The sequence below is a fragment of the Phacochoerus africanus genome, chromosome 2 (genome assembly GCF_016906955.1).
Source record: "Phacochoerus africanus isolate WHEZ1 chromosome 2, ROS_Pafr_v1, whole genome shotgun sequence".
Lineage (NCBI taxonomy): Eukaryota > Metazoa > Chordata > Mammalia > Artiodactyla > Suidae > Phacochoerus > Phacochoerus africanus.
Genome location: NC_062545.1, coordinates 278,115,895 through 278,182,994, shown reverse-complemented (window position 1 = coordinate 278,182,994; position 67,100 = coordinate 278,115,895). Strand labels below are relative to the sequence as shown.

The 67,100-nt window shown below is 60.6% G+C and overlaps 4 protein-coding genes across 5 annotated transcripts; 1 reads left to right on the top strand and 3 right to left on the bottom strand.

Moving 5' to 3' along the window:
- Positions 1-14,041: 14,041 nt before the first annotated feature.
- LCN9 (lipocalin 9) lies at positions 14,042-16,460 on the bottom strand. Its single transcript, XM_047769649.1, has 6 exons — positions 16,365-16,460; positions 15,215-15,351; positions 14,964-15,037; positions 14,598-14,708; positions 14,248-14,349; positions 14,042-14,102 (listed from the first exon to the last, which is right to left on the bottom strand). Exons 1-6 carry the CDS (start codon positions 16,458-16,460, stop codon positions 14,077-14,079), a joined length of 546 nt encoding a protein of 181 aa, XP_047625605.1. The 3' UTR covers positions 14,042-14,076.
- A 7,706-nt stretch (positions 16,461-24,166) lies between these two features.
- GLT6D1 (glycosyltransferase 6 domain containing 1) lies at positions 24,167-32,780 on the top strand. Its single transcript, XM_047769301.1, has 4 exons — positions 24,167-24,240; positions 28,650-28,697; positions 31,521-31,658; positions 32,111-32,780. The coding sequence occupies exons 1-4, from the start codon at positions 24,167-24,169 to the stop codon at positions 32,778-32,780; spliced, it is 930 nt and encodes a 309-aa protein (XP_047625257.1).
- A 3,736-nt stretch (positions 32,781-36,516) lies between these two features.
- LOC125121423 (uncharacterized) lies at positions 36,517-40,968 on the bottom strand. Of its 2 annotated transcripts, XM_047769647.1 has the most exons (6): positions 40,206-40,968; positions 39,479-39,612; positions 38,887-38,960; positions 38,581-38,694; positions 38,056-38,160; positions 36,517-37,422 (listed from the first exon to the last, which is right to left on the bottom strand). In XM_047769647.1, exons 1-6 carry the CDS (start codon positions 40,434-40,436, stop codon positions 37,397-37,399), a joined length of 684 nt encoding a protein of 227 aa, XP_047625603.1. In that variant the 5' UTR covers positions 40,437-40,968; the 3' UTR covers positions 36,517-37,396. The 2 variants fall into 2 exon arrangements, with proteins under 2 accessions (XP_047625603.1, XP_047625602.1); XM_047769646.1 differs by lacking the exon at positions 36,517-37,422 and having other exon boundaries at positions 37,620-38,160.
- Positions 40,969-43,973: 3,005 nt separating this feature from the next.
- On the bottom strand, positions 43,974-48,279 carry PAEP (progestagen associated endometrial protein). The gene is made up of 7 exons (XM_047769645.1): positions 48,103-48,279; positions 47,319-47,458; positions 46,709-46,782; positions 45,516-45,626; positions 44,756-44,854; positions 44,553-44,595; positions 43,974-44,135 (listed from the first exon to the last, which is right to left on the bottom strand). Exons 1-6 carry the CDS (start codon positions 48,205-48,207, stop codon positions 44,579-44,581), a joined length of 546 nt encoding a protein of 181 aa, XP_047625601.1. The 5' UTR covers positions 48,208-48,279; the 3' UTR covers positions 43,974-44,135; positions 44,553-44,578.
- Between the last annotated feature and the right edge of the window lie 18,821 nt (positions 48,280-67,100).

Below are 67,100 nucleotides of genomic sequence, written 5' to 3'. Positions count from 1 at the left end.
CTTCCGGGCTTGCAGAGACAGGAAGCCTTGCCCTACCTGCCGCCTGCTGCCCTGTTTCTAGTCTGCGGGACCCCCTGCAGGTGCTCAAGTGGGGTCTCCCGTCTCCCTCCTCCTACCCCCCCCCCATGGAAGCGGTGGCCTTGGGCTGCCGACTGTCCTCAGAGACAGTCCCTCCTTTGATGTGGCACCTTAATACCCAAACCAGACAGGGACCTCACGAGAGAGGAAGACTGGAAAGTCACACCCACCCATGAACGCAGGCTCCGGGACCCCACGTAAACGTTGTACAGTGAACCCAGACATCGGTGACAAGGACGCCACGTGACACGTTGTAGCGCTGCGTCCAGAAACACGAGGTGGCTTTGGGGAGTGCACATGAGCCCATGGCGTTCGTCGTATTAAAGCAACGAAGGAAAGAGCTTACGACCCTGGGATTCGCTGCAGGAAAGGCGTTCGCCGGAACCCAGCGCGTCTGCGTGATAAACTCCTGTGGCTCTAGAGGCCGAAGGAGCGTCCTTGTCTGATGAAGGGGTTTACGAAACACGAGCGCAACCTTCCCGCTCACGGCAAAGCGTCAGGAAGGCCAAGGTCTGTACCCGAAGCGAACTCTGTGTACGTGAGCAACGCACACTTGGAAAATGAAAATGAAATTTGATTTGCAATTTGGTGGGAAAAAAAAAGCAACCAACCAGGAGCAAATCCAACCCCCCCAAACTGAGCAAGGCTTCTGCACAGCAAATCATGAGCCAGGGTTGAGGAATTAAACTAAATACACGCGAGCACCACGTGCGTGGATTAGAAGCTTCCTTGTTCTGAAAATGTCCCTTCTCTCCCTGCGATCGATGGGGTCCCAGTCGAGATTCCAGTGGGGCGCGTGTCTCACGGGGCTTTGCACGCGGTTCTAAGACCCAGGACAATGCCGAGAGTTGAAAATAGCCAGGACGGCCCTGAAGGTCAAGTTGGTCCCTTTGCTCTGCCGACTCGTGTGCTCGTTATAAGCCTTAGCGATGACGTCAGCACGGGATCTGTGTGAAGCCAGAAAAGAAATGAACCAAAGGGCAGGAGACAGGTCCTTGCGACGACACAGGGCGCCTCCGAGGGCGGAGGCGGCTCCGCAGAGACAGGGTGAGAGGCAGGCCTTTCACGCCTGCTGCTGGGCTGTCAGGATGCCCGTGAGGACAAAAACGAACCTCGACCTTGACATCACGCACAGAGGTCAAGTCTGGCAGCGCTGAGAGCTGGATGCGCCCCCCCCCCTCCCGCCCCCACCGGTATGGATTGAAATTCTAGCCCCCGCTCCTCAGAACAGGACCGCGTTTGGAGGTGGGGTTTCTGCGAGTTTAGTCAGGTTGACGTGAGGTCCTGGGGTGGACCCAGGCCAGTGTGATGGCGTCCTTGAAAAAGGGGGACGTTTGGGGAGTTCCCGTTGTGGCTCGGTGGGTGATGAACCTGACTAGTATCCGTGAGGATGCGGGTTCGATCCCTGACCTCGATCAGTGGGTTAAGGATCCGGCGTTGCTGTGGCTGCGGTGTAGACGGGCAGCTGCAGCTCCAATTCGACCCCTAGCCCGGGAGCCTCCATGTACTGTGGGTGCGGCCCTAAAAAGAAAGAAGAGAGGGGAGTTGGGACACAGGCCCCCCCAGAGGCGGGGGGACGTGAAGGCGACTGTGACGGCGGAGGCGGAGGTTGGGTGGTGTGGACAAAATCCACCCTCCCCTGGAGCCTTGGGAGGGGGTGCGGTCCGTGGACACCTGGGCTCCTGGCTTCCGGCTCCAGAACCAGGAGGCCAACTGGTGCCAGCCCCGTCCGTGACGCTGGGTTGCAGCAGCCGCAGGACACACGCACAGCAGGAGAGCGGTCAAGGCTCTCCCGGAGCAGGCAGCGCACCCAGAGGGTCACGGAAGAGTGTTCTGGAAGTGGCTCCTGATGGTTGTGGGGAGGGTTGGGAGGAACCCGCAGAAGGTGTTACTGCCCTGGGCTGCAGGTGTAGGCAGGGCCCCCACATGACACCGCACGGCCCAGTTGCAGCCCGAGGGGGGGCTGTGGGGGCGAGTACCCCAGACTCTTGCTCCTGCTCCCTGGGCAGCCTCCCTTTGGCCGAGTCTAGCCAGATACCACTGGTTTTTGCTGCCCCATCAGGAAGCTAGAGCTCCATTCACTGCAAGACACAACCAAGTGGGTGAAAATTTCATCTCAGGGTGGCGGGGGTAAGCTGCTCGTGTCACGGGCCAAGGGCCCGGGTCCACCACATATAAAGAACAGCTACTAATCAACAAGAAAAAGACCCACCTATAGAAAATGGGCAGCAGACTGCAGCTGTCACTTGCCAGAGACACCAAAACTACGAGAGAGCGTTTCAGCCCCTTTGTGACCTGGGAAATGAAAGTTGCAATGAGAGCACCCACCCCTCCCCCAGCCCCCCGAATGGCTAAGAGTAGAAGCCCGACCAGACCAGTGTGGCCAGGACGCGGGGCAGCCTGAGGTAACGCCCTGGGGAGGGATGTCGGTCGGTCCACGGACGTGGGAGAGCCGTTCACTCTGCCTGCCAAGGCTCCCGGGTGTGTCGAGGCCCCGCTAGGCTTGGCCCCACAGGGCTGTGTGTGCACAGGGCACCAGGGCTGGAGGCTGCCCCCGTGTCACCCCCGGGAAACCAGGCAGAGGAGGTGTGGGCGTCACAAAGCGACCCTCGCGCCCTGGGCAGGGCGGCTCTCCGCTGTGCGGGGGCGTTTCTGGGCTGTGGGTCTGCGGGGGTTCTCTGAGCTGTATGCGGTGTCTTGCCCTCGGTCCCCCAAGGACACATGGGGTCGGACCTTGGTGTCCTCCTTGGGGACCCTGTGGCGGGACCCTCCCCCAGGAGGGGTCCTTTCTTAGCCAGAGCGTCTCGCTGGGTGATTAAGTCACCCAGGCGGCCAAGTGCATTTTGGCACCTTCACCAAAGGTTCCCGAGATGCGAATTTTCCGGAACAGAAGCTGTTGTTGCGGAGGCCGCTTCCCGGAACAGACCTGTCCGAGGGCCCTGGCCCGGGACCAGCGGCCGCACCTGTGTTCCCGCCCACGTGGCCTGTGTGAACACCGATGTTTTTATCCTTGTCCTAGGGCCCAGGTGACCTCAGCCACCTGCGGGCACTCATGTCACTGTGTCCACCTTGCCTCACCCACCTTCCAGCCTCCACGGAGACCACGGCACCAGGGCGGCCCTGCCAACACCGGGCAGCTGGTGGCAGTTGAATAGCACAGCTAGCTCTGCAGCAGCAAGAGAGCCACAGCTGGGGCTGGGGGCCAGGAGGCGGTGGCCCCACGCCTGGGGCAGGTGGCCAGAAGGAGAGTGGCCTGTCCTGGGGCCGGCTGTCGGCCTTCCTCAGGTGGTTGTCCTAGTGGCCCCGCTGACCCCACAGCCCAGTGGCCCTGAGATCTGTCCCTGGGGCTCTTCCGGGTCAGCAGGATGGAGAAACTCTCAGAGCAGCCTTCATGTTCACAGCAGACTCGAGTGGGAAGAACAGAGGCCCCCGCCCCAGGGTCGGCTCCGTCGTGAGAGTGGCTCACCTGTTAAAGCAGGTGAGCGGCGCAGACGCGTCCCTGTCACCCAGGCCCACAGTTTCCGGTAGGGCCCCTCCTGGTGCCGTGCACCCCACAGGCTTGGGCGGATGTGCAGTAAGCGGTCTCCGCCTCCGGAGGACCACAGAGAATCATGCACTTAAAGCCACCCGTGCTCTCCTGTCCCCCGACCCCACGCCCGAGCCCTGGCCACCACGCGTCTCGCTGCGGTGTCCTTCTTTGGGACGCTGACACACACACAGGATGTGGGGACGTGACGTGGGACGGGGGCTTTGGAGATGCCGGCCTTGGAGACAGGGGGACGCGGTCACGCGCTGAGGAGCACCTGGCACCCCCCGGAGCTGGGAGAGGCGGGGAGGGCCCTCCCCCAGAGCCTGGAGGAGTGTGGCCCTGCCACCCCCGAATAACAGGTAATTTGTTTTGTTTTGTCTTGTTTTCTTTTTACGGCTGCACCTGCCGTATATGGAAGTTTTCAGGCTAGGGGTCGAATCGGAGCTACGGCTGCCGGCCTCCACCACAGCCACAGCCATGCCAGATCCGAGCCGCATCTGCAACCCACACCAGAACTCAAGGCAACACTGATCCTTAACCCACTGAGCGAGGCCAGGGATCGAACCCGCAACTTCATGGTTCCTAGTGGGATTCGTTTCTGCTGCGCTGCGACGGGAACTCCTGTTTTTGTTCTTCCGGAGCACGTTTTTCCCTCCTGCCCCCGTGTCCTGGCTACGACTCCAGCTCTGTGTTACCTGAGCGGTGGCCTGCATCTGGGCTACAGTTCCTTCCTGTCTTGAGTTTGCTGGTTTGCGGTTAAGTCTAGACCCCGTGAGGGGTGCTGTTAAATTCTGGATTCTGTTTTGTTCCTCCTAAGAGTTCCTAGCAGTCAGTTCCTTGGCCGGCTCCGTTTCCTCCCTGTGCCAAGTTGGAAGTGTCTGTCCATCCTTTCAGGCCAGGCTGCAGGGTCTGTCCAGGCGCGTGGAGCCAGGAGCCCCCCCAGGGCACTCCCCTTCCCGGGCCCCCTCCTCCCCAGCTGGTGCCTCCAGCGTGGAACACGGAGGGGTCCTGAGTGTAGCCACCCGGCCCGAGCAAAACGGGGCCTGTGCGCAGCCAGAAAGCTGCTTAAAAACAAAGGAAAGCTTGGAGTTCCCGTCTGGCGCAGGGGAAATGAACCCAACTAGGGTCCATGAGGTTGCGGGTTTGATCCCTGGCCTCGCTCAGTGGGTTAAGGATCCAGCATTGCCCTGAGCTTGGGTGTAGGTCACAGACACGGCTCGGATCCAGCGTTGCTGTGGCTGTGGTGTAGGCCCGCAGCTGTAGCTCCGTTTAGACCTCTAGCCTGGGAACCTCCATATGCTGCGGGTGTGGCCCTTGAAAGACAGAAAAACAAGGGAAAAATCATCCAGGGCTGCTTTTTTTTTTTTTTTTTAATTTCTCTAAGACCCACTCCTCTCCCGTTTGGGCTGTCTGTCTGGCGGTCAGTCTCCAGTACCTTTGAGAGCTGTGTTTGTAGTTTTGGCAGACTCGCCAGTGACGCCGTGTGAGTGGCGGGCCTGATCGGATGGCAGTGACTCCGAGTTCCTGGCAGCAGTGCGCGATCCGTGTGGCTGGTGGGGCAGGGCGACCTCGGCGAGGCTGCGTGGTAACCAGCAAGAGGAGGTGGCGGCTCAGACCCGAGGAAGCGGGTTTGGATTCTGTTTTGAAAAGAGAGTCAGAGAGACCTGCTGAGAGATGGGGGGGGCTGCGGGGGGAGAGAGAGGCTGGGGGACGGGCTGGGGGACGGGCGGGGGGGAGAGGCTGGGGGACGGGCTGGGGGGACGGGCGGGGGGGAGAGGCTGGGGGTGGGCCGGGGCTTGTCGACCTGAGTGATGGGGTGGCTGGTGCTGCCCCTGACGGAGGTGGGGCGACGCAAGGCAGAGTGACGGGGGGGTCTGCTCTTCGGGTGTGAGTGGGCATCAGGGGACATGCAGTGCTGGGCACCCTGGGGCCTGGGCAGGAGGCTGCCGGGCAGTGTAGATGCTGGAACCGCTGCCAGGCCCTGGGTTTGGAGCCGCGAGACTCGGGGGTCCCTGCGGGCTGAGCGTGGAGAGGAGGTGGTGACAGGACGGCTCCCGGGCTTTTCCCACCGACCAGGCTGGGACTTGGACGGAGCGAGGCGTCTAGTGCTGCTCTTTCCGTCGGGAGGCCCTGGGCAGGCCGCTGTGAGTGTTGGGGCCCCTGGGGCCCTTGGGAGGAAGAATGGGGTGGGACGGTGTGTGTGTGTGTGTGTGTGCGTGTGCACATGTGCTCGAAAGAGATCAGGGCTCCGCCGAGAGCGGAATAAGCAGATGCGTCCCTTCCAGGCGGCGTAAGCCAGGGCCAGCCTGACCCTGGACCCCAGCGACAAGGTGGGCCCCTGAGCAGCAGTGCCCCCTCCCCGCTGGGCTTCTGGGGTGAGAGGTGAACCCGGGGGTTGTGGGCCTGCCCACCCCCTCCTCCTGCCAGGACGGATGCTCCCATGTTCAGTCTGTGGGGACAGTCACGGGGGACACACCTGGGCCTGCCCATCTCAGGGAGGGGTGTTTGTGCCGCTGAGAATGGGCCAGGGCCCCCCGGACCATGCAGGCACGCTTGGGGGACCCCCAGCCTCATTTCAGGCCCAGGTCATTCTGAGCCGTGTGGCCGGGACCTGTCCTCCCAGGCCCCTCCCCGCAAGTGTTTTTCCAACGTTATCTCCGCGAGTCCAGATGGCGTGCATCCGTCGAGGGCTTGGGGACGCTGCTGGAAAGAGGCTGCAAGAGCGCTGACACCGAAAGTGCTTGAGCCTCACGGAGCCTGGCTGCAGGGGGCAGAAGGCAGTGGAAGCTTGACTGAGGGCGGAAGTGGGGGGGCGGGGGGGGGTGGGGGTGTCGCGCCTGGCCCGAGCTCAGGGCCAAAGCCAGGCTGCATTATCCTCCATCCAGGTTGGAACAAAATGTGCAGAGAGAGGGCTCCTGGCTGGTCCCCCCAGGGCAGCTCCTGGGTCACCTGTGTGTCCTTGGCAGGAGTCTGGACAGATGGACAGGGGGGCCTCGATGGCGGGGTGGGTGTAGGGAGCAGCCTGCTCCCCCCACCCGGTGCCCCCACCCTGGTCTCCCCAGGCAGGGCTGCCCGAGAGCAGGCAGGGCCCGGGTTGAACTCCAGCTTCGGATGACGAGTGATGCTTTAGACAAACACAGCCTTTACGCTGTGGGCAGCTGGCGTCTCTGGTGGCTGAATCTGGCCGCCCAGCCCAGGGGCCCGGCTCCAAGCTTCGTCCTCTCCTCCCCCCACGAGCTGTCGGCGTTGTCCTTGTCCCAAGGGACCGTCCCCGCAGCGTCCCCGCCTCTGTCTGTCTTTCCCTTCCAGTCCCAGCTTCGGCTGCCCCTCACACCTAGCCTGGCCCTGTGACCCTGCGAGGGGACCCTTGCAGCCCTGTCGCCTCGCTGGCCCAGGGGACCGTGCTACAGCCCGGAGCCGCACACCCTGGCCGGTGTCCGCACCCACACAGGCCACCCACCCTCACTCGCCGAGCCCCGTGCTTCACCTTCCAGGCCCCCTGCGCGCTGGGTGCTGGGGAAACAGAGGGTGAGGAGCCTGTTCCTGCCCCTGGGGGCTGTGTCCGTGGGTGGGGTGGACAGGCCAGGGCTCGTGCCTCCCCGTGTCACTCCCTGTGCTTGACCGAACTGCACAAGGTCACTACTCCAGGGCTCTTGCCCCGGCCTGCAGCCCCGGACGACTGGCTCCCCCCATGTCACCCCGCTCATTCTGGAATTTGGAGCCCGGCCCCACTTACGAGGCTGAACTCAGTGGGCGCAGGTCGACCTCGGGGAGGAGTCAGCACAGAGGTGACAGGTGGGCTGCGCGTCCCGTGAGAGCAGCTCCCGGGCCCTTCCTTGCCCCCCAGAGGGTGACCTTCCCCCCCGGGGCATGGCCGGGTTCACCCTCCTTCTCATAGTCCAAACCCAGCCCTGTCCGGCGCTTCTGGCCTGACAGGCTTTGAACTGCTGCTCTTTCAAAGCACCTCAGAGAACCACGTCCCCAGACACGGCCTCCAAGGCTCCAGTGCCCTGACCTTGACGGAGGACAGACCACCGCCCTGGCGCCTGGCTCCCAGCGCAGACACCGAGGCCGAGGGGTCAACTGGGCCATTTGTGGGTCTGACTCCTTGTCGGGGGCTGAGACCACAGTGGTGGCCATGCGGCCCCCCTTTGACTCCCAGCTGCGGCTCAGCCGTCACCACGGACTTGGGCCTTTTTTCAGTGATAACCTTGGGCTGTAGGGGTTTCTCACCATCCAGAGGGGCAGGTCTGGAAGCCCAGGCACAGAGAGGTCCAGACCGTGGCCAAGGTCACACAGCTGGTCAGGGCAGCCTGGTCCAGCGTCCTGCAGGTGCCAGGAGGGGCGAGGATGCAGGCAGCCCCGGGGCACAGATGTCACCCTTGGGGGCAGGGGAGGGGTTCACGTTCCCGTGTTTCCGCCTACTGGGAGTCAGGGCCGATGAAACGTGAGCTGCCAGGAGATCAGACCTGAGCAGCACGTGGTCGTGGGGGCGGCAGTGCCTGGGCGTGGGGGACAGAGCCACTCTGGGCGGGACGCGCACATGCCCAGGGGTGGTAGAAAGGTAGGAGCACCCCAGTGGCACCACCAGCGGATGGATGGGCAGAGTATGGCTTGGAACTCCGCGGAGCTACACGAAACGAGCCAGAGCTGCGCGCGTCCACGTGTAGACCCGGCAGCCAGCTGCGTGCGAAGCGCTGGCGGGGGCAGTGATCCACCGGTGTAAGGATGTGTGGTGTGGCCGGTGGTGCCACTGCTCATGGATGGACACGCACACCCACCGACCTGCACGTGCACACACCCAAGAGACCCCCCACCGAGATTCCCAATGGGAAGGATGGGGGTGCGGTTCTAGTTACACCCATTGCTGCCGCCCCCTGGGCCCTCTTACTGCTCCAGCGGGTGTCCAAGGGGCAGAGCCGGGGGTGGCAGATTTGAGCTCCTGGGACCGGGGACAGCTCCTAGGGACAGGGAGCTGGGTGGGCAGGTGCCGAGACCCCCTGCAGACAGCTTCAGGTCAGATGTGCTGGACCACCAGCCTCGCGGGCTCTGGGGGCAGCGAGTCAGGTCCTCTGGGCTCGGCCGGCCACACTGCCCGTGCCGTGTCACATCCGTGCTGCCCTGGACCTGCAGCTGCATCATGTTTGGTGATTGCAGGAGCCCCAAACGTCCGGGGGTAGGGGGCTGGCTCTGGCCTTTCTGGGGTGTAGGTAATTCCAGGTGTGTTTCTTGGGAATAATTGAAAAATCTCAGCTTCAGGAGGCTTGGAGAGCAGACACCAGGCGGGCACGGTGGTGGTGTGTCAGGTGAAGGTGTGGCTGGCCTTCCTGCCCTTCCTAGCTGAGGGCTGCCTGCTTTGTGCAGGGATGCTGCTAGGCCCGGGGTGACCCTGGCTGTACCGGATGGGGAGCTCGCTGTCCCTGCCTACCCCCCCTCGAGCCCCCAGGCCACTGGCCTGATTTACTGGAAGAGCATGGCCGCTGAGGGGCTTGGGGCCTTGTCCCCTCCCCTGGTGCCTCTTGTTCCTGAACCCGCTTCTCCTGGACGTGCTGTGTTGGCCTGTGGGGGCCGCGGCCAGGCCCTTCCTCTCTTTCTAGCAGCCGGCACCTGCTGGGAGGTGTCGCGAGCTCAGATGGGACAGCAGGAAGTCAGGCGCCGGCACGGGTGCTGCTGGCCTGTTTGCTGGTGGCCTCCCGCACCCAATGGTTCTGTGCCTGGCGGGGAAGGACTTGCCAGACCCACCCTGTGCCCTCAGACCATCTCCCCAGCGGGCCCTGGGCTCTCTGTGTCCTGCCCTGGCTCTGCAGGGGGCTCCGTGGAGCCAGGGTCAGTGTTCTGGACAAAACCCACAGGCCCCCCCCCACCTCCTGCCCTCTGCCATCAAGGTCCAGGGAGCAGGATGCTGTGTTCCGGAAGGCCGTGGGGGGTGCGGGATGAAAGAGGACGCCACACGCCTGGACGCCTTGGGCCCTGCCGGGCGGGGAGGGGGCGGCCGCCTTTCCTTCCTGTCCTCCCCGCCCCCGGGGACGCTGCAGTCTGACCCACTTCACTTGGCAGGACTCCGGAACTGTCCCTGCCCTGGGGCTTCCATACCTCCGTTGCACTGGCAGAGCCCCGTCACGCAGCTTGGGGGGGTGGCTTCCGGGGACCCCTGCTCACCGGTCAGGAAACTCAGGATATCAAAGCCCCTGCCCCTGCTGGACCCAGCCTCTAAAACTGCCGCCAGCACCACCCCCTGCCCCCCATGCCCAGGGTGCTCTGCTCCGCCCGGCAGCCTCGACGGTGGCACCTTCGCGTGGGCTGGGAGCGAGTAGCCTGTCCCCTCTGTGTCTGGGTATAAAGGGCAGTGATTGACAGGGGCCGTGGGCGTGCAGTTGTGGTGGGACTGAGTCCCTTTTTCCCTTGAAAACAAAATCTTTCTCTGATCACAGCAGCCAGAACGAGTGTGGGCACAGAAGAGCTTCGCTCTTGAGGATCCACCGGCTTTGGGGGGGGACGGTCCTGGAGGCAGCTGACTTTTTTATTTTTTAATTGAAGTATAATTGATGTGCAATGTCTCAGGTGTACAAAAATCGACTCTGTTATGCATATGTGTGTGTGTGCATGTGTGTTTTCTATGTACATATAGTTGTTCCGATTCTTTCCCATTAAGAGAAATTCCAGGGTGTTGAATCTAGTTCGCCGGGCGGTAGCTCCGTCCTCGTACACACGGAAGTGTGTGTCTCCGGTCGTACCTGAACACGCCCAGTCGCATCTGATCCGCAGCGCTGTGTACTTTTAACCCCAACTCCTAATGTATCCCGGTTCTTCTCTTTCCCCTTGGTAACCCTAAGTCTGTTCTCTATGTCTATGAGTCCATTTTATTTCATAAGTAATTTCATTTGTGTCCTATTTTTTGTAGGGCCACACCTGTGGCATATGGAGGTTCCCAGGCTAGGGGTCCAATCCGAGCCACAGCTGCCGGTCTACACCGCAGCCACAGCAATGCCAGATCCAAGCCGCATCTGTGACCCACACCACAGGGTGTGGCAATGCCAGATCCTTAACCCACTGAGCAAGGCCAGGGATCGCATCTGCATCCTCTTGGTACTAGTGTGGTTCTTAACCCGCTGAGGCACAGTGGGAGCTCGCCATTTGTGTTCTATTTTAGATTCTGCATGTAAGTGATATCATATAGAATTTCTTTCTCTGACTTACTTTACTTAGTATGAGAGTCTCTAGGTCCATCCATGTTATTGCGAATGGCATTACCTTGTTCTTTTTTATGGCTGAGTAGTATTCCATCGTGTATATACACCACATCTTCTTAATCCATTCTTCTGCTGATGGACATTTAGGTTGTTTCCATGTCTTGGCTGTTGTGATTAGTGTTGCAGTGAACATAGGGGTGCAGGTATCTTTTTGAATTAGGATTTTCTCAAGACAGATGCCCAGGAGCGGGCAGCTTACTTTGTTGTGATAATGTCAGGCCCACCCTGGTCTGTGTGATCCTTCGCTGTGCTTGGACCCTGGCCACCGCAAGTGCCAGCAGTGATCCCAGTCCTTCGGTCACTCCTTGGTGTCTCACCTGTCTCTGACCCCTGGACCGTGGGGCCAGCTTCCCTGCCCACTGCACCTGTTACCTAGTCCCCCTGGGACCTCTGGGTGTGGGTTGGGCAGTAGCCCTCAGGCAGCCCAGCTCCACAACGAGCTTCAGAACCAGGTGCAGAGGGCCAGCGGCCCGGGCACACACTGCTGTGGGCTCAGCTCACCTCTGAGCCTCCCTCTGGGGTGGGCGGGACTTCCCTGTGGTCCAGGGTCATCAGCCGCTCCCTCAAGGGTCCCTCTAGGCAGCCCCTGTTCTGCTTCCCAGACACCAGCTTTCTGCACCAGGAGGCCTTGGCCAAGCGGGCAGCTTCCTGCCTGTCCCCTGAGATGGCCCAGCAGGCTGGACTCAGGTTCCAGGCAGGGAGCTGGACACTGGGCTGGCTGTGGGAGTGCAGGGTGCCCCCAGTCCCCTGGCCGTCCGGGTGGAGCCTCTTTATCCCCGTGTCTGGCAGCAGTGGAAGGGACACACATCTCCGTCCCCGTGGCCTGGAGCCCTGGTCCGCATGCTGCCCGGCTCCGTGATTCCGGACGGACTGTGGCACGAGGCGGTTCCCCAGCCTCTGGGAGTGTGAGCCTGAGGGACTCACCCTTGGGACTTGGGGCCGGCCCCTGGGCCTGTCCTGCTGCTCCCCGCCTGGGCTGTCTATCCCCTGTCCCCTTCCTGGAGATTTCTGGGGCAGGAGTCCCTGGGGAGGGTCTCGGGCTGTGCTCCCCTGCGGAGGGGGTGGAGCCAGCTAGTTCTCAGACTGCGGGTGGGAGGGGCCAGGAACTCCCTCCCTGACCTGCCCAGGGGCTCCCCCTGTGTCAGCAGTTGTGGAGCTCATGTGGGTAGTTTGGTTCCTCTTTGGAGGGGAGATGGAGGAGGCGGAGGGGCCCCAGGTGGGGGGCAGAGAGGCCTGGGGGGCAGGGCACTGAGGGTGGGCTGGGCCTGGGTCTGATCTGAGTTGGTGGTGAGGCTGGGCTGCGGGGGAAGCGCCCCATCTGCTGAGACAGGTGGAGCCTGGTAACACGTTCTCCGTTGACTCGGGAGCACAGAGTCAATGTCCTCTCTCTCTCTCTTTTTTGCTTTTTACAGCCATACCCATGGCACACGGAGGTTCCCAGGCTAGGGGTCGAATTGCAGCGGTAGCTGCCAGTCTCCACCACAGCCACAGCAACGCAGGATCCTTAACCCACTGAGTGAGGCCAGGGATCGGACCCGAGTCCTCATGGATACTAGTCAGATTTGTTTCTGATGAGCCATGATGGGAACTCCCAGCCTCTTTTTATTTTCTTATTTTATTTTATTTTATTTTTTCTTTTTAGGGCCATCCCTGCGGCACATAGTAAGTTCCCAGGTTAGGGGCTGGATCAGAGCTATAGCTGCCAGCCTACACCACAGCCACAGCAACATAGGATCCGAGCCTTGTCTGTGACCTACACCACAGCTCACGGCAACGCCAGATCTTCAACCCACGGAGCGAGGCCAGGAATCAACCTGCGTCCTCGTGGCTACTAGTCGGGTTCGTTACTGCTGAGCCACGACGGGAACTCACCTTTCACTTGCGGGAAGGTACAGGGTCATGCGCAGTTGTGAGGATGAGTGCGGAGGGACCCCTGGTCCTCCTCGTCATCCAGCCTCTGGTGCTGGCACCTCGCGGGACCGCAGGACAGCAGCCACCGGAAGCCGGGCTCGGTACCACTCTCCCCGTGCGGACCCCCCATCCCAGGCACCGAGGGTGTGTGGATTTAGTGCCAGGCTGTGTCCACTGCAGTCCAGACCCAGAACGACCCACCACAAGAGCCCCTCCTGCTGCCCTTGTAAGCCACACCCACCCCCTCTGGCCCCTCCCACCCCAATCCCCCTAAGTCACCGGTTTTGTCACTTGGAGATTGTCATGCCAACAGAATCCACAGCGTTGCCTTTTGGGGTTGGCTGCTTGACACAATTCCCTCGAGACCCCTGGGCCCACGCCTTTCACGTGGAGCTGTGTCTGGTGTGTGGCCGGACCTCACTTTATCCAGCCGCCTGCCTGCGGGGGGATGTGGGCTCTCACAGCTGGGTGACCGTGGGCAGAGCCGCGTAGAGGTTTTTGTGTGTCACTTTGTCCCGTCTCTCAGGGTGGGTGCTTTTAACCCAGGAAATACCTGGGGATGGTCAGGACCCTCCCCCATGTATTCGCTGAGAGGTGGGGGCCCGGCGCACTCCCTTGGGACCTCTCCCCAAACCTCATGGACCCTCATCAGGGGTGCTCGGGGCCCCCACTTCTCGGGTGAGATGGCTCCGGGGGCCAGTTCCCGGGGAAGGAGGGGGTGATCTTGGCTGGGGTGGGGCTGGTGCCTGAGGAGGGTGGGCAGCTGGAGAAGGGGCCCCCCCACATGTCCGTATTCAGAGCTCAGCGTCCAGAACCTGAGAAGGGACTTTTATGGAGAAGTCGCTTTGCAGGTGTGATTGAGGCCGTGAGACACGGTCACCTGGATTATTGGGGGTGGGGAGGGCTACATCCACCGGCAGGTGGACCTGCAGGAGACAGAAGAGGAGAGACAGGGACACGGAGGAGGAGCCGTGTGACTCCGGAGCTGAGGCTGGGTGATGTGCTCACGGGCCGAGGAGCTGGGGCCTCCTGGGGCAGCTCAGGCTGGGGTTCAGACTCGGGGCTGCAAAGCTGCAAGAGAATACCTTTCTGGGTTTTGAGGGCCCCCGTTTGTGGTCCAGTGTCCCGGCCACCCCAGGACACAGACCCCACCACCCCGGGAGGTGCCCGTTACTCGCGCAGGAGACCCCCCCCCAGGGGCAGGGTGAGGGATGGGCTGTGAGAAGGGGCCGCACCCGGTGCACCCCGCTCCTCGGCCGCCCGCCCGCCCGGGCCGAGCTCACGCACCGAAGGCCTGGGTGGTCTCCTCTACCTCCCGTATCTGTAACAGGGATCTGGGGAGAGAGCCGGGCTCTCAGACGGGGCCTTGCCGAGGTGCCTGTCCCACCCTAGGGTCTCGGCTGCCGCCGGGGCCCGGCTGAGCGGGAGCCTCAGCTCCTCCCCGCCCCGGCTGCTGGCGTCGAAGGGCGCGAGCCCTACCTTGATGGCTCAGGCTGATGATATTTTCCGGGCCAAGCCCGTAGGTTTTGCAGACTTTTTCAAATCTGTGCAGGAAGCTGGGTTTCAGCTCTGAGAGCCGTCCTGACGACAGAACGGCAGGGGCCAGAGGTCCTTCAGGGGCCCCTTGGCACCGTGTGGAAGGGTTTGGGCCGCAGAGAGAGGACACTGGTGCCAAGTTGGGGCGGGGGGGGGGGTCCGCGCTGGCCCTGGACTGGATGGCCTGCGGGCGGCCTGGCTGTGGGCCCCTTGGGGTGTGGCGAGACCCCACCAGGGCAGGGCCTGACTTGAGAGGCGGGGTCCCCGGGGCGGGGGGGGGGGGGAGGCGGTACCGTAGAGCGCCAGCACTTGCGTCTTCGTCCCGTTTCTGATGTTCTGGAGACGGAAGGTCACAAACAGCCGGTAGTCTGTCTCCGAGACCAACAGCCTGTTCTCCCCCAAGTCTGCGAGGACGCTGGGCTCAGCGCCTGCGGCCCCGGGAGGGCGGCCCAGGGCACGGACAGAGGGCCCCACCTCGCCCCCGGGACCCTCGCCCCCTCACCTCCCTAAGCCCCAGGCTGGCCCTCCCCCCCCCCGGGGGGGGGGGCCCTGAGCGGTCACATGTCAGGCCCACTCCTCTCACTTTTTTAAAATCCCCGCCATCAGCCCGGGCCCCGAGGGAGGGGGCCCCAGACAGGGCGGAGCCCGCGCCCACTCACAGGCCAGCGTGTATTCCCCGTTCCTGTCCGTCCTGTCACAGACCACGGCCACCTCCACGCACTCCCCGTGCAGCCTGTGGACCGTCTGGAGTGGAGCAGCCTCCGTCCCCGGACCCGCCCCAGCCTCAGCGCTCCGCGGCCCCCGCCCCCGTGCCCCTGCCCGACATGCAGCCCCCTGGAGCCCCCCGGAGGAGGCTGCTTCACGGGTGGGGGCGGAGGCGAGAGTCCCGTGGGGCGGGGGGGCTCCTCACATGAAGTGGAAATTGAACTTCAGACGGCCGTCTTCGAGGCTCTCGATGCTCTGCACGAAGACATGCAGGTCCCCGTTTTCCTCTATGCGCTTCATGTCGTCAGAGGCCATGGAGATGGAGTACCAGGTCCCCGACACCTGGGGGCGACGCCGCAGTGGGTGCTGGGCCCCTCCCCTCCCAGGACCCCTCTGCCCTCCTAGGACCCCCTCTGCCCTTCCAGGACCTCCTCTGCCCTCCCAGGACCCCTCCCTTCCCAGGACCCCTCTGCCCTCCCAGGACCCCTCTGCCCTCCCAGGACCCCACCCCTCCCAGGACCCCTCTGCCCTCCCAGGACCCCTCTGCCCTCCCAGGACCCCACCCCTCCCAGGACCCCACCCCTCCCAGGACCCCTCTGCCCTTCCAGGACCCCTCTGCCCTTCCAGGACCCCTCTGCCCTCCCAGGACCCCCTCTGCCCTCCCAGGACCCCTCTGCCCTCCCAGGACCCCTCTGCCCTCCCAGGACCCCTCTGCCCTCCTAGGACCCCACCCCTCCCAGGACCCCTCTGCCCTTCCAGGACCCCTCTGCCCTCCCAGGACCCCACCCCTCCCAGGACCCCTCTGCCCTCCCAGGACCCCTCTGCCCTTCCAGGACCCCTCTGCCCTCCCAGAACCCCTCTGCCATTCCAGGACCCCTCCCCTCCCAGGACCCCTCTGCCCTCCCAGGACCCCCTCTGCCCTTCCAGGACCTCTCTGCCCTTCCAGGACCCCCTCTGCCCTCCCAGAATCCCTCTGCCCTTCTAGGACCCCTCTGCCCTCCCAGGACCCCACCCCTCCCAGGACCCCACCCCTCCCAGGACCCCTCTGCCCTTCCAGGACCCCTCTGCCCTCCCAGGACCCCCTGCCCTCCCAGGACCCCTCTGCCCTCCCAGGACCCCTCTGCCCTTCCAGGACCCCCTCTGCCCTCCCAGAACCCCTCTGCCCTCCCAGGACCCCTCTGTCCTCCTAGGACCCCTCCCTTTCCAGGACCCCTCTGCCCTCCCAGGACCCCTCTGCCCTCCCAGGACCCCTCTCCTCCCAGGTTGCCATAGCAGCTGGGAGCGAGAGGCCCCAGGAACAGCTTCTGGTTGCAGATCCAAACCCCCAGGTGAGGGCAGGCCAGGCCTCGGGTCACCCTAGCTATGTCATAGTTTCTCCGCACGATGGTTCGGGGGCTGAGGTCCTGGGCAGAGACCAGGCTCAGCCACAGACTTAGCAGGAGCAGCGCCATGACCTCGGGGCATGCCTGGCCTGCCACCTGCCCCCTTTATACCCGGTCCTGTGCTGTGGTTTCCGGCCTGTGGCGCCGCCCCGTCCTCCCCACAGGCCGCTGTTGCTGGGAACTTGGCCAAGAGTTGCCACGGCCGCCCCCACAGCTCCCAGTGTCTGCCCGCAATGGCTTCCACTGGAGGCTGCCTGGATGGGGCTCCGACTGGGTCTGAAGCTGCAAAGGGCAGTGGGGACGGGCAGGCATCTTGGCCAGAAGCCCTGGTGGCCACAGAGGCAAATGACACCGTGGCCTTGCTGGCTCGCGGAGCCACAGGACCTGAGCAGCAAAGGGTGGTACCGTTGGAGCAGCCAGCCCCTCCCAGCCCTGCCCCACCTGGGCGCTCAGATTCGAGAGCATGCGCACGCTCGGGCAGCCACGTGTACGGGTCAGGGTCCCAGAACAGACGTGGGCAGGCCCCGTCCTCCCGCTGCATCCAGGTACTGGGGGGCTCGTGGTCGGGGCTCAGGGTGGGGGCTGAGCTGGACTGACCAGGACAGTGGACCCTAAATCCTATTTTAAATGACAGGCACAGTGTATTTATTGACCGAATACCTTTTTTATCAAGCAACTGCTACATCCAGGCGCTGGGATTAGAGTTAAGCCCCTGTTCTCAGGAGAGCCGTGCTCTGGGCAGGGTGACCCTGAACAAACAGGAAACGACGCACGGTGGCTTCACGGGCTCGCCTCCTCACCTGCTGCCTGACCCGACGGCTGGCCTTCCCTGTGTCCCTGAGTGAGCCGAGCCCGCCCTGACGGGCACCTCTGTCCTGCTCAGTGTGGGGCCCGGATCACCCACCTGCAGAGCACACCGCTCCTGTCACGTCCTGTTCTTTTTGGTCACCCTGGCTTGACCATCAGCCGTCGGCAGCTTCTTTGCTCACAGTAGGGTCCCCACCCTCGGTCACCGTGAGAGCAGGGGGCACGGTAAGAGGACAGGGAGGGTGTGGGGACAGAGCTGGCGCCTTTGGTCCATGCGAGCAATTCCTGGAGACTGGGTGGGGAGATGCTTCTTCCCAGAAACCCTCTCCGCTCACCCACGTCCCCACGACTCCCATTTGAAGGTCATGGTCTGTCTCGGAGGCAGCTATGATGTGTCTGCCGGCGTCAGGATTTCCATGAGCTCCCGGAGGAGCAGGGCTTCTGGTGGTTTGGCCCTGGGACTATGTGACTCTCTGAGATGACGCCTGCTTGAAGGGCCCTCCTGGTGGGATGCACTGGGCTCTGACCCCAAGTCCCTGCCAGCAGCCATGGCCGGTCCCCACCCTCTCGCTCCCGTGCTCGCGGGGGTCACCTCCCCATCAAGATGCTCCGTCAACATTCTGCTCCGTGAACGACGACAGAAACAGACACGGACTCACAGACCCGCAAACGCACGTGCATGCACACTCACATGTGTGCACACACAGGGCCCGCCCCACACCCCTCCAAGCTCCAGTCCCATCTCCGCACTTTTCTTCACAAATTTCTCCAAACAGAACCTAATATCTGCTTGAATGGGAAAATGGAATGACGAAAAATAGGGAGAAAGTATCTCAAAAGTTTTCTTGACTTTTAGGTAAAGATGGTGTCATAGGCAGGTGGGTGGTGGATGGATGGACCAAGGGATGGATGGTGGATGGAAGGTCGGGTAGATAGAGGATTGGAGTTAGGGTTAGGGTTAGGGTTAGGGGTTAGGGTTAGGGTTAGGGTTAGGGTTCGGGTTCGGGTTCGGGTTCGGGGGTTCGGGTTAGGGTTAGGGGTTAGGGTTAGGGTTAGGGTTAGGGGTTAGGGTTAGGGGTTAGGGTTCGGGTTCGGGTTCGGGTTCGGGTTCGGGTTCGGGTTCGGGGGTTAGGGTTAGGGTTCGGGTTCGGGTTCGGGTTCGGATACGGGTTCGGGTTTGGGGTTAGGGGTTCGGGTTCGGGTTCGGGTTCGGGTTAGCTTTAGGGTTCGGGTTAGGGTTAGGGTTAGGGTTAGGGTTAGGGTTAGGGTTAGGGTTCTGGTTCGGGTTAGGGTTGGGTGAGGGTTAGGGTTAGGGGTTAGGGTTAGGGTTAGGGTTAGGGTTCGGGTTAGGGTTGGGTGAGGGTTAGGGTTAGGGGTTAGGGTTCGGGTTCGGGTTCGGGTTCGGGTTCGGGTTAGGGTTAGGGTTAGGGTTTGGGTTAGAGTTAGGGTTAGGGTTGGGTGAGGGTTAGGGTTAGGGGTTAGGGTTAGGGTTTGGGTTAGGATTAGGGTTAGGGTTAGGGTTAGGGTTCGGGTTAGGGTTGGTTGGGTGATATAGGGCAGGGTGATGGATGGTGGGTGGGTGGATGGATGGTGGGAGGCTGGGTGTTTGGGTCGCAGACGACGGATGCTGAGGGGATGGATGGCTGGCTGGATGGATATTGGTGGTATAGGATGGTCCCCAGGCATGAGTGAAAGGGGCTGAATGTTTTAGGGTAACAGATATGGAGAGACTGGTTTCTTATGGTTGTTGGTGCCATGGAGAGATTCTGGCCCTAAAAAGCCCCACCCCGTGGTGACACTTCTGGGATTCCTCCAGCTGTAGGGCATGCTCACTTCTTGGGGCTCTGGGACAACCTGGTGGCACTGCTTCACCCTCATCCAGGTTGGGCATCACGTGATGTTTTTCTTTCACGCTCGCTTCTCATCACGGACTATGACAGGTCCTTAGCACACAGGTGATCCAGGCAGCACAGGTACCCAGAACTGTCATGTGGCTGCAAGGATCCCATCCTCTGGGAGATAAAAAGGGAGCCCTGGGAGCCACCCCCTGGCTGCCACTGCCCCCCGTGTCCTTGCTTCTGTGGACGCGTGGGCTCCCACCAGCTCTTCCGACACAAAGCTACACCAGCTGTCCATCAGCTGGGTCTCACCTGGGCCCAGAAACCCCTGTAGGATGCCTCTGTCTTGCTCTGCTCGCGGGGCAAGCAGGTGGAGGAGGGCTGGGTGGGCTCTATCTTATTCACGGTAGATGTTCCATGCAATTGCCGGTGGCTGTGTCATGCTTCCCAGAGGGCTCCCAGCCTCCCTGAGACCCTCTCCCTTCCCAGTGGGACCTGGTTTGGTCACTCAGAATTTGGGAGGGACCCACTGTTTTCCAGACAAGTGGGTCTCAGGTGACATCCTGCTGTCCAAGGAAAGAGCTGTTGGGACCCATCTATAAGCGTCTCTCCCCACCTGGGAGCAGGTGTCTGAGCAGACACCCTCTCACCTGGGAGCAGTTATCTGTGCAGGCGTCTCTCACCTGGGCTTCCGTCTCTAAGTCTCAGAAATGGTTCTGCAGTAGGACAGCTTCGGCTGGACTAGAGGTCCCCCGAGTAGAGTTGGCGTGGCTGCAGGTCGATGCTATGAGAGAGCGCCCCGCGGGGACGTGGGGGTGACCTGCGGCCCGCCAGTGATCAGGAGGGCTCCCCTGGGGCCCCTCCTTGGGCAGCACAGACCAGATGGCCTGACCCCCACTGGGGCACAGGCTTTGGGCCCAAAGTGAAGGAGGAGAGATGCCCCTGCTGGGGTCAGGACGTGGCAGATGTGGCTCATGCCTGCTCCTGACAACCTCGAGCCCCCGCCCACCCCCACCGGCCCGGCACATGCTCCGTTCTCCACACGCTGCGGAAGGGCCGTTCCCTACCGGGTCCCTGGAGAGCCCGGGGCTGCTGGGTCCATCTAGATATTCAGTTAGGTGACCTCCAACCCGGCCTCCTGCTGGGACCTCCTGAGGAGTCCAGAGAGCGGGTCTCGGCCCCCTGGGAGTTCTGCAGCCGCCCCCCACAGTGCTCCAGACTCAAGTCTTTGGAGGTTAGCGGAGGAGCCAATACTCCCCTGTGGGGAGAGGCAGCTTGGGCCAGCGCCACCTCCCGGCTCTTTCGCCTCCAAAGGGTCCCAGGCCTGGCACAAAGGCCATCAGAGAGCCCCCCCTTCTCTTTGGCACAGCAAGGACGGGGATGGTGCAGGAGGAGGGTCTGAGCCCGTGTGAGAGCTTCCTCCTGGACTGTGGGGTCCCAAGGAGGCTGGGGTGGGCTTGGCCCCAGAATGAGAAGCCTGGTCCCCTCATCGAGGCCCCTGGAAGAGCATCCAGGCAGAGGGAAGGGAAGCTGTGAAAGTGCAGAGGCTGCAATGGGACCCAGAGAGACGGCACGGGGCCCAGGGGCGGCATGTGGGAAGGATTCTGCTCTCAGAGCGAAGGGGAGAGCAGGGCGGGGCTTCCTTCTCTTCCGCCCCCTGTGCCGGGTCGGCCTGTGCACAGGGGATCCACATTCAAGGTCAGCCTTGGCTGCTGGGAGAAGCAGGTGTGTCCAAGTCACTTGCTCTGGGACATCGGGGCAATGGGGTCCGGCTGGCCCACTGCCTGGGGTCTGCCCTCCTTGGGGACGGAGCCCAGGACCCGGGAGGCCTTCTGAGCGGAGGTGCCCTCAACACGCTCAGCGTTGTCCACAGGCAACTGCCCAGCAGGCGAACACGGGGCCAAGTATGAGTGCAGAGGAGCCGGCCCCGCGGCCAGAGAGGCAGGGACTGGAGCGAGGGTGCCACCGCCTGCGCCACTTCGGGGCACGGAGACAGTGCGGCCGGCAGACACCTCGACTCGTGCCTTCTGGCCCCACGCCTGCCGGAGAATGAATCTCTGTCCTCTGAAGACAATAGTTTGTGGCACTTTGTGGCAGTAGCCCCAGGAATTTCATACACCTTGTGTGGGTCTGACTTTCTCAGTAATAAAAGGGAACATGTTTCCAGGTAAATGCGGGACCACGTTACGCTCATGGCGGGGGGCGGGGGGGGTTGGGGGGACTCTCTGGGGAGTGAGATCACAGGCCATCCTCGTTCCACTGCATTTCCCCGCAGCCCACAGATATTCTAACAGGAAGCGGGCTTTTTGTTTTTGTTTTTGTTTTTTTGCTTTTTAGGGCCACACCCGTGGCATAGGGAGGTTCCCAGGCGGGGGGTCTAATCGGAGCTGTCCCTGCTGGCCTACGCCACAGCCACAGCAATGCCAGATCTGAGCCACGTCTGCAACCTATATCACAGCTCACGGCAACGCTGGATCCTTAACCTACTGAGCGAGGCCGGGGCTCGAACCTGCAACCTCATGGTTCCTAGTCGGATTTGTTTCCACTGCTCCACGTCGGGAACTCCTAAGTGTGCTCTTTTTGTGGCCAGAGGGATGGGTACTTAAAGAACATTCTGGAAAGCGGAAGAGGGGGTTTGCTTTCTGGGGACGAATCCGCTGCCCGGGGGGCGGGGGTGGGGTCGGGGGCCACTCTCTGCGTCATACGCGTGAACACACACCGCTTGGGTCGCCTCCCTGCCGGGTCAGTCTCTAGGCAGCAGGAGGGACGACGGAGGAAGCGAGAATCGAAAGACAATTGGAAACACCCTTCCTTTGTGCCATGTTTTAGAGTCCATGTATGAGAGACATCATACGGCATTTGTCTAGAGAATGTATAGATATGGCTCAGTGGGTTACCAACCCAACCAGTATCCATGAGGATGCGGGTTCGGTCCCTGGCCTTGCTCAGTGGATTAAGGATCCCGCGTTGCTGTTGCTGGGGTGTAGGCCAGCCACTGGGGCTCCAGTTTGACCCCTAGCCCGGGAACATCCATTTGCCAAGGGTGTGGCCATAAAAAAAAAAAAAGAATGTGTATACATGTATGGGTCACTTTATAGCAGAAAATTTTTATTTATTTATTTATTAAAAAATTTATTTTTGTCTTTTTGCCTTTTCTAGGGCTGCTCCTGCGACATATGGAAGTTCCCAGGCTAGGGGTCCAATCAGAGCTGTAGCCACCGGCCTACGGCAGAGCCTCAGCAACACGGGATCCGAGCCGCGTCTGCAACCCACACCACAGCTCACGGCAACGCCGGATCCTTAACCCCCCGAGCAAGGCCAGGGATTGAACCCACGACCTCATGGTTCCTAGTTGGATTCATTAACCACTGAGCCAGGATGGGAACTCCTATAGCAGAAATTTTTAAAACATTGTAAATCAACTATACTTTAATAAAACACAAAGGAACAAACCAAATAAAATTCCCTTGAATGGTTCGGGCGGGACCAAATCCTGTCGTCCGGCGGCCACGAGGAGCCCCTGCCGCCGGGGGCGTCATTGTGACTGTGACTTCCTGACGCCCCCGCATCATCGAAGGTTCTGCTGACATCACCCACCACGGAAGGCTCAACATCCTGCGCCACGGCCTTACAAAGACTTGGAAAACACCTGCCGCTGTGGGCTCCCTCTGCCACCTCTTAGGTCACCCACTTGAGGTGAAGGGCCCCCTCGGAAGGGAGGTGGGGAAGCGGGGTGCCCCCCTCCAGGGCGTTGTCACAAAGCCTCCCTCTGGAGAGACGTCGTGGCCCCCCACCCACGCGGCATTGCTGGAGTCCTTGGATTTCAGCGGAGCCAGGGTCGCATTACAGGGCTTGAAAACCGCCCGGGGGAAGCCCGGCGGGTGTGGAGGTGTCCAGCGTGAGAGCTCCGTGGGCGGCCTTGGCGGCGCCCGGGTTCTAGGAAGCACATCCCAGGAGGTGAAAAGCAGCAGGTGGGTTTCGGTGTGTCACAGCCTCGTCCTTTGCTCTCCAGACCCGTCTCATCCGCATCCGTGGGTGGGTGGGAGCTGAGGCTCTCTCCTCCTACGTTTGTCTTCAGAGCCCAGCGTGTTCTGCGCTCCCACAGCACACATCTCAAGTCAGACGCGCCCCGTTTCATGTGCTGGACGGCCTCGGTGGCCACTGAACCGGCAGGTGTGGACCTGGGCCGTGAATACCGGGGTCTCCCTTCTGCTCAGCGCACAGCCCTGCAGACGCGCCCACAGAAATCCCACGTGGAGCTCAGGGCAGGCGACAGGCGGTGGCAAGAGCCACCGTTTCCGTGTTAGAACCTGATGACTTACGTTCAGATTTTTCTAAAAAAGAGTTTTTTTTCTGTTTCACTTCTAGGTGGTCACTTCTAGTCTGTTCACGTTACCGATTTCTTCTTGATCCAGACCTGGGGGGCTGTGCGCTTCCAGAAAGTTGTCCATTTCTTCCGCAGCGGTCCATGTCTGACGGCACGTAGTTCCCCAGAGAGGTCTCTCACGGCTTGTGGTATTTCTACGGTATCCGTTGTGATTTCTCCTCTTTCATTTCTTATTTTGCTTATTCAGATTCTCTTCTTTTTAGGGCCACACCTGCGGCATATGGAGGTTCCCAGGCTAGGGGTCAAATGGGAGCTGCAGCTGCCGGCCTCCACCCCTGCCACAGCAGCGTGGGATCCAAGCCGCATCGGCGACCTGCACCACAGCTCAGGGCATCGCCGGATCCTTAACCCACTGAGCGAGGCCAGGGATTGGACCTGCGTCCTCGTGGATGCTAGTCAGGCTCTTAACCTACTGAGCTACCATGGGAGCTCCTTGCTTATTCACAGGTTAATCCCTGTTCACCAGCATCAGCCTTCAAGAAGGCTCGTGTTCTTAGCTCGCCGTGGTCTTGGGGCAAATGATGCAGCTTTCGGTGTCTTGGTGAGGAGAAAGAATGAAACGCTGGGCACGGACTGCGCCCTCCTCATGACCTCAGCTCACTGTCACTGCCCTGGAGCGAAGGGACGATTTCACGGGGCCAGCATGGTCTCTAACGAGGCCGCGGGTCCCTCGGTAGGAGGGGCAGAGGTGGGACGGTTCATTGTTTAAAATCGACGTCGCTCTCCTTCTCCTCTAGGAGATGATGCGTCTTAAAAGGAAAGTGCTGCTGTTGGTCCCGTGGCTCTCAGCCCTCTTGCTGCTCAAGCGTTACCTCAGGTAAAGATCAACCACTGAGGCGGTGTGACCTGCAGGGCTTGGTGGAGACGGCGGGAACCTCGGAGCTTTGGCTGAAGATGTTTAGAGCACTCTGGAAACGAATCGGGGCCGCCCTCCCCTCTCTGGGGGGCCAAGCAAAGGGTGCTTACCTTCATTCTTTCCTTTTTAAATGTTCGGCGAGTATGGATCCAGCCCCGTCTGGGGGCTGGGCTCTGACCCAGGTGCTGAGTGAGCAGCGGCAGAGGACACGCCTGTCCCTGTGCCAGGCCCCGTCCCGTCCCGTCCCAGCTGGAGAAGGCAGAGCCGACAAACAGAAGAGGGGATTAGGGATGACATGGTTTACGGGGTTAGTGTCACGAAGGAAAAATAAGGAGCTGATAGCATGAGGTTGCTAGTACCGGCGAAGCACAAACGCTCCCAAAGCGTCAGCTGGTGTCTGCTGCAAAGGAGACCATGGGGAGCTGCGATGGCAGCGTGTGACCTGGGGACACCTCTGTGACCCGCTCACTTTCTCTCCTGGAGAAAAATTCCAGTGCTTCCTTCCTCTGTGCTCAGGCCTCCTGGTTCCCCTCCTAAGCAAGGCAGTCTTTCCAAACGCGATTTGAAAACCAGTCGTGGAGTTCCTGCTGTGGCTCGGTGGGTTAAGGACCCGGCACAGTGTCCAGGAAGACGTGGGTGGCTCAGTGCTGGAGGATCCGGCGTTGCTACAAGCTGTGGCTCTGGCAGTGGTGGAGGCTGGCAGAGGCAGCTCCGATTCGACCCCTAGCCTGGGAATGTCTATATGCTGTGGGTGCCGCCCTAACAAGGAAAAAAAGAAAAGAGAAGAGAAAAGCAATCATGTCATGAGAAATAAAAACATGAAACCTTTACAAAACAGGCTTGTATCCAAAAGACGTAAAGAACGCTTAGGCGTTCCCTGGTGGCTCTGGGGGTTAAGCATCTGGGGTTGTCACGGCCGTGGCTCGGTTTCCATCCCTGGCCCAGGAACTTCCGCATGCCGTGGGTGCGGCCAAAGAACACCCCCAACAGTGAGAGGCCACGATGCATCGATTGGCACCCCCAAAACGTACGTTCTCTTTGGAAGGCCGTGTGACGGTGTCTCGCAAAGCCACGTGCGGGCTTTCCAGGGACCCGGCCGTGGTCCTCAGAGGGTCAGTCCGAGCCATTTGGAAACGCGCCGCAGACAACCCCGCACGAGGTTTCAGAGCAGCTTTATCCATGATTGCTTCAAATCGGGACGCATCCAAGGTGCCCTGCAGCAGGCGAGTGTGTGCATGAGCTGTGACCCTCCGGATGCGGGAGCGTGACTCAGCCGCGAAAAGAGGGCGGAGGAAACGTCACGCGTGGAAGTGAAGGAAGCCAGACGCCAATCTGAAAAGACCACCCGAAAAGATTCCAGCCCCCCAGGCAGACCTGTGGAGATGGGAGAGAGATCAGTGGTTCCCAGGGGCGGGTGGACAGGTGAGCACAGAGGAGGGGGGGCCAGTGGAACCTGTGTGACGCCGCAGTGGCGGACACGTGACGCTATGCTCCAAAACCCATAGGCTCTTACAGCACGATTGGGGCTTAACCTGGATGAACAGTCTTTTAGGAGGCTGAGGAATGCCAGGAAGGATGCCGAACGTGCCACGGTGATCAACCCGTGTCGAATGCGCCCGAAACAAGCTCCCTGAGGGCAGAGGAAGGCGCTGACCGAGGCCACCCTGGAACCGAGTGGAGTCTGTAAAAATAAATGCGCAAGAGCGGCGTGTACGAGAGTCTCTGGCCAGTAACGTTGTTTTCCTGCAGAAGCACAGGGTAGCGACGCTGAAGCCTGAGCGCTCGCCTCCTGGCATGGAGCTGCTAAGTGGGTGGCGGGGCGTGGGAGCCAGCGTGGCACCGGTGGGGGAGCGTCTGTGGGTGAGCGGGGACAGCAGGTGGGTCCGTGTGGCGAAGGAGCTGGAGACACCAGTTTAGCTTCATGGAGCACAGGGTACCTGGTGAAGGGTTTCTAGACACCGGTTGGTAGAAACACACATTTCCTCACGCTGTCAGCTGAGAGCGCTCAGAAACGATGCCCCCACCGGCCCCTGCCCACCGCCAGGAGCAGCGAGCGCACCGAGCCCCAAACCTCTGTTTCTACCATTATGCTGCAGAGCCAAGCAGATCCCCCCGACAAGGCTCCTTGGAGAAATGAGACCCAGACAGCACATATACAGAATGAGGCTGGAGCGCATCCAAGGAGCACAGGAGCTGGCCCGAAGGGTTCCCGATGGACAACGGTGGAAGGACGTGAGCAGGCAAAGAAAGCAATATTGGGCTACAACCCGAAGTAGAAAGTAGCAATCCATGAGCCCACGTGGATATAGATAAGCAAGCAAATAGTTGAGCGAGAAGAGCCCAAACTCCCCATCCGAAGAATTCCAAGTTGGCGAGGTACTGCCCTCCAGGGGGTGGGACGTGTGGTAGCTTCGCTGGAGAAGCCTCGAAACACGCCCTCAGCCACGTGATCACGGCCATACCAGCCGGGACAGGTTCTGGCTGTGGTCCGAGAAGCTCTCAGCCAAGAGGAGCCCAAGGAGATGGGGGCCACGTGGGCCCCGACAGGACCCTGAGCAGGAAAGGGGCGTTAGGGACACACGGGAAATCTGACCAAAGCGAGGAGCTCGTAACCGTCCCTGCCGGGAGTTCCTGCCGGCGCAGCGGAAACAAATCTGACTAGTATCCATGAGGACGCAGGTTCCATCCCTGGCCTCGCTCAGTGGGTTAAGGATCCCGCATTGCTGTGGCTGTGGTGGAGGCTGGCAGCTGCAACTCCGATTCGACCCCTAGCCTGGGAACCTCTCTATGCCTTGGGTGTGGCCCTAAAAAAAAAAAAAAGACAAAAGACAAGACAGCTGTCACTGTTGGAGTCCCTGCTGTGGCGCAGTGAGTAGGTTAAGCATCTAGTCTCTTATGGTGCAGCCTGGTGGAGGGTAATGTGAGCAAGGATTGTATGTGTTTGTGTGACGGGGTCACCTTGCTGTACAGTAGAAAATTGACAGAAGGCTGTAAATCAGCTGTAATGGAAAAAATAAAAACACTAAAAAAAAATCCAGCGGCTCGGGTTGCTGCAGAGGTGGGGCTTCAACCCCCAGCCCGGCGCATTGGGTTAAAGGATCCGGTGTTGCCGCTGCTGCGGCGTAGGTTGCAGCTGTGTCTCGGATTCAATCCCTGGCCAGAACGTCCATCCGCCGTGGGTGTGGCCATAAAATGAAAAGAGAGAGAGAGTTAACAAGTGCAGCTGCCTTTTAGACGTTCTGTTATTCAAATCGTAATGTGTCTTTGAAGTCAGAACAGAGACGGTTTTTTCATTACTCTTAGGTGGGGTCCTGGACAGAGAGGACTGACGGATTTAACACATAACGAGGCAGAAGGCTCGGCTCGAGCTGAGTTTCTGGTCCTGTATCATCTGTAGCTGAGCTTCCCCCACACAGTCCCTGGGCCCTTCTTTATGAAAGCATTTGTGGCTTATCTTAAACTCAAACCGGACGGGTGTCCTGTTGCCTGGCACACCTCCCTCTGGAAGCGGGTCTCTGCTAGCAAGAATTGCGCTGTATAGACGCTGCAACCTGGGAAGCCAACCTGGCAGGAGCTGGGGGTCCCAGTGGTGGCGGGGCTGGGAGGAAGGGCGTGGGCCGTGTGTGCAGGTGCAGTTAGCTCGCGTGTACTGAGTGTGTGTAAGCGGAGGGGTCTGCTGTCAGTCAAGGAGCAGCCCTGACGATGGGGGGGGGTGCCCCCTGAAGGGGAATGGGGGAGGGGTGGCATTGCCTGGATGCAGGTTCTCTAATCTGCTGTTAATTTGGGGGGTTGGTTTGTTTGTTTTTAGGGCTGCACCTGTGGCATATGGAGGTTCCCAGGCTAGGGGTCGAATCGGAGTTGCAGCTGCCAGCCTCCACCACAGCCACGGCAACATGGGATCCTTAACCCCCTGAGCGAGGCCAGGGATGGAACCTGCGTCCTCATGGATCCTAGTCGGGTCTGTCCCTGCCGAGCCACCGCGAGAACGCCTGGTTTTGCTTTTCTCAGTCTGTGCTCCCAACCACACATCCTTTCCTGCCTTCCTCCCTTCCCCCCGCATGGCTCTCCAGACACTGGTTCCCTTCCAGCCCTGGGGGAGGTGGCTCCTCCCAAGTGGCCTCCCCTGGGCCTGAATTGGGGCTGGATGGGCCCCATTCAAGCCCACACTCCCCAGAGCCCTGTCACTCCTGGTGGCACCTACCCCGGGGACCACTTAGGGCTACTTCTCCTGCTGCAGGTGCCAGGGGCTGGGGCTGCGTGGTCAGTCGTAGGGGCAGCACCAAGTAGCACCCGCCATACCTTGCGGGCTCGGTAAATTTTTGTGGAACGAATGGATTCCTCACAATAACTTGATTTCCCTTCATGGCCAGGAACGACCGAGCAGAAGAGCTGCCGCTCTCAGAATGGTTTGATCCCAGGTAAGAAAAAAAATGCCTGTTGCCCTCTCCATGCAGGCACCCCCCCCCCTCGCCAAATACTCGCGTGCACACACACAGGCAGGAACTCAGTTTGGAGGGATCCAGCTTCTGCTTGTTTCCCAGCCATCCTGGGGGCAGAGGGTTGCTGTGGCTGGAATTAACACTGACCCTACGTGCTCGAACCTTCCTGCTTTGTCCAGTGGGAGAGAGAGCCCCCCTGGAGGCAGCTCAAAAAGCACGACAGCGTCTCTTGACTTTGGCCTCTGCGCTCGGGGAGGCTGTTCTCTGCGACGGTTCTGCTTCGTGGTTCTAGGCTGCCATGGATTAGCCAGTTTCCTCCTGGGCTTTGGTTGCTTACCGTTTGGGGTTACTGCCGGGCACGCTCCAGCCCCCGAGCCTGTGGCTCCCATGGTCCTCCGAGTTTATCTGGGGAATGATGCCCCAGACTGAGTCGCTGGGTCCAAGGAGGCAGGCGTCGTGTTTTGATGTAAGGTGGCCGCGTTTCTTTGGTCCCTGTGCCATCGCCCTGTCTCGTCTACAGCAGATAAACTCAAGTATCAGAAAGTCATTTATTCTTGGCAAGACTGCTGGTTAAAATGTCCCAATTCAACGTGCATTTCTGTAGGTAGGACTGCGTTTGAACTCTCTTGATATGTCTGTCATTCCTTTTTATTTAATCGTCTGTGCCTTCCTTTTGCACACGTGTTCTCGAAATGGACTCAGGTGCTTAGAGTTAGATTAATCAGAAATCACGCTTCATGACACGGTCCTCCTTGGTTTATGCAAAACCTGCTTATATGATTTGTTCGTTTGTTTGCTTTTGCTTACTTTTTTTTTTTTTTTGCTTTTTAAGGCCACACCCACAGCACATGGAAGTCCCAGCCTAGGGATCGAATTAGAGCTGCACCTGCCAGCCTACACCACAGTCATATCAACACCAGATCCAAGCCACATCTTCGACCTACACCACAGCTCACGGCAACGCTTCATCCTTAACCCACCGAGCGAGGCCAGGGATGGAACCCCCTTCCTCATGGATACTAGCCGGGTTCATTACCGATGAGCCGCAGTGGGAACTTCCTGCTTTTACTTACTTTTAATGAGACAAACATGATAAACCTTCAATGACTTGCAAAGGCTACAGAGACCGAACGTGGATTAGTTGGTGCCAGCATTTGCAGGGAGGGGACATGGCGAGTGACCACTGGGAGATATGGTTGTACGGAAAAGTATTTCATTTTGGGGGGTCAGCTGTCGATAGCACGGTGTTTTCAAATTTCTGTTTCTGCATGTTCATCGCTCATAGAAAAGAATGAGACTAATTTTTTGTGTGTGTTGGCCTCAGATCCTGTAACCTTGCTGAATTCACTTACTAGTTCTAGGAGCCTTACTAGTTCTAGGAGACTATTTGTAGATTCCTTAGGATTTTCTATGTCAACAATCAAGGCATTTGCAAATAGGGACGGCATCATTTTGTTCCTGCCAGTCTGATGCCTTTATGTCCTTTTCTTGTCTTATTGCAATGGCGGGAACATCCATTAGTCTGTTGAATAAGAGTTGGTGAGCGTGGACATCCTTGCCTTGTTCCCAGTCTTAGGAAGAAAGCATCTGGTATTTTATTTTATTTTTTGGCTGCATCCAAGGTACATGGAAGTCCCTGGGCCAGGGATCGAATCTAAGCTGCCGTTGTGGCCTAGGCCCTAGCTGTGGCAGTGCCAGATCCTTAACCTACTGCATGGGGCCAGGGATTGAACCTGTACTTCCACAGCCACCTGAGCCGCTGTAGCTGGATCCTTAACCCACTGGGCCATGGCGGGAACTCCAGAAAGCATCCAGCCTTTTACCATTAAGGGTGATGCTAACTACAGGGTTTTTGTAGATATTCTTTATCAATTATTTCCGTCTATTTGTATTTCTGAGACTTTTACTTTCTTTCCTTTTTGTCGTGAATGGTTGTGTCAGTTGATATGAGCTTTTGAGGGTTCTTCTTTTGCTTCTGGCTGTGGTGGGTTGCATTGAATGATTTTTCAAATGTTGAACCAGCTCTGTGTATTTCCAGTCCTGTTTGTTATTTTCTTGTTGTTGAAAGCGAATCTAATGTCTCTCCCCTTTTAGATTCGTTTTTTTCCTGCTGGATGGCACTGATGGACTTAAAATAGGAGGCACAATGTTTAACATAAAAACCACCCTCTAGGAGTTCCCGTCGTGGCTCAGCGGTAATGAAGCCAACGAGTATCTATGAGGACGCAGGTTCAATCCCTGGCCTCGATCAGTGGGTGAAGGATCCAGCATTGCTGTGGCTGTGGTGTAGGCGGCAGTTACAGCTCCGATTCCACCCCTAGCCTGGGAACCTCCACATGCTGTGCGTGTGGCCCTAAAAAGACAAAACAAGCAAACACGCACCCTCTAGGTCTTCTGGGGGAAAGGGGCAGGAGAGAGAATGGAAAATAAAGACACGAAGGAGTCGGCAGGGCTGGGCCTGCAGCACTGGCTTCAGGCAATAAGCAGGGAAGTTCTGAGTCTGGTCTCCGTGTTGGAGCTGCAGTTTGAGCTCTAAAGGGTCCCGGACTGCAAAGGCTGGTGGTGTGAAGATGGGAGCTGAACTGGCTGGGTCCTGCCTCCCTCCCGACCACAGGCGTCCACTCGGGAGTTAAGCAACATCTCCGGCCCCTGTGCCTCTGTTTCCCCAGGACCACAGGAGCCACACCCTCCGAGCCACAGTGTCCGGACTTTAGACGCGTTCGATGTTCTTGCTCAGGCAGCCTCTGCTGCTGTCACGGTCAAGGCGGTACCTGCTTCATTTGCTTCCTGTCCGTGCCACAGGAAACGCCCTGATGTGGTAACCACCACGAGCTGGCACGCTCCCGTGATCTGGGAAGGCACGTTCAGGAGACAGGTGCTGCAAAGACACTACAGGAAGCGGAACCTCACTCTGGGCCTGGCTGTTTTTGCTACCGGCAGGTAGGGGCCACCAGCCTGTGCCGGTTTTTATTCTGGAAACACGCACACGACCACGCGGGGGCCGTTCCTCCATCCCTGGAGCCGTTGCTTCTGGCGGGCTGTCCTGTGCACACTGTGGCCTGCTCTTCTCCTTCCTTCCCTGGGTCGTGTCCACCACCAGCTGTCTTTTCCCGCGTGTCCAGTTAGCTCTCGTTCTCTCTCCTTCCGAGGGGGCCCCCAAACTTTAGAGGCATTTCTCTGACCCCCGGGCCCTCCACCTCCTCCTGCCATAACCGCTGCAGCTGAAACGCAGGCCCGACTTCACTGCCCTCATCCCCACCCCCTGCCCGGTCGGGGGCTGGGGGTTCTGCCGGGTCGCCGCCTCCTGCGCTGATGGGGTTTGGCGACATGCTCGCCCCCGTGCAGCGCCAGGGAGGCGAGCATCCGTCTTCCTCCCCGCGCGTGTTTTGCAGCCTCGCCGACGAGTACCTGGAGCCGTTCCTGCTCTCGGCGAATGAGTACTTCATGAGAGGCCACAGGGTGGTTTTCTACGTCCTGGTGGACACCCTGGACCGGCTGCCCGAGCTCGAGTGGGGGCCCCTCCGACGGCTGGAAGTGTTTATCGTCTCGGACGACGGCTGGCCGTCCGACTTCCATCTCAGGCGCATGAGCAGCCTGGGCAGGCACATCGTTGAAGGCATCCAGGGCGAAGTCGACTTTCTCTTCGGTATGACTGTCACCCAGATCTTCCAGAACCACGTCGGGGTGGAGGCCCTGGGCACGCGGGTGGCTCAGCTGCACGGCTGGTGGTACTTCCAAAACCCCAGGCGTTTCCCCTACGAGCGGAGGCCCACGTCGGCAGCCTGCATCCCGTTTGGACAGGGCGATTTCTATTACGACGGCGCGTTCGTGGGTGGCACGCCCCTGGAGGTGCTCGACCTCATTGACGAGTACCTGAAAGGCGTCATTCACGACCTCAACACCGGGCTGAACAGCACCTACGAAAAGCATCTCAACAAATACTTCTTCCTCCGGAAGCCCACCAAGCTGCTGTCCCCCGAGTACAACTGGGACGCCGAGTTCTACCCGCCGCCCCAGGTCCAGTACGTCAAGGTGGCCCAGCGGTCCAAAAGGAAGTTCTGACCCGGCCACGCGGCCCCCAAGCCGCAGCCCCTCCTTCAAACGTTTCAGTTTTCAGAGGCAGAAACAGGTACCCCGCCCAGCAGACGTGTCTGTCCTTGTACTTGGGAGGCATCCAGTTTGGCCAGTGCGGGATACAGAGGAGAAGGCTGATGCTTTAATGTTTAATCCCCGGTTGTGTTAACATCCATCTCGTGTGGATAAGCTGGAAAGGACTTTGGAGGCATAAAAAGAATTTTTTTTTTTTTAAATGGAGAAAGACTCTAGTTGGGGGGAAAAATACATATACACACCCAGATACAAAAGGGCAAAGGACCACTTGCAGAGGGAAAGGCAAAGCTTTCATCCGCTCGCTCACGAGGGCGTGGGGTGCGTCTCAGGCTTGGGAGGAACGCTGCTGCTACTGCCCGGACCCTCTCACACCGTCCAGCGTGTCATCGGATGCATGTGAACGGGAGGTGTTCCACCAAAAACGTGTCTTTGTTTTATTGCTGCAAAGAGAGGCAGCACGTTCGTTTTTAAAAAATCTACAGGTGTTTAATGAAATTAGTGCATTTTGGCCACACACATGGTATGTGGATATTCTCCAGGCCAGGGATCGAACCTGAGCCACAGTGGCGACCTACGCCACCGTTTTGGTAACACTGGCTCCTTAACCTGCTCTGCTATGGTGGGAACTCCTATAGGCACTGAATTTTATTTATTGTTTAAAAAGCCCCCTGCCGGGTGCGGTGGTGGAAGTAGGTGTCTGCCAGGTGTGATGAGGGTTAGGAAGCAGCACTGGGTCCTCGAGCAGCTGCGGGGCAGCTGGGACATGAGACTGCTGGCTGGGTTTCCTTTGCGAGTTCAAAGGGCTTGGAGTGGGCAGCGGGCTGCCGGGCGGCTGGGGACGGGGAGCTGCCCCCACGGGGGCTCATGGATCCTTAGCAGTGCTTTGTTCTCAGCAGCGAGGGGCTGCAGAGCGCCTGTGAGGGCCGGAAGTCGCAACACGGCGCTCTTCTGAATCCTCTTCCCCGGGAGGGCTCAGTGCTGTGGCCCGAATCGGGTCCCCCTCACGTTCACAGGGGGCGTCTTCGTCCCCAGGGCCTAGAGCAGGACCGCGTTAGGAGACACGGCTTTAGCCAGGCCCTTAGGGTGGGATGAGGTCCCCAGGGTGGGCCCTCAGCCAACAGGACCAGGGACGTCGTCACAAGAGAGATGAGGCTGGAGACCCACAGAGAGGGCACGACGTGAGACCCGGAGGTGTGGTCTACACCGCAAGGAGACGGGCCTCAGGAGGAGCCGGCTCCTTGAGCTCGGATTCCAGCCCCCAGGGCTGTGAGAAGAACTTCTCTCGTGGAGGCCGCCCCCTCTGAGGCACCTCGTCCTGGCAGCCCCAGTAAGTGTCCCCCAAGTCGTGGCAATTAAACCAGTAAAATGTCGAGCTGATCAATGATCACGCTGGATGAGAAGCCAGAGGCCAAGAAAAGTCAGGTGTCGTCAGGAGCCCGGCAGCTGAGGACCAGCCCCGGAGCCGGGACCAGTGTGCATCCGGTCGTGCTGCGTTCGCCCCACCCACCAACACCCTCGTCCCGCAAACGTCCTTGTCCTTCGAGAGCACGTTGGGAGGCGGCGCCGCTCCTTCCGCATCTCCCGTAGTTCGTTCTCTCCTTGGACTAAATCACGGGGCTACTTGCAGGGACGCATTCTTTCCTGCATGTCACAAAGTAGCTCTTGATTTCAAATCTACCTTCGAGTTTCAACACAGAGAAAAGAGACATTCCGTCAGCCCCCAGCCCCACCCCCACGGCTGGCAGCATCAGTGGCCCCGGCCAGACCTGCCCAGCCGAGGGTATGATTTCAGTGCTGCCCTGAAACCGACATAGCTTTTTCCTGACAGTTGATGGGAGACGCCCTGAGACGGTCCCGCGTTTCTACCGTGAAACCTGTCATGGGATCCAGACACAAGCTCTGAATTCCTTGATGACATAAGGTGGTTCATGTCTGGAATTTCCAGGTCCAAGAACAAATGGCTTTTTTTCTTTTCTGGCCGCCCCGTGGCATAGGGAGTTCCCAGACCAGGGATCAGATCCCAGCCGCAGTTGTGACCTACACGACAGCTGCAGCAATGCTGGATCCTTAACCCACTCTGCCGGGCCGGGGATTGAACCTGCACCGCGGTGCTGCAGACATGCAGCCGTTCGCCTTGCACCACAGCGGGAACTCCAAGAACAGCTTGTCTAGAAGACTCTGAAAACAGGTCACCCCCAATGGCCTTTCCAACATCCCTCCCTCCCAGCAAGGGTGTGCTTTTCCACACAGTGGGTGCACGTTGAGTTTTTAAAAAAACTATAATTTTGACAATTTGATGAGAAAAGCAGCATCTTTTTCCTTGGATTTCTTAGGAGGACCATCTCTCTTTTAAACTAGAGTCACCAGCCACTTGATTCATGTGTGTGCCAAGGACCGAATTCTGTCTTTTGCTCATTTTTTTTCTTTTCTTTCTTTTTAAATTAAAATGTTATGGCTGCGCTGATGGCTTATGAGGTTCCTGGGCCAGGGGTTGAATCCAAGCCGCAGATGTGACCTCTGGAGCTGGATTCTTAACCGACTGCGCCACAGAGGGAACTCTGTCTTTTGCTCGTTTTTTGAAGGTGATACTGCTTTTCATCTCCCAGTGGGTTTTGAGGTATGCATTCACAGACATGACAGAAACCCTTTGTTAGTCAAATTTGTTGAGATTTTTTTTTGTCTTTTGTCTTTTTAGGGCCACACCTGCGGCACATGGAGGTTCCCAGGCTAGGAGTCGAATCAGAGCTGTAGCTGCCGACCGACACCAGAGCCACAGCCACAGCCACGACAGATCCTTAACCCACGGAGCGAGGCCAGGGATCGAACCTGCGTCCTCACGGATACTAGTCGGGTTCGTTGACGGCTGAGCCACAGCGGGAACTCGTTGATGTTTGTTTCCATGGCGTCGGCCCCTCACCCCCCAGTTGTAGCTATTACAGAACATTCAAGATTTCTTTTCCTTAGGAGGTGGTTAAGGAATGAAGTTTTAAGACAGGCAGAGGTGGAGACCTAAATCTATTATTATTTATTTTGGCTCAAAATGTCTCGGCTGTTTCCCCACACTAACTATTGCATAAATACTGCTTTTTCAGAGGGACCATTGGATACCATAACATTAAGCGATTGCACTCACGTGCGGTCCTTTCTGACGCTATGGGCCATTTTGCGGGTCCTTCTTTTCATCCCTGAGCCTGCGCCCCAGAATTGTAACCCGTGTGTTTTACGGCGAATTGAGTTACACTCCTCTTCTCTCTAAAACGCCTCAAAGCGTTTATTCTTTCCTGTGGGTTTCAGATTTAGGGGTACAGTTTGAGGAAACTGTCCCATTGGCGTGTTGATTACATTGCCTGAAATAAACCGTTGTCTTAGGATCAGCAAATGTTTATGACACGGAGGACGCGGCAAGAATGTCACATCTTTTTATTCCGGTCATGTGTATTCAGTGTCCCAGAGTAAGGCTTTTCTTTTAGACACGATGCCAACGTGTCCCTTATATTTTCCTTTTCTTCCTTTTTTTTTTTTAGGGCCACACCCTTGGCATACGGAGGTTCCCAGGCTAGGGGTTCAATTGGAGCGACAGCTGCCAGCCTGCACCACAGCCAGAGCAGCATGGAATCTGAGCCGCGTCTGCGACCTACACCACAGCTCACGGCAACGCTGGATCCTTAACCCACTGAGGGAGGCCAGGGATTGAACTGAGTCCTCATGGATACTAGTTGGATTCTTAACCCACGGAGCTGCAGCAGGAGCTCCTATCCTTGTATGTTTCTTATGGGGCTGCTGGTTTGTAGGGAAGCGGCTGTGTTTTGAGCACGTGCACCCCCAGCTTCTGCATGAGCCGCAGGTAGCGTCCACACAGGTGACTGGTGGGGTTGCTGCTGTTGTGCTGGCCTCACGCGGTGGCCGTGATGGATGGCCCACTGCAACGTGTGGCCTCTTGGGAAGCCTTGCTCTTGCCAAGGGTGTTCCTGGGGCAGGAGCTGGTCCTACCTGTCTCTGGCATTCCCAGGTTGGGAAACCCCTGACCTGGTTTCCTAAGAGCCGGCCCTGCTGGCGGGTGGCCCCTGGCTCGCCCTGGCTGGGGGTTTCCATCCAGGCACCACCTTGCGGGGCCTTGACTCTGAGGAGCGGGCAGAAAGCCGTCTCGGCTCACCTGCCATGCAAGTGCTTGGCAGGGGCTGACCTGGCTCTTCTGGGGAGCGTGGGCCGGTGCCGGGGTTGCTCAGTGCCCCTCTGGCCTGGGTGGGGAGCCACTGCGAAGCCCTGGAGGTGGCTCCATCCACCGGACTGTGACGCTGTGCCCACTGTGGCCGGAGCTTGTGGCCCCTCCCAACGTGCAGAGTTCTCCAGCCCGTGGGCCGGACTGGGGGAGGCCGCGGGCCCCTTAGTTTTTGGTCGGCAGGAGCTGGTGACCCGCAGTGAGGAGGGAGGGGCCGGGCTCAGGGTTGGAGAGGCTCCCCCAGATGGCAGAGGGGTTCAAAGGCACTTGGGCGAGCGGGGGTGCAGCAGGGAGGGAGGGAGGACAGTGGGGCAGGCGGGGCTGGCAGGGAAACTCGGGCAGCCCCGAGCTAGGCTTCGGGTGGGGGGCACTGGGCTGTGGAGGGAAGGGGACAAGGTCAGAGTCGAGGCCTCCGTCCGTCATTCTGAAGACAACGCATCAAACAAGCTCACAGCACAAGCCGCCTTGCCCTCTGCTGCCCAGCACCTCGTCCTGCCACGCTCCCCGGCCCCCGCCATGGCCCACAGGACCCCTCGGCCCCAGCCGCCCCTTGGCTCCCCCGCCCGTCTCTGTTCTGACCACATGCCTCTCAGCCCTCCTCCTCCAGGCAGCCTCCCTGCGGCACCCCCGCCCCCGGCGCCTCCGGCCCCTGCAGCTTTGTCTCCAGTAAACAAGCAGCTGAAGGGCAGTGGCCCAGCAGCCCACGCAGCGGCTGAAGGATGTCTCTCTTGTTCTCCGTGCATCTTCAGCGCCCTGAGCAGGCCCGGGCTTTGTGGGCCGACGGAATGGTGCACGGGGGCGGGGGTGCCTGGGAGAGGCCGGCGCTTCTCCGCGCCTCCTCCCGGCTGTGTGACCTCAGCCTTGTTTCTGAACCTCTCTGAGCCCGGGGCTTCGTGAGACCTGGCAGGACTGGTCTTGCGCGGGTGGTTATGGCCAGTGGGCGCTCCCCAGCTCCTCCCGGCCCAGCTCCCCTGGGCGAAGGGGACACGGCTGGAGGCCAGCCCTCACCATCGCGGTCGTCAAGGTTGAAGACGGGCGCTTCCTGCAGCTGGAACTTGGAAACGAACTCAAGGTACCGCCCCTGCCACTGCGGATCCTCCAGATGTCTTCTGGCTGAAACCACAGGGCCCGGTGCCGAGGGCGGGGAACCAGGGCTCTTCCGGGGGGAAGCCCTCCTCCCAGCTCCCTGCCTAGCCCCACCTCTGCTCTCCTGCACCTGCTGAGCGGCCCAGCCCTGTCCCCTTGCCTGCATGTCCCCTCTAAAGCACGGCAAGCACGGCCCTCCTTGCAAGGGGACCTCCGTCCTGTCTCCTGGGGTGAAGGACCCCAGAGGGATACTCTGCCCCCCAGTTCCGACCAGTTTTCGGGACAGCGTGTCCCCCCTGCCCGGCACAGCCCCCACCTCGGCCCCAGGGGCCTGTCTTCTCCCTGAGACGCTTTCTAAGCCCAGCATGACTCAGTGGCGTCCACCTTCGTGGCCGCGTGGGCTCTGTCCTCCCCAGCACGGCGGGCGTGGGAGATGCCAGCACCTACCCAGCAGCGCCCACAGGCTGGTGGCCTCGCCGCCGTCCTGGAAGCGGACGTAAAGGATGAGGTGGCTGTAGTCAGTGCCCACGAAGTGCAGGAGCAGGGAGCCACCGCCTTCCACTGCGGGGACCCCGACAGGTGACCCGCTGACGTGGGTCGCTCTTCCGCCGCCCCCCCCACTCTGCCCGTGGACAGCGCACGGCCCGGAGGACGTCTCTTCCTGCACCCGCGCCCCCCTGGCCGCCTAGGGTGTCCCCGGCTCCCTGTCCCTCCCCCTCCCCCAGCGCAGGCCCGGCCAGAGCGGCTACTCACGGGGGCCTCGGTACTGGCCTCGGAGCCCCGTCGGATGGACGATGACACTGAGTCCTTGGCACACCCCCTCTCCTCTGGGAAAACACAAGGGAGCTGGCCAGGGGTCTCCTTCCCAAGGGTCCGTCTCCCGCCCCGGCCCGGTGCCGTCTCAGACAGCCCGGGCGGATGTTGGGGTGCCTCCAGCTGGGGTCCCTGCAGCCCCCTAGGCTCTTGGCCCCCTGGGCTTTGGAGGGTCACCCGGCGGGGTGGGGGGTGCTGGAGGGGCTGGGGGGCAGCAGCGAAGAGCTGGGGGCCTTCTTGTTTCTGAGATGGGGCCAAGCCTCCCAGAAGGAGGTGGGCCCAGTCTGCCCTTGGCTGGTGGCTTCAGACCTTGGGCGGGCGACCTGGCCCGGGCTGTCTGCAGTCCCCTGGGCTGGTGCCTGGACCAAGCCTTTGGCTCCGTGCCCCATGCCCCCCACCCTGGGGGCTTCAATTTCTCAGCTGAGGTGGGGGTGGGCTGTGTGCCGCAGCCCCCAGCTCAGGCCATGTGTCCCTCTGCTTTGACCACTGTCCTGTCCCTTGGGAGGCCCCCAGGGGGCTGCCGGATACACACATTCCGAACAAGACAAGCTCCACGTCCTGGCCCCGGGTCCAGATGGAGTGGAGAGCGAGCCACAGGGGGTCAGCTGGGGAGACCAGGTGCGCCCGGCTGGCGGCCAGCTGGATGGTCAGCCAGCGCCCCTCCACCTGCGGGGTGCAGGCCCGGGGCGCGTGAGGGTCATGAGCCACGTGGCAGGCGCCCGGATCTCCCAGGACCAGGGCCGAGGGCTGCCGGGCGTGGTCTCGGACCCTGGCTGTACTGGTAGCACCGTGGGTGGAGGCTGGGGGACAAGCGGCCGCTGCCTCCTGGTGCACGTCCCTGTCAGGCTCTTCGTCCTCCTGCCACGCCCCATGCGGGCTGCACCGTCTCCCTCTCCCCCGCTTCCTTCAGCTCCTCCTGCACCTGCTCCCTGGTCCACTCTGGCTTCCCTACGTGCCAGCCGAGTCCAGGAGGGAGAGGGCCGTCCTGGAACTGCCAGAGCTTCCCACCCCCAGCCCAGCGCAGTGGGGTCAGACGGAGCAGCAGTGGCCTGAGCCCCTCCTCCCCCCAGGACAGGCCCCTCCCGTCATCCCAGCAGCAACACCACCCGTGCTCAGCCAGGCCTGCCTGGGCAGACAGACGCCCCTCGCCCGCCTCGCCCTCTGTGTCCTGCCCCCACCCCCCGTTCGCCTGCCCCTGGCGTCACCTTCATGGGACATTTGCATCCACGTCCATGTGTCAGACAGAGCCCCACGGTTACCTTCTGGGCGTCAAAGCCTGGCTGCACCGGCACGTCTTCTGGGCTCTTCTGGGCCCCGGCCAGGCCCAGGCTGAGGGTCAGCAGCAGGAGGGGCCGTCTGCCCAAGGCCATGACCGCAGTGCCCCAGAGGAAGGAGAGCCCGGGCAGCCCGTGCCCCTTCTTAGTGCCTGTCCCCCTGGGGCCACTTGTTGTCCCAGCCTGCCCCAGGGAGGGTTCTGGAATCATTCCCATGGGATGACAGCCTCTCTGCTACCTGCCTGGCATCTATAGGAGCGAAGGGCGGTGTTTGGCCGGGCGCCGAGGCTGCCAGGGCAGTCTGACCACATTGTTTTGTCCTGGGAGCCCGTGGGAGGCGGGTCTGCTCACCCCTCAGGGCTCCGCCGCCCACCCCCCCGGCCTGCCGGTCTCCTGGGGGAGTCCATCCATCCACCTGCCAGAGCCAGGAAGGCAGGGACGCCCCCTCCTCCCGGCCCCCCACGTCCTTGGGGCTGGGGTGGGACATGCTCAGCACACTGGCCCCGTTGGCCCCCGTTGGCCCCTGTTTCCTGGCAGCACAAACACCCACCCTCTTCAGCCTCATCAGGAGGTCAGGCCACGTTCTGTCGGCCTGGACCTGTGTGCGCCCGGCCTGCGGGGTCCAGCTCAGTGCAGACAAGCTCCGCTGGCCTCTTGAAGGGAAAGCAGCATCCAAGACTCCAATCCTTTTCAAAAAACGGCTGAAAAACACCTACAAGCTGGAAATTCAGCGAGTGCTGCTGACACGGCGAGCACAGCACGGAATGGCCTCCCCGAAGGACATGCGGGGGCTGCGGGCGGGGGGCGGGGAGGCCCCGGGCAGGAATCAGCTAGACCAGGAGGGGAGGGTGGGAGGAACAGGGGCCTTCACCCAGGCCCCGTCCCTATCCGACCGTGGTCACACAGGCCAGTGACACCAGAGTGTCCACCGTGAGCTCTGGGCCTGCGCAGCGTCCGCCCCGAGAATGCCATTTCCCGTGGCCAGCACCTCTCCCGCCCCTGGGCTGTCCATGCACTCGGGGCAGACTGCCGGCCCTGCCAGCATCGTCCGCCTGGGTTTCCTGGATCCGCATCTCCCACAGACCCAGCGAGACCAGCTCCCCACAGCCTGGCCACAGAGAGGTCCCTGGAGCCCGTCGCTGAGGGAGCGCGGCTGGCAGCCTGGGTGGGCTCTGGGATCTCAGGCGACAGCCCCCTCCCCCTGCTCCGGGCCTTCCCCAGCGCTGGGAGGGGTCCAGCGTCTGAGGGTCTTGGGGTGGGCCTCGGAGAGAGGGCGGGTGTGGTGGGCAGGATGGCAGTCCCAGGCATGGCTGCATGATTCTGGGCAGGCTCCACCTGCACTGCAGACAAGGCGGTCACGTGCTCGCCTGGCCTCGGGAGTGGGGGTGGGGGTGGTGTGGGGGGGACCCGGGACCCTCACGAGCCTAACGCATCAGAGGCTAAGTCAGAAAGCGCTAGTCGCCGTGTCCTTAACGTGGGGCTGGCACCTCCAGGAGACTGAGCTGCCCACCCAGCAGGTGGCAGAATGCTAAGGAGATTCACCGGTGAGTCATGTGTGCCGCTTCTGGGCTGAGACACAGGCGGGTAAAAGCAGGATGGTCGCGCCTCTGGGGGGAGCTTTCCCTCTGAGGGTTTTGTCCGGTTGGGGTCAGTTCATCCTGGGATGCGGTTGGGTAATGAGAGGCCTCGGGCGCCACCAGGTGGCCGTCCTGGGGACGTGCGGGAGCAACAGGGTCTGCCTTCTCGACCAGCAAATCCCTGCAGGACTTAGATCCTTCCCGGGTTCAAAGTGAGAACGCCCTCGAGAGCTGTGTGTCTGCAGCCTCAGTTCAGTCCCGTGACCTTCAGGTCCTTGGGTGTCTGCTTGCTGCTGAGAAGTCGTTGGTCGCTCTCCCTTTGACGGAGACGAATGGGATTGTGAAAACCCCAGCGGCGGATCCATCCAGCGTGCGGCGGGGACTCGCTGGGACCCGGGGAGGAGGCAGCCCCTCGCTCCGGGTGTTCAGATGGTGCAGCATTGAAGGCACAACATAAAAACTTTTTCTGTCTTTTCTTTTCTTTTTTTTTTTAAAGGCACATGGAAGTTCCTGGGCCGGTCTACGCCACAGCCACAGCCACACGAGGTCTGAGCTGTCTCTGTGACCTACGCTGCAGCTGGCAGCAACGGGGCAGCAACGCCGTAACCTTAACCCACTGAGCAAGGCCAGGAACTGTACCTGCGTCCACATGGACACTGTGTCGTATGTTCTCAACCTGCTGAGCCATGACAGGAATCCCAAACCTCAGCTTTTTTAAAGATTTTTAAAAATTTAATTAAAATTTCTTTTGGTCTTTTCAGGGTGGCACCTGCAGAATATGGAAATTCCCAGGCTAGGGGTAACAATCAGAGGTGTAGCTGCCAGCCTACACCAGCAGGTTAGGTAGCTCAGCGGGATCTGAGCGGCATCTGCGACCTGCACCACAGCTCACGGCAATGCTGGATCCTTAACCCTCTGAGCGAGGCCAGGGATCGAACCCGCATCCTCATGGATACTAGCTGGGTTCCTCTCCACTGAGCCACCACGGGAACGTCTCGGCTTTTTAAAGACAGTGAGCCACGACGGGTTCTGTTACGGGGCTGTCCACAGAGGCGTGGGTCCTTATATGTCGTGTTAGATGTAAATTCTTATTTTTTGTTTTTAGAGCCTCATCTGCAGCATACGGAGGTTCCCAGGCCAGGGGTCAAACTGGAGCTGCAGCTGCCAGCCTACATCACAACCACAGCCACGCCAGATCTGAGCCGCGTCTGTGACCTACACCCCAGCTCAGGGCAAAGCCAGATCCTTAACCCACTGAGTGGGGCCAGGGATCAAACCCACATCCTCATGGATACTAGTCGGGTTCTTAACCTGCTGAGCCACGAGGGGAACTCCTCGTGTTCTCACTTTAAAATCCCTGCTCCTGCGGCCCCGCACACCCCTTTTCCATGGGCGATGCTCAGCCGTGTGAGCAGGACCAGTCTCCTTCCAGCTGTGACCTCTCTCGTCCTCCGTCCAGGACAAATCTCTCCACTGCGTTTTAGCGCAGAAGAGAGCGATGCATTTTTGGCGCATAGAGTTGGCTGCCTCCTGTCTCTCAGTAGCAGTTCCTCTTATTTCTTGAAAGAGGGCACTGAGGGTCATGGGGCTACATTAGTAAAATTGGGCAGAATTTGATCTGCAAGAAACTTCAGGGGTTTTTTAATTTTTAAATTTTTTTTTGCTTTTTAGGGCTGCACCAGAGGTATATGGAGGTTCCCAGGCCAGGAGTCTAATCGGAGCTGCAGCTGCCAGCCTCCACCACAGCCACAGCCACGCCAGATCTGAGCCGCATCTGCAACCCACACCTCAGCTCACGGCAACGCTGGATCCTTAACCCACTGAGTGAGGCCAGGGCTTGAACCCACAGCCTCATGGTTTCTAGTCAGATTCGTTTCTGCTGTGCCATGCCGGGTACTTCGAAACTTAAGTTTTTATACCAATAGTTACTAGCTAAGTGACAGCAATTTTCCTTTTACTGTCCTTTGTGGAGTTTGGGTGTTGGCTGAACACGTGACATCATCTGGTCTGTGGCACACCCCTACCTAGTTCCCCAAAGGTTAAAAGAGCCGTGAAGATTCGGGCGGACCGCCAAGCGGAGGCAGACACCCTGGACCCCAGCCCCTGCTGGTCACCCTCGGAGCCACCCAGGCCCCCATCCCACGCTCATCGGCCGGGAAGAACTCAGGCAGGGTGCTCACTGGTTTATGCTTTTATTGCTGAAGGAGGAAGGGCCCAGAGCAGGAGATGCCAGGCGGGTCCCAGGGGTCCGGGTCCCAGGAGGGGTGACCTTGGTCCCAGGCCCTCCTGAATCCGCTGATGGGGAGGTGGGGTGATATCTTGTCTCCCCAGAGGGACCCTGAAATGGACACGGGCTCTCTTGTGATTCCTGGGGAACCCCCATCCCCCCGGCTGGAGTGTAGAACAGCCCTTCCTTGGGAGAGGGACCCCGCCTCCCCCACCCCAGGTGGGGTGGCCGTCGCCAGTGCCCGCTTCCTAGCCTCCACCTTCACGCCCACCCCTGGCCAGAAGGAGCAGTGGGGAGGCCAGTCTGTGAGTGATGCCAGGACACAGAACACAGGACACAGGACACCGTGCCGCAAAGGCCACTCGAGAGGCGCGGGCACACGGCCAGCCGGCTCTGCAGAGGCCAGGAGAGACCCCAGCTTCCAGCCATTCCCACGGGGTGCCCAGGGCTTGATGGGGCAGCCTGGGCCCCACCAAGACCCCCATCGCGTGCACGTGCCCAGGAGGTGGGGCGGGGCGGGTACGTTACCCCCGGAGGAGATGGCGGGAGCTCCCCTAGACGCTGCACTGCTCTGTGGGGAGGGACAGCAGTGGGGAAGGGGAGGGTCAGGATGGGGGCTGGACGGGACAGTCTGGGGCCGGGGGGGTCTGTACCCCACCCCTCCCTCCTGTGAGAATGGAGGTCACCGTGGGTCCCTGGGGCTGGTGGCCTTCTGACCCGGTTGGGCTCACCTTCCAGCTGGGCTGGCAGGATCCGCATGGGCACAGGCAGCGTCTTGAGGGCATCTTCAAATTTCTCCCTGATCTGGTCGTCCACCTTCAGGGTCCTGGCTGTGGGGACAGGGCTCAGTCCCCGGACCCCCCACTCCACCCCACCGAGAGCTCAGGGACCCCCGAGGGCGCTGCCCAGGAGCAAGCATGTGCTGGGGTCGGCAGAGCTCGGTCTGGCCCCCTTCCCAGGGGGTCTGCAGGGCCCAGCCCCCCTGCCCTCTGGGCCCCTGCACCCCTCCTGGGTCCAGTCCCTCCCCTTCCTCCTGGGGCAGCACTGGGGGCCTGCAGGGTCCCAGGAGGAAAGGCCCACCCCCTGCTTTGGGCCGGCTGGGGCCCTTCCTCCGCCCGGGCTGGCGGCTTATGACCTGGAGCCTCCACGGCTTGACACCCACGGCCACTTCAAGGGCCCTGGGAGCACCGGGTGGCACTTCTGTGACAGCAGAAATGTCACCTGACATTTGTTTTCAGCACACTGCAGCTGAAAGAGGTTTTTGTATCCGAGGGCTTATTTGGTGAAACGATGCCACACCCTCGTAACGAAGGCTGTAGGATTCGTAGTGGGATTGTCACACGAGCCACAGGCCTGCAGCCCACCTGCGCCTCACCTGCGGGTCTGTCCCTCGCCGCCATCACCCACAGACCCACCGTCTCCTGAAGGGACACGGGGACCCCTCGCCCGCCCCATCGGGATCCGCCCCCCCCCCACTGCCCACCCGCGTACCCAGGCTCTGGCAGGCCAGGCTCTGCTCGGGGCTGGCGCTGTTCTCCATGCAGAGGAGCAGGTGGCTGTCGTAGTCAGTGTCCAGCACGAAGAGGTGGTTCTCGCCCAGGGCTGGACGGGAGGCCCGGGGGCAGAAATAAGTTCCAGCAGGAGTGGCTGACGGTCAGCTCCCCCGCACCACCAGCAGGGCTCCTTTGCCCCCCACCACTGCCGGCGAGGACTGGGTGGGGGCTCCTCCTGCACCCCGATGTGGCGGGCCCTTCCCAGCCACCTTCCCGAGGCACATGGGCACTGGGAAGCCCTTGCTGTCAACTCTGGGTCCACCAGAGATGTTCTGCCACCTTCTGGACCCAGGCACATTCGCCACTCAATCCACGCCACGCCGGCCCCACCTGGGACCCAGAGTGCTCAAGACGTGGAATTTCCATGCTGATCTTGGGGGAGACTGGGCCCCGCTGAGCCAGGGAGGAAGAATCATCCTGAGAAAAGTCGCGTTGGAGGGGCCAGCCACCCTGAGCCCTGGGCGCTGGGGCCGAGGGAGGGGTCAGCAGCCTGACTGAGGCCAGAGGGTGGCACCAACGGCACCACAGGGTCTGGGCAGCTTCAGGGAAAGTGCCAGTGTCTCGACCCAGTGCAAGTGGACGGCTCTGGAGCCCCTGAGGGGGGCACCTTGGCTCGGTCAGTTTGGTCCTGAGCAGCCTCTGGTCAGAGTGTGCCCCAAAGTGGCCGAGGGCGGGAAGGCAGAGGTGGCCCAGGCTGCCAGGTGGGGCTGGGGGTGGCCCTGGTGGAAGCCCCTCCCTTGCCCCACGGGGCCGTCTCATCTCAGCCTTAGTGATAAATGAATGCGGATGGGGTAGGGCTGCCTCCAGGGGACGGAGGACAGACGGGGGGTAGGCTGCGAGCCGGGGGCACCTGACCCCTGGGAGCAGGCAGGGGCGCCACCTGGGTGGGCACCGGAGGGCAGAGAGAGCTCGGGAGTCACCTTGGGGAGCTGGACCAGCCCAGCAGGGACCTGTCCACGGCCACCTGACCCGCAGGACTGGGCAGGAGCAGGGAGGGCGTGAAAGCTAGGGTCCCCACAGCATCACTTGTCGCCACCCACCCCTTGGTCCCCTCAGGCCAGACGCAAGCCCCCTGCCCTGCCCCAAGCCTGGGGGTGGGGCGACCAGCTGCGGGCCCCCCCCTCCCCTTACCATTGATCTCGAACACGGCAGGGATGTCGGTTTTTTTTGCAAGGAGCACCTCCTGGGCACACTTGTCATTCTCCCTGAAATGCAGTCGTTTCCTGAGCCACCTGCAGACTCCCCATCAGGCGGAACCGCGGGCGGAAGCAGAAGGCGGCTCCGGGAGGGGCCCAGGCAGAGCGGGCGCCTGGGCCCCGCGGGTCACCTGGCCTCGGCTGTGCTCTCCGTAACCTCTAGTGCCCAGGTGACCTTGTCGGACAGGCCCCGAGGGGTCAGGTGGAGCCAGGGAGAAAGGGCCCGGGAACGCCCTGACCCTCGAGGTCAAGGGCAGTGACCGGCATGCGGCAGGCAACCCTGTGGGGTTTGGGTCCCATGTCTGCCCCCAGCCCCACTCCTGGGACAGACAGGGCTCCTGGCAGGAACTGACGAGGCCCGAGGACCCGCAGCCTCCACAGCCTGAGCCCCGGGTGGCTCTGCGTGGTCCCCTGTGGGCCCACAGCCCTGGGCGGGGCTGAAGGGACCAGGAAATTTCAAGCCTGCTCCGCATGGGAGGACCGGGTCCCATCGGAGCCCCGCCCGCCCCCCGCCCCCACGGTGCCAGGGTCAGGGGCAGGCCTACTGCTTCTGCAGGAGGATCTCCAGGTCGCCCTCGGGGGTGGGCTTCAGCCCCTCCACATACACCTTCAGGGGGCTGCTCTTGGCATCCAGCAGGGAGACGTCGCTGGCCGCCATGGCCACGGTGTGCCACGTGCCGGCCACCTGGGGAGGGGGGGTGGCCCTCTCAGAGCACTAGCTGACCCCCCGACGCGGGCCAGGCCTGGGACCCTCCTTCCTCTGCCCCCTGAGCAAAACCCTCCCTAAGCCGGGCCCCCCAGTGAAGGGCCGGAGGAGCGTCTCACTGAGTGAGGGGGACGGTCCAGGTCCCGCGAGCTGTGGTTGGAGGAGGGGAGAGGTTGGGGGACGGGGGGAGAGGTTGGGGGCAGGGGGGTCCTGTTGGGGTCTGAACAGTGTCCCCCTTACCCCCGGGACCTCAGAATGTGACTGTTTGAATATGGGGGCTTTAAAGAGATGATGAGGGTAAAATGAGCTCTCTGGGGTGGGCTCCCCTCCAGGGCGACGGGTGACCTCACAAGAAGGGGAACTTGGCAGCGAGGATATCCAGGCGAGGACCCAGGGGGAGACGGCCGTCTAGGGGCAGGAGAGTGGCCTCAGGAGAAGCCAGCCCTGCGGACGTGACACCTGGAACTCAGACGTCCAGGCTCCAGGATGCCCAACGATAAACATCTTGCCCCCAGCCGACCACCACAAACCCTGACCCCCGTCCACTCTCTCTCCTCGCTCCTCTGAGGCCCCAGCTCCCCTGCCCGCCCGGCAGCCCACCCCGCACCCAGCCGCCCTCAAACCTTTTGGATGTCCAGGTCGTTCATGATTGGGATGACTTCGGTGACTTCGGTGGCCTGAACGCCACACAGGAGGGCCACGCCCAGGGTGAGCAGGAGACACCTCATGGCTGCAGCTGGGGTCACACTTCTAAGCTCCAGAGGGAGAAGAAGGCCGGGCAGCGGGCTCGGGGCCTTATATGGGAGGAGGGCCGGTGAGGGCCTGCAAGCCAGCCCGTGCCTGCCCCCCACCGCTCCGTTCCCCGAATTCGAATTCCCCGTGGCTCATCCTTGGGCCCCAGGGCGACTTCCTCGTTGGGACAATAGGAGGTGTTATTCCCTCCGAGTCTAACAGGAAGGGCCCCTGTGGGCCCTGGGTGGGGGTCCAGGCTGGCTGCCAGCACCAGGAACCCTCCCTGCATTGGGTTCTGACAGTGACAGGTCAGAGCCAGCCCCGAGGACGGCTGTGGCCTGGAGGGTGGACCCTGAGGACAGCTGGGGTCCGGAGAGCCCTGTGCCAGCCCAGACCCAGGGGAGTCACCCACACCCCTCCCCCTCCCTCTCCCCCTCCCCTGCGGCTCCGCCAGCTCCAGGGCGCTCACCCTGCCCTGCTGGACGAGGCTTCCTCCCCACAGGCTGTGGTCCTGCTCGCTTCCTCCTAATTCTGTTACTCTCCTGCCCCGGGGCTCCGTGTCTTTCAAACCCGTGGCCATGGCCTTGGGTGGATGGTCGTCTGTGGTCCCTCCACCCCCTGCAGGCCGGTGTGAGGGGGCGTGGGCTTCAGGGAGAGGTCGAGGGTGGGGCTGGCGGGCAGCGCGGGCTCTGCGAGCGCTGGCTGCCAACTTCGGGTGGTGACGATGGCTAGGACAGTGACAGCAGTCAGGGCCCCCCACACGGGAAAGGGACCTGAGCTTTGGGGTGGGTGCGGGGCGGGGGTGCGGGGCGGGGGCGCGCGGCGGGGGCCCCGTGTGGGTAAGTGTGATAGGAACATTCACAGCATCCAAATCTTCCATCTCCCAAGTCTTACGTTTTATTTTATTAATTTTTAGTTATTTATTTTTGTCTTTTTAGGGCTGCACCCGCGGCATCTGGAGGTTCCCAGGCTAGGGGTCGAAACAGAGCTGCAGCTGCCGGCCTCCACCACAGCCACAGCAATGCTGGATCCGAGCCACGTCTGCGACCTACACCACAGCTCACGGCAATGCTGGATCCTCAACCCACCGAGCGAGGCCAGGGATCGAACCCGCGTTGTGGTTACTAGTCAGATTGATTTTCGCTGAGCCATGACGGGAGCTCCGAGTCTCACATTTCACATCTCCTAGAGCATGTCCTGCTCACCACTCAGGGCTGCAGCGAGCACCTGGGCGCCGGGTGTGCCCCGAAGACCTCGCGCCACGGGCAGAAGAACGTCTTGCCGACGCCGCGTGGGCAGTGACACCTGCCCAGGCCCTGTGCCCCGTGTAACGTGGCGCCAGAGGGCTGTCCATGCACATTCCTCGCGGTTACCCTGCTCGTCCTGGGGGGAGGGTGTGGGCCCTGTGGGGGGAGAAAGAAGGGGGCACCTCCTGATGGGGGCGCCTAGGAGGGTCAGCCCCTGTGTCCCCCCGCGCCTGCGTGGGGCCTTTCCCAGTGGCCATCGTTATGTTGGCGTCTTGATGGAGGCTGAGAGTCTCCCTCCTGGACCAGTCCTGCTTGGCTCTCTGGCTTCTCTTTCCCTCACTGACCGCTGGTTCCTGTGCCAGGAAAGCCCCTCCCCACCCCACCCCGGAGAGACTGCAGACCCCGGCTGTCCCCACGCCCGCTTCCCGGGTGGGGGCTGCGGAGGAAGGAGGCGGCCCGGCCCGCGCCCGGGCCTCTGTCACCTGCTTTTATCCTCCCTACAGTCCTCGGAGTTCAGAGTCCAGTGTCTGTGTGTCATAGTGAGTGACGGGTTAAATGGTGTCACCCCAGACTCATGTCTCCCAGAACCTCCGGATGGGACCTTATGGGGAGGCAGGGTCTTTGCAGGTGGAAGGGGTTCAGTTGAGGCGGAGCTCATGTCTGGGGTCCTTGAGAGAAAAGAGGGACACGGCGGGGGCGCAGGGCCCCACAGGTGAACACGGGGACAGAGATGGAGTGAGACTTGTGCAAGACCCAGGGCCCCGATGGCAGTGGCGGCTCCACCAGCAGCTGAGGAGGCAGGAAGGAGCCCAGAGGGGGTGGGGGGTGGGGGGAGCGCAGCTCTGCAAGGCCGGACCCCTGGACTGCAGGGGCTTCCGGCCTCAGAGTGGAAGAAGGCGCTGTCGTGTAGTTAAAGCACCTCCCCCAGGGATGTCCCCAGGACACCAGTACCAGCGGCGCAGCCCAAGTGTCCCACATGAGAGGCCGTCCCCTCCGCACTGGGACAAGGGGGGGGCAGAGCGAGCTCAGCCAGGGAAAAGCAATGCCCTGTTTCCCCGTGAGCTTGGGAAACCTGAGCCCGGCCACCACGGGGCTTCCTGCAGACGGTGACCTCAAAGCCTGCCCTTCAGGGCACCCTATTTATAACTTCTAGGCACCTTTGGGTTCCAGGGAGCATGATCCAGAGAGAGAAGGGTGGGGGAGGAGAGAGAGAAGGAGGGGGAGAAGGAGGGAAGGGGAGAGAGAGGAGAGAGAGGGAAAAAAGCCCCTGCTGGCCTTGGCAGTCGGTGTTGTCCACTGCGGGAGGGACCCTGAGATGGGGACTCTCCCGGATGGTGGCCCCAGAAAGTGGGAGCTGGGACAGTCCCCCCAACCCCCACCCACCTTGCTTGTTAGAACAGGTGGGAGCTCGGGCCTGTCCCAGGAGAAGCAGGACCTCACTTCCTGGGGAAGGAATGAAATCGGGGCTGGGCGGCCGGGCAGGGGCGTGAGCTTCCACGCAGCTGAGGCTGCAGAGCTGCCCGGGGCCCTGCCCTCGGCCCTGGGAAGCCAGGCTGAGCTTCGTTGGTCGGGACCGTGACTGCGGCGGCCAGCGCCAGGTGCCCCCGCGCGGCACCTTTGATAGCAGAGACTCCAGTGCAGCGCTGGCCAAGGAGCCGTCAGGACTAAAAGTTTTTTCCCAGCGATGCAAGGATCGCTGACCTTGTAAAACAGACGAATGCAATCACAGCTACAGTAGGTTAAAGAAAAACCATTGAGTCACTGCAACGCATGCAGAAAATGCCGTGGTCAGAGCTTAACAGCCACTCCTGGTGCAAAACAAGCCAAGACGAAACCTTGGGACTTTCTCGACCTCACCAAGTGTATAAACCCCAAATTCCCCGAAAAAGTCATTCTTCAAAGGGCTGCTCTCCTGACGTTGATTCCTTTTGACAGGGGATGTTTTTCCCTCTGGAGCTTCTCTTAAGCAGCTTGGTATGTGTGCCCTGCTGTGGTTTTCTTCATGCTTCAAAACCATAATCTAATGGTTTTGCCGTTAGATTGGCTGAGCTTCTTTAACCTGTGTGTTGATGGTTTTCTTCACATTTTGAGAATTGAGGGCCATTATTGCTCCAGATAATTTTCCTGTCCTCTTCTTTGCCCAGGTTCCAGGGACACACGTGGTGCCCCAGCTCTGCTGGCTTTGGCTTTGCCCCCTCTCTGCGTCACAGGTTTGAACAGGTTTGAACAGGTCTATTCCTGTGTCTTCCAGCTCGTGGGTGTTTCTTCTGCCATGTCTGATGGGCTGGCCGGTGTTTCCATCTCAGACACCCGTCTCCGTCTCTAAAACCCGGATTTGGGTCTTGCGCGCGTCTTCCCTGGCTCACCCCCCTCTTTGTACACATGGAATCCGCTGGCGATAAAGGTTTGGATGTTGCTGCCCGGATGTTCTAACTTCTGCGTCAGTCCGGGCTGGTTTTGATGGGTTGGGCTTCGTCCTCCTCATGGGTTGTGTTTTCTTGATTTTCTTCGCATCTGATGATTCTGATTGGATGACAGACATTGTGAACGGACCTTGTTGGCTTCTGGATAACACCCTATCCCTGTGGATATTGCTAACTTTGTTCTGGGGCACAGTTGTGTCAGGTGGAAATGACTTATTTTGAGTTTTTTTCTGGTCTTGCTTTTTTTTTCTTTTCTTCTTTGTTTCTTTCCTTTCTTCCTTCCTTTCTTCCTCCTTCCTTCCTTCCTTCCTTCCTTTCTTTTTTTCTTTCTTTCTTTCTTTCATTTCTTTCGGTTGCACCTGCAGCCTGTGGAAGTTCCTGGCGCAGGGATTGAACCTGCGCCACAGTTTTGGCCTGTGCCACAGCTGCAGCAATGCTGGATCCTTAACTCACTGCACCACATGGGGACTTCCTGCTCCTGCTTTTAAGATTTGTCACTGAGGAGTTCCCGACAAACCCAACTAGGAACCATAAGTTTTCGGGTTTAATCCCTGGCCTCGCTCAGTGGGTTAAGGATCCGGCATGGCCGTGAGCTGTGGTGTAGGTCACAGACATGGCTCAGATCTGGTGTGGCTGTGGCTGTGGCTGGCGACAACAGTTCTGATTGGACTCCTAGCCTGGGAATCTCCATATGCCCGAGGTGCGGCCCTAAAAAGGCAGAAAGACAAAAAAAAGAAAAAAAGATTTGTCACTGAAAGTAACAAGCTCTGCAGGAGATGGCTAGAGAGCAGCCGCAGCACTGAGATGGTAGACGCAGTTGGGTAAGCTGGAAATTGAACAGACAGACGCAGGAAATGAGAAAACTGTGGAGGGAAGGTTTGGTGTTGTGATTTATGATACTACGTATATATTTGTGCTTCTGCCCAGTTCCTTGGGGATTTGCCAAGGCGATAACGGTGTCCCGATGCCCTCACACGCCCCTCTCAACTGCCCCGAGATTATGTTGAGGAGACGACGAGGAAACCCAAGGATGGGGCTGGTTGCTAAGGAAACCAACCTCGCACCTATAGAGTTGGGACTTTGGCCTCACCTCCGACTTCTGGGAAGGGGAGAGGCACTGGAGAGCGAGTCCAGTCCCCGATGGGCAGTGGTTTAATCAATCCTGCCTGTGTGGTGAAGCCGCCGCAACACCCCAGAAGGACAGGGCGTAGTGAGCTTCCGAGCTGGAGAACACTCGGGGTGGGGGACTGAGCACCTGGGGGGCAAGGACGCCCCTCCCCCCAACACCTGACTCCACCTGCTCTGGGCTCTTCCTTAGTCACAACCTTTGAACCCGCCGCCACCTGGTAAGACGTGTCTCTGGGTTCCTGGTGGGTGATCCGCTTATCTTTACGTGACGTCTCTTTTGGCCGTAATTTTCTTTGCTCGGAACCATACTTTAGGGCATGCTCCATGACCATTCCTGCTTCCTTTCCTTTCCTTTTTCCATTTTTGGCTGCCCTGTGGCATATGGAGTTCCTGGGCCAGAGGTCAGAGCTGAGCCACCGTTGCAACCTACATTGCAGTGAAGGCAGTGCCGGATCCTTTAACTCACGGTGCTGGGCCAGGGATCGAACCTGCGTCCCAGGGCTGCAGAGACACTGCCCTTTCTGTTGGCCACAGTGGGAACTCCCCCTCCTTGACATTTCGCTTGTTATGTTGGGAGACCCCGGTGCTCCTTAGGGTTTTTACTGAGCATGCGGTCTCCCTGCTGCTCTCCTGGTGCCCCCACTGTGTCTGCTGGTGCTGCATCCGGGGGGCGGGGGTGGGCATAAGGCGCCCTGTGCTGTGCTGTCCCCAGGGGGTCCCAGACCCCTCGGCCTTCCTCCTACCACTTGTCAGAGTTCTCCTTTTTAAAAAATTTTTATTAAAAACTTTTTTTTTTAATTTAATGGCCACACTCGAGGCCTATGGAAGTTCCTGGCGCAGCTGGGGATTGAACAGAATCTGGACCACAGCTGAGACCTATGCCGAAGCTGCAGCAATGCCAGATACTTTCACCCACTAACCTGGGCTGGGATCAAACCCTTGCCTCTACGGCAACCTGAGCCACTGCAGGTGGATTTACATTTTATTTTATTTTATTTTATTTTATTTTATTTTATTTTATTTTATTTTATTTTATTTTATTTTATTTCATTTTATTTTCTTTCATTTTGCTTTTTAGGGCTGCCCTCACAGCATATGGAAGTTCCCAGTCTAGGGGTCAAATTGGAGCTCTAGCCACCTGCCTACACCACTGCCACAGCCACAGTCAGATCTAAGCCTTGTCTGCAACCTACACCACAGCTCACAGCAACGCTGGATCCTTAACCCACTGAGTGAGGCTAGGGATTGAACCCTCAACCTCATGGTTACTAGTTGGAGTTGTTAACTGCTGTGCCACGACAGGAACTCCTGCAGTTGGAGTCTTAACACACTGCTCCAGAACGAGAACTCTGGCTGACTCTTGTTTTTTTTTTTTTGGCCACACCCGTACCATGTGGATATTTCTGGGCCTGGGATCAAACCTGTACCACAGCTGTAACCAGGGCCACTGCAACAAGGATGCTTAACCCCCTGCGCCATGGCAGGAACTCCTCAGAGTTCTCCTTGTGCCGCTGTCTGTGTTCTTTCCAGGGTCGCCTGTGTTCTTTCCAGGGTGTGTTAGGGACTCGCAGGGAGGAGCAGCTTTCGCCGTCTTGTTCCGAGTGGAAGAGCCGCGGCCCAAGGTCTCCTTTGGAAGCCGTCTGCTCAGCTGCCCCGCAGTTGGCTGCCCTTGCTCCCAATTGACTATGCTGGTGGCCGGGGGTGGGAGTGGGGGCTGGGGGGGGGCACCCACTGGGAGCTGCCACAAGCCCCCGGGCTGGCCCTGACGTCGGGGAGACTGAGCCTCGCTGGGGGCGGCGAAGGTGGTGACGGTGGCTTACAGGCCTGGGTGTTGGGGCTGCCACGCTGGCAGCGGGTGGTGGCCGGGGACTTCCCGCGTGGACGCTGCTCCGGGGGCAGGACGCACGTTTCCTCCTCCCGTCCTCGCCTTCGCCGCCTGGGGTCCCTCCCTCTGCTCTCTCCATCTCGCAGCGGGAGAGGCGACAGCGGGCTTCCCTGCAGCCCGTGCTCTCGGCCGGAGTACAGCCGGGATGCGTGCTGTTCTCAGCAGTCTCCACCCGGTGGCCAGGTCCTGCCCTGCCCTCCTCTCTGTCATTTTCATCCGCGGAGCTGGATCTGGGTCTCTCCCCCTTTGGAGGGTTTCGGTGTCAGGTTGGAGATGGGCCCTGGAGCTGAATGGCCCGGGGCCCCGTCCAGCTCCGCCTCTGACCGGGTGTGTGGACACAGAGCTGTCCCCTTTGTGTGGCCCAGTGTCTTGCCAGGGACAGAGTGAAAGCACTCAGCCCTGTGAGGGTTTGGGGGGGCTGCAGAAGCGGAAATGCCTTTCTTGCTCTTGGGGGGCGGGTTGGCCCTGCAGCCCCGCCCCTGCAGGGGTCCTGAGCTCGGACAGCGGTGGCCCTGCACAACCCCAGGCCCCTGCGGGTCGCCCCCCACCCCCCAGCAGGCTTCGGCCCCCTCCCCACCCTGGAGCTCCGGCACCCCCACCTCCTGGGAGGGTGGGAAGGCGGGAGGTGCCAAGAAGGCTCCAGAGACCTTGTTTTTCAAGAAATGTAAGTGAAAACGACCCATGTTCAGGGCAGGCTGCCCTGCCAGCCCCACGAAGACGACGGTGGGTAAACAGTGAGAGGTGGCTGTGCCCACACCCCACACGGAGGAGGCGTCCACTGGGCCCCCGGGGGGGCTCAGGGCTGCATGTGGAGTGGACACCGCTTTCCTGGCCCCTGTTGGTCACTCTCTGAGCTGCCCAGGCCCCCATCCCACGCGCATGGGCCAGGAAGGACTCAGGCAGGGTGCCTTCTATGGGAGGAGGGCTGGCGAGGGCCTGCCAGCCAGCCCGTTCTGGGACCCCGCCACTCTGTTCCCCGAATCCCCTGTGACTCATCCTGGGGGGCACGTGGCCCTTCTCTTCCAGCATGAGGCCATCTTTCAGGGAAGGTGTCACGGACGTCCCTCCAGGTCCCAGCAGGAAGGTCCCCTCTGTGCCCTGGGCCTGGACAGCTCCAGACAGGATGGGTCTGGGGTTTGGGTCTGGGCTGGCCACCAGTGGCCAGGAACACCTCCTGGGTTGGGCTCTCAGATAAGGACAGGTCCGAGCCAGCATTGAGGACAGCTGTGTCCTAGAGGGCAGTCTCGGGAGTCAGCCAGGGTCTGGAGAGCCCTATGCCAGCCAGGAGCTAGGGACACGGTGCCAGCCAGTGGCCATCTGCCCCACCCAAGAGGCTTACATTTTCACACTGCGGGCCAGTCCCCTGCGTGAGCTGTTCCCTGAGCAGAGGTCCAAGCCTGTGCACCCTGGGCTGGCCTTGTGCCCATCGACGGAAGGTGCTGCAGGAGGACCCACCCCATCTGGCTTCTGTGTGATCACCCTTGGGAAGGGCGGGCGTCTCAGAGAAGGTTCGGGGGGTGGGTGGCATCTACCAGGGACGTGGCGCCAGCTCTCGAGCTCCTTCCTCAAGGGTGCCCAGGCAGCTCCGCCCTGACCCCCACGGCCCTTGCCCCCCTTCCCAGGGCCCCCTCAGGCCGGTCTAGGTGACCCAAGTGTGGGCAGCCCCTCCCCTCCCTGGCCTGTCGGGATCTCCTCTGGGCAGGGTCTGCTTCGGGATGCGCGGGGACAGCCAGTCAAGCAGCGTGTCCCCTGCCCCCCCACCAAGTGAGAGTCACCCCCAGAAGCTAGAAGCAGACGAGCCGGCCGGAAGGCTTATCTGGGGAGATGGGGGGGGGGGCGGCCAGTCCAGGCAGAGAAGTGATGTGGGCTGGGGGCTGAGGCCAAGGGGGATGCGGGCAGGCCGAGCTTGTGAGCACGGAGGGGGCGTGGGGCAAGGCTGCGGAGGGGCCGCAGGCAGGATTGAGGACCCAGGGGTCCGAGTCTCAAGATGGGCCCCTCCTGGAGCTCTTGGGAAAGGGCCTTTGGGCCCCCATCCAAAAGCAGAGGTGGGGCCCCGCCGGCCTGGAGCCTCCAGGAGGGCCCCGCCCTTCCCACACCTGGCGTCAGGCTTCTTACCCAGGACCGAGAATGAACGTGTTGTTTGAAACCACTGGTCTGAGAAAATTCACGCCAGCAGCCCTGGGAGGTTCCCGTCCGTGGATTAAAATGACACACATGTTCTTACGCTCTGGACGTCAGAGACGCTAAGTGGTCTCCCAGGGGAAATTCGAGGTGTGGAAGGGTAGGTCCCCTGCCAGGTTCCAGAAGCCCCCATTCTTGCTGTTCTGCTTCCTGGGGTCATGTGACCCGCCCTCCTCTGCTCTGTCATCTCCGCGCAGGACCCCCGGACGCGACACAGGAGGAGCGGGCAAAGACATCCCCGGAGCTGGCGACTGGCCCACAGGCTCTTGCACGTGGTCCGTGGCTGTGCAGGTGCCTTGTGGGGGCTGTGGGACCAGCCTTGACCCGGAGCTGATATTCGGGGTCCAGAGGTGTTGCCCGGCCGAGATGGGCAGGCACGGTGGTCCTGCCGACTCAGGGCCCCGGGGCTCCAAGCAGCTGATGGGAAGAGTGAGAAAGGGGAACCGAGGGTGGTGGGGGCCTCTCTGTCTGGGTGAGGAGGGACCTCCAGCCCCTCAGGCCTGAAAAGCAAGGTGCAGGGGCTTTCTGTGCCCCCTGCTGGCACGGGCGGCGGGGGGGGTCTCCTCGGCTGGGCACCCAATTCAGCCAAGGCTGCAAGAAGGGAGGGTTTGCTGAGACTGTCACCGCGCTTCCTAAACACTGACCCTCGTCTTAGGACGGAGGTCAAGGCTGCGTGGGCCAGTGTAGCTCCCCTGCAGCGGATGGCCTTGGCCTTGGCCTCGAGGGTGGGCTCCTGCGGGATCGCTGCTTTTCTTCTCCCAAACTTCCTGCTTCCTCCCCACCCACCATGGCCACGTGACAGAAACAGGATCAATGCCTCTGAGGGTCAGCCCCCGGACACGGGGGCCGAGGTCGAGGTGTGGAGCCCCGCATGGAGGCGCTGAGCACCCATACCCCCTCCGCACACATCCTGGTCGCCGCAAACCAGGCGGGAGGCGGAGACTTTGGGACAATGGTGGGGCGACTGTCATCTCCTCCCAGGGTCCCGGATCTGCCCTTCTTCCCTCGCTGTCCCTGGATCCTCTAAGCTTTAGACCGGCCAGTGTCCCCCCAAGCCAGGCAGCGGCAAATCCCGACCCCTGGACACAGGGCACGGCCTGGCCGCCTGTCTCCCACCCACTGGCTGGGAGGTGGTTCCAACCAGAAGGTGCGTGAAAACCCCTGGGACACGCCGCGAGTCCTGCAGACTCCGGTGCAGCTGGCAATCTCCCCCCAGCTCTGACCAGGTCTGAGGGGTCTGTCCCGCCCCCTTGGGGCCCAGCGGCAGGCCCTGACACTGCTCAGCTTTGTCTAAAAGGGGCTTCCCAGCCACCCCTGGTGTTGCCACACGCTCCTCCTACTGAGGTGCGATCCTATAAGAGAGGGGAAGGGGGGGTGGAACCTCGGCTGGTTTTTCTCCCGGGGTCCATGGAAGTAACAATTTCTGAATCTAAAGAGGGGCTCATTGTTTTTATATGGCCGAGTGCCTTGCTCTGTACTTTAACAATAACACCATTTTGATCCAAATTTGAGTAGCAGAAATGATGGGTTTTGCATTTTGAAAGTTCCTTGTAGTCCCTATTGGTTGCCCAGGAAACCGCTATAGCATTCAACCCAGGGGTGACTATTCAAGGGCTCTGCTGAGGCAGAGTCGAGACAGCAGAGATTGCAAAAACAGGGCACACTGCACTATAAGTGGTGTTTGAGAAGAGGAATGAGGGATAGGTAGGAGGTAGATGAATGGGTGGATGGATGGGTGGATGAGTGGATGGGTGGATGGGTGGATGGATGGGTGGATATTAGATGGATGGGTAGGTGGATGGATGGATGGGTAGGTGGATGGATGGGTGGATGGATGGATGGGTAGGTGGATGGGTGGATGGGTAGGTGGATGGATGGGTGGATGGATGGATGGGTAGGTGGATGGGTGGATGGGTGGATGGGTGTGTGGATGGATGGGTGGATGGATGGGTGTACATTAGATTGATGGGTGGGTGGATGGATGGATGAGTGGATGTATGGCTTTCTCGTTGCAAACAATGGCCCATTGCAGTGGATGGGCCATTTAGCTTCTCATTCTCATGATCCCTCTGACTTTCCAAGGTGCTTTCATGTCCATTGTCACTTTTGATCCCTACAAATCAGCCTCCCACACCGGTGGCAAGAATGAGATAGAGTTTGCCAAGCACCTGACCTAGACACACCATTGTTAGTGACCAGGGTTGGCCCAGAGCCCAGGCTACCATGGTCAGCCAGAAGTGGGTTTGGACAGGACAACTCTTCCTCTTTCCAGGTGTGGCGCCATCCTCCCGAGCCCAGGTGAGCTCAGCACCTGCCAGATTCTGAAGACCCCTCATGTGCTTCCTTACAATGAATCTTTGTGTCCTGCTGCCTTGGTTTTTGGCTCCATCTGGGACTTCCTCAAAACCCCGAGTGAAGCAGAGGTGGCAGCTGGGTCTCCTGACAACTGGGTAAGGCAGGAAAGAGGTGAGTTCTCCAGGCTGTAGGTGGAAATGACGGCTTTGCGGTGGGACTTGGAGTCTTGAACACATGTCCCTGGTGTCCCCAGCATCCACCCACTTGGCACACCGAGGACGAGCCAGGCAGAGGGATGCTCTCTGACACTCCCCGTCCTGTTTTGGGATGATCAAAATTGGAGCTCCCTCTCTCTATGAGTTAGAGGGTTCTGTGTTTCCTGTGACTGCAAGAAGATACACATTGCAGTGACTCCCTTGAGTTAAAGAGACAAATTGAAGCATATTAGGAATTAAAAAGGGAAACCTGGCTTATTAGAACCTGAGGGATCCAGGTAAAGCAGTGCTCCAAGGAGAACCTGCTACCCCCAAATAATTTTAATAAACAAAGAGAATGAAAAGGAATTGATTCGTGACACCACTGAAAAATTGGGGGGAAAATACAAAATAAACGGGAGAGAATAAGGAAATTGCCTCAGCTATCCACGGCACTCTCGGGATCCAGCAGGGAGACGTCGCCGGCTGCCATGTCCATGGAGCGCCACGTCCCAGCCACCTGGGTAGGGGGCGGGAAGGGGACCCAGCCCCACAGGGGGCTCTGCGTCCCAACCCAGCTGGTCCAGGCCGAGTCTAACTGGGTGGGAGGCAGCGAGCTTTGCGTGACCCTCTGCGCCGACACCGGGCTGTAGAATTCCTAACACTTTTGGTATGACACCTTCTATTAACCCGGGTGGATTTAAAGTCCAAATCACGAGAGTTGCCCGGGACCACCTGGATCTTGGGAAACAAGCCCCACGTTGCCCTGAAGATGGTTCCTCACCTCCCACCCCCCAGGTCTCGGAGAGCCCAGCTCCCCAGCCCCCCGCCTGGCAGCTCCCCCCACCCTCCGACTTTTGGGTGTCCGGGTCCTCCCCGGTCTGGCCTGGATGCCGCACACGAGGGCCACGCCCAGGGCGAGCAGGGGACACCTCATGGCTATAGCCGTGGTCTCACTTCTGAGCTCTAGAGCGGAAGGGAAGGCCGGGCAGGGGGCGCGGGGCTTTATATGGAAAGGCTGGCGAGAACCTGCAGGCCAGCCCCTGCCTGCCCCCACCATGCTGTTCCCCGAATTCCCCATGGCTCCTCCTCGGGCCCCCAGGGTGACTTCCTCCCTGGGACAATAGGAGGTGTTATTCCCTCCAACAGGAAGGGCCCCTGCGGGCCCCGGGCCTGGATGGTTCCTGGCAGGTCCCGGGTGGGAAGGGTCCGGGTGGGGGTCCAGGCTGGCCGCCAGCACCAGGAACACTTCCGGCGTCTGGATCTGAAATAATGACGGCCGAACGGGGTTCTCCGGACCTTCCTGGGCTCCGTGGCTCCGCCTGTTCAGCAGCAGGAAAACCTGTCCGGTCCTTGCTTCACCCCAAACGATCTCTTAAATCCCCTCCCTTCGGTGCTTCCGATAACACGCCCCTAGTTCTAGACCCCATGAAGAAGGGTTTACGGGCAAAGCCGCGCCCTTCCCTAGCCCCCACCACTCAGCTACCCGAGGGAAGCTTCAAGGGCAGAGAGGATGCTGAGGTTCGCCTCCAGGAAACAGAAGGGATGCGGCCTGGCGTCCCCACCACTGAGGGAGTGGTCCTTACCCTTTCGGGTGCCCTGGAATCTCCTGGAGACCCTCCCGAGGAGGCTGTGGACGGGGGTCCACGCAGACCCCCGGGGCCGGGACGGGCCTGCCTCGCTTGCGTGGGCAGGAGAGGCGCGCCATTGAGGAGACACCTGCAGAGATGTATCTTATTCCAACTGCGGTGAGGGAAGGATGTCCGGGTCCCAGGACGCCCCGGGAAGGAGATGGGAGGGGGGCGCTGGTCACTGTCGAAGCGGAGCGCTGGGTCCCGAGGGTCATTCTGCCCTCTTCTCTCCTCCACGCATTTGGGAATTTCTGTAGCCTTTTTTTTTTTAAACACAACACAATTATATGTTAATACACAAACAAAATACAAACACCACAGTAAAGTGATGGCATAAATACACGCTATTTCCTTTGCAATGCATGACAAATGGTTAACATCCTTAGTCATATATGGTGTAAATTTTTTTTAACTAAAAAATGTCCTCAAGGAGTTCCCATTGTGGCTCAGCAGAAATGAATCCAACGAGTGTCCATGAGGATGCGGGTTCGATCCCTGGCCTCGCTCGGGGGGTTAAGGATCCAGCGTTGCCATGAGCTGTGGTGTAGGTCGCAGATGCGGCTCGGATCCCATGTTGCTGTGGCTGTGGTGCAGGCCAGCGGCTGTGGTTGCAATTCGATCCCTGGCCTGGGAACCTCCGTGTGCCGGGGGTGTGGCCCCAAAATGCAAAGCAAAGCAAAACAAACAAGCAAAAAGCCCCTCGAGTCATCCATATGTGACCTCCAGAGAGTGTTCACGGAGGGGATGGAGTCACGGGCCAGAAACTTCTCGCCCTGTGTTTCTGAGCTCCGGCGGCTCCCAGTCTAGCCCTGTTCTCGCTCTGCCACACCACCGCTGCAGCGCCCACCCCGCTGGAGCCACCCCTGCAGCATGTCCCCTGCAAGAGGGCGGGACGGCCCCCGTCCCACATCGCCTGGAATGGGGATGGCCGTGTTCGCTAACAGGTGTCGCTGAGGAAGATGGAAGGTCCCACGTCAAGGCTGGGAGCTGGTTTTCAGGTTGGAGCGAGGTGCCCGCCTCCTGTGGATGCTGGGAGACGGGGTGAGTGCTCCAGGCTCAGGGAGGGGCGGGACACATGGCCCCTTATTTTCCACGGGACATTGAAATTTACTCCCACTTTCAGGTTGCCCCTGTGCTGGCCGGGCCCTTCCACCCACTCCCACCCTCCTCTGCGCTGCTCCCTCCCCCGTCATCCGAGCCTTCGGTGGGGCTCAGCCTTCTCCCTAGACGTTCCTACTACGTCTCGTACGTCTCGTACGTAGCCTGCCTGCCCTGCGAGCATCAGCCCACCACGACCCTGTGTCCTGATCAGAAGACAGTGTTGTTTGGCTCGTTGTGCATTTTCTAGGTTGCGTGGCCGCGATCCCCCGAGAGCTGAGGGGGCTTCATCGCAGCAAGTCAGCCTGTCCAGACAGAAAGATTTGTGTGGATTTCAGATACGTGCCTTCTAAATGCTGACATTTTGTTGCACACGTGTGTGTGCGTGTGCGCGCGCGTGTGTGTGTACACACTATAACCCCCCCCCCCCGGTGACACGCCAACATAATCACCGAGCAAATGCCCAAACACACGCGTCTGTCCTGGAACCCCCCATGCCCAGCATCTGGCAGTGACATCACCCGCAGTCGCCAGCTCTGCGTCAGGTTGGTGAAGATACAGCCCAAGACTTTGTATAAGGAAACCCCATATAAAACTGTCAGTTTTCCCAGGAAAAATTACGGATGGAATAATCCTTTTTATTATGGGAAAATACACATGACACGATTTCACCATCCTAGCCTTTCTAAAGTGGCGTTAAGCGTTTTCTCGTCTTCCCAAACTGAACCCTGGCCCCTTTAAATGCTCCCTCCCCCTCCCCGCCCCCAGCCCGGCCTCAGCATCAACTTTCTGTCTCTATGGGTTTCATTCTAGGGACCTCAGGAAGGTGGAATCACACAGGATTTGTCCTTTAGGGACCATGCAGGGGGCTGGGGTGCCAGGGAGGCCTCGTATTTTCCAGGGGAAGGTCACGGTGTCACCACCATGCTGGGCGTTGGCTGGAGGAGGGCAGGGTAGCTCCCCAGGCCAGAGCTGGTGGCTGCCGGTGACGTCCTGTAGGCCCCCCTACTAAGTGCTCCTAAGGCACAGCCACCTGCACAAGCAGACAGGTTGCTCAGAGCCTCACAGGTGCACCCAGACCCCGGGGCTGAGGCTCTGGTTGCAGAGAAATGGGGGGGGGGCGTCCCTGTTACCCATGTGTGGGGGGCTGGCGATTTCCGTTTTGCTCAGCCCCTTGCTCTCCACAAACTCCTCAAAGATTCTCAGGGCCTCTGGGCTCACATCCAGGGAGTGGCCTGCCGGCGAGGTGGGTGGAGGTGGGTCTGGGCAGCTGAGATGGCCCGCCACGCCCTCAGCAGGGGCCTCTCTCAGGCAGGCCCCTGGGTTCCGGGGGAACTCCTGGCTATTGTCCCCAGGGGCACCCAGGGATGGCCCGGATATCCTGGGAAGGAGGCCAGACAGTGGGGCTTCTGAAATGCTGTCTGGAGTGGGGACAGCGAGGGCCTGGGGGCACTGAGAGGCCAGGCGGCTCCCAGGACCCTGTGGTCAGAGGAGGCACCCAGAACACGTCCTCTCTCTGGGTCTTGTTGACCAGCCGGCCTGGCTGGGTTGGGACCTTGTGGGCAGAGTGTGCTGCAGGCTGGGGGTGTGGCAAGGACTGCCCGGCTGGAAGGACAGGTGTGACAGGGGCAGTTGGCAGAGGGGCAGTCTGGACACAGGGAGAATTTTGGGAGAGATGCAAATACAGGTTATTGGAGCATCGTGACCCCAAGTGGGGCTATGGCTCTGTGTGGCCGCAGAGGGCAGGGGCAGGGGCAGGGGCAGGGGAGGGCAGGAGGGGCGGGGCGTTATAGTGGGCCGGACAGGACAGGGCGTGGCAGGCGTGGCAAGGCAGGCAGGGGCCAGTCTGGAGGGGGAGGCCGGATGGTCTCGGCGGCCTCCCATCCAACAGGTGCCTGGACCACCACCTTCCCTGGTCACAGCAGCCACAGATGTCTCAGACATTGCCCAGTGTCGCCTGGGACCCCCGTATGCACCCCCTGGTCTAGGGCACGACCTCACCAGAGGACGACGGAGCAATCAAAGGGCGGAGGGTCAGGGGAGTGGGGGTGCCCGAGTGGACACGGGTTCTGGGCCGTAGGAACCGTAACATGAGACGGGACCAGAGCGTCCGGAGAGCTTGCGGATCCCCTGCCCCCGGGCAGGCTCGGCCCCCCAGGAGCCAGCGCCCCAGGTCCCCAGGAAGTGCTGCCGATGAGCACGGTCACTGAAAGCAGGGCCTGTCCCTCCTGCCGCCCGAGGACACGGTGGCGCGTCTCCTCCCGGCGGGAAGTCGATGGAGATCCCGTATCTCCGCCTGCAGGCCACGCGAGGACCTTCAGGGCCACACGCCCCCACCCCCATCTGCTCAGAGAGGGGCCGGGCAGCGGCCACTCACAGGCGCGGAAGAGGCCGGGCCTCGAGGCTGTGTTCGGGGACAGCGTGTACCGCTCGCATCCGCTGGGCTTCCTGGAGCAAGAAGCGGACCGTCCCCCGGATACGAGCCCAGCCCTCCCTCCCTCCCTCGAGGACCCCTGGCCCAGGTCGGCCCCCCTCACCTGCTCCCCCCCTACCCCAGGTCCTTCAGCTCTGCCTGCCCGGCTCCCAGGGCCCCAACCTGAGGCTCAGAGCGAGGTCACCACCACCAGGTCGCCTTGTTAAGGCAGGTGAAGCAGGGCGAGGGGGACCCCACACAGCCTGGCCGCGGCCCTCGGCCAGCCCCTGGAGGCTCTCAACAGCCTGGCCCAGCCTCCCCACTGATGGCCAGCTTCCCGTGGACCCCTTGGTGGGGGTGCCCCCTGTGTCCGGGGATGGCCCCAGCCCAGAGGAAAGCCGGGTGGGGCAGGGCCAGGGCAAACCCGCACTGGCTTTCAGGATGCCCTGGTGCCATTTGACTCGGGGGGCCTGAGTGAGCCTCAGGCCACTCTGTCCATGGCCCTGGGGCGGCCCTGGCAAGGTCACGACTCAGATCTCCAGGTCCTTCAAATGTGTCTCTCAAGGCAAATAACCTGCATCCCCGACTCGGACCCGCCCAGCTCCCACCGGGTCCACTCCCTGACCACAGAGCACTGAGCAGAGGGCCCTGTGCCCTTGGGGCTGTGTTTTGCCCAGGAGCGAGTGTGCAAAGCCCAGAGGGAGCAGTTCCCCTGGTGGGTAGGGGAGGCAGGGAGTTGCCACCCAGCTTCGGGAGGCCGCTGTCCAGCCAGGGAGGCGGGTCTGTTTCCCACGGTGGCAGCGGCGGTGGCGGGCGCGGGACAGGCCGTGCACGCGGTACCTACCGGAGGCTCACCCTGAACTCCAGCTCCCCCAGACTGTTGGTCACAAACTTGAAGGGAGGCAGCGGGTGGCCCCACTCTCCCCAAGATTGGCATATTTCCGGCCCAGCGCTGTATGTGCCAGCTTCCCAAGTGCTGGGGAGGAGAAGGGGGTCTGTAGGAAGGGGTGGGGCTAAGCAGGGAAGGGGCTGGGGGGAGGCCTGGTCTGGCTTGGCTTTCCTAGTGCAGGCTTGAGGGGGCCCGAGCCCGGGCACGTCTCGGCCCCTCCGTCCAGCGGCACGAGGGGCAGCCAGGCTCCTGGGAGGGGCACGACGGGGGTCCTGTGCCTGGGGACCCAGTGGGCTGGGCTGCCGAGGAGCACCCAGGGCCTCAGGGCTGTGGGGACACTGGGTCGGGCTGAGCCCAGGCCCTCTGTGTGCGGGGAGTGCGGATCCAGGGTGAGGGCTTGCTGGGGAACCTTTCACAGAACAATGGAAGAGAGCAGGGAGCTTGGGCCCCCAGCCCGGGGCCAAGAGCAGGGTGGGCAAAGCCCAGCAGCTCTGGAAGGATAGGCCGCGTGGGGGCACAGAGGGCAGTGGGGGAGGGGGGCCCTGTGGTCAGGGAGGGGGCCCAAGTCGCTAGGGGGAGAGTGGGGGTTGCTGGGCCACCAGCCTGGACCCCGATATGCACCCGGGACAGGAGGCTGCATCCGGGCACTCCACACCCTGGGACGGGCCCATCGTGTGCAAGGCCCTGGGTCTCCCCATAAATCAGACCTGAGGTTTTTTTCTGGTTTTGATTTTGGTTGTTTTTTCTTTTTCGGTCGCACCCGTGGCATATGGGAGTTCCCGCGCCAGTGATGGAATCTGAGCCGCAGCTGTGACCTACGGCACAGCTGTGATAGTGCTGGATCCTTAATGCACGGGCCACAGCGGGAACTCTCTCGCCCGAGTTTTTAAAAGGCAGAAGGTGCTGGTGATTCCGTGGGTTTTGTGGGCTCTTCATGCCTCAGCCTCTCCCTGCAGAGTGAGAACTCTGAACAGAGCCCTGCCTGATGAACGGAGAGCAGTTTCTGGGAACCACAGCCTGACGGGCGGGGGGGAAATGGGTCTGGGGGCTGACTCCCCTGCCCTTGCAGGGGCCTGGGCCAGACCCCACGCCTGGCACTCTCTGCCTGGGGCCTCACGGAGCCCCTGCTGCCCCAGGGGAAGTGAGCCTGGTCCCCTGTCCTCTGCCTGGAAGCTGTCACCAAAGATGAGAGACAGGGCAGTCTGGCCCAGGTGCGCCAGGGCCGGGAGCCACAGGACTGAGGCCCTGGCCCAGAGCAGGTGCCACCCCAGGACGCACATGTCCCATGGCCATGCCTCCTGCCGGATCTCACCTTCTTAGCGTCGGCGGGGATAAGCTGGGGCGCCTGGTCCCCCAACACAGAGAGCAGCCCCTGCCGGGCCGTCAGGAGCAGCCCCTGCAGGGACTGGGCCCGCATGTCTGCTTCCTGCTCTGCTGGCCTCCCGGCCCTATTTGTCCCCCGCTCCCTGCATCCTGGGGACAGCCTCCCGCCCCGTCACCTGCAC

Bases quoted from the DNA above. Each gene is read 5' to 3' on its own strand.
- PAEP (XM_047769645.1), bottom strand. From the start codon at position 48,207: ATGAGGTGTCTCCTGCTCACCCTGGGCGTGGCCCTCCTGTGTGGCGTT. The intron at 45,627-46,708 runs GTAAGGGGAGGG...CCTCCCGTCCAG, and splicing joins TGCCGTGTTCGAGATCAATG to CCCTGGGCGAGAACCACCTC. The intron at 44,855-45,515 runs GTACGCGGGTGG...CTGTCCCCACAG, and splicing joins CCTGGCCTGCCAGAGCCTGG to CCAGGACCCTGAAGGTGGAC.
- LCN9 (XM_047769649.1), bottom strand. From the start codon at position 16,460: ATGGCGCTGCTCCTGCTAAGTCTGTGGCTGAGCCTGGTCTCTGCCCAG. The intron at 15,038-15,214 runs GTGAGGAGCCCC...GACGGTCCACAG, and splicing joins AAGTTCAATTTCCACTTCAT to GCTGCACGGGGAGTGCGTGG. The intron at 14,103-14,247 runs GTAGGGCTCGCG...CTCTCTCCCCAG, and splicing joins CATCAGCCTGAGCCATCAAG to ATCCCTGTTACAGATACGGG.
- LOC125121423 (XM_047769646.1), bottom strand. From the start codon at position 40,436: ATGGGAATGATTCCAGAACCCTCCCTGGGGCAGGCTGGGACAACAAGT. The intron at 39,613-40,205 runs GTAACCGTGGGG...TGCACCCCGCAG, and splicing joins CAGGCTTTGACGCCCAGAAG to GTGGAGGGGCGCTGGCTGAC. The intron at 38,695-38,886 runs GTGAGTAGCCGC...GGGTCCCCGCAG, and splicing joins AGGCCAGTACCGAGGCCCCC to TGGAAGGCGGTGGCTCCCTG.
- GLT6D1 (XM_047769301.1), top strand. From the start codon at position 24,167: ATGCGTCTTAAAAGGAAAGTGCTGCTGTTGGTCCCGTGGCTCTCAGCC. The intron at 24,241-28,649 runs GTAAAGATCAAC...CTTCATGGCCAG, and splicing joins CTGCTCAAGCGTTACCTCAG to GAACGACCGAGCAGAAGAGC. The intron at 28,698-31,520 runs GTAAGAAAAAAA...TCCGTGCCACAG, and splicing joins TCAGAATGGTTTGATCCCAG to GAAACGCCCTGATGTGGTAA.